The sequence below is a fragment of the Pecten maximus genome, chromosome 5 (assembly GCF_902652985.1).
Source record: "Pecten maximus chromosome 5, xPecMax1.1, whole genome shotgun sequence".
Classification (NCBI taxonomy): domain Eukaryota; kingdom Metazoa; phylum Mollusca; class Bivalvia; order Pectinida; family Pectinidae; genus Pecten; species Pecten maximus.
The window spans coordinates 9,172,524-9,244,612 of record NC_047019.1 but is presented as its reverse complement, the minus strand read 5'-3'; the positions used below and the strand labels follow the sequence as shown (position 1 = coordinate 9,244,612).

Below are 72,089 nucleotides of genomic sequence, written 5' to 3'. Positions count from 1 at the left end.
TTTGTCACCAAAATGGATGATGGCGAAGATGATAAATTCCCATTCGGGATCATTGCCTTCAGAGTTCGGTGGTAATATAATATATCTCAGCCCCATTGGAGGACTGTCACAGGAGACCGGTACTATTTAATTCACATTTTATATATCCATTCTGACAGTCCATTGCTTCTTCTGGAGTGTTTATTGATTTGCGTTAAGCTGAGGTCGCCATAGCGATGTATAGAAATCCTGGTACCCAAAAACCGTGCGCTATGATGCCTTCACTCAAATGGTGTTAATATTACGACACGCAAATCAACGCTCTCTTCAAGAAAGCATTAAAAGGATTTTCACAAGGTATTTTATGTGTGAGATTTGCATTTTTAAATTGTTTTAAAGAAGAAATTCTTAATAGATTTGTACTTTTTAATGTTATATGGCAACCATAATATAACTCACCCACGGCGGCCATCAACTTACAGTTATCAAAAGAATACAATGTTAATTATCCATCAGTATTCGAGGTATCGTAAATCCTGATTGGCTTCCCGTAAAAGGAAAATCGCATGATTTTTCTTCTTCACTATAGAAGAATCTACGGTAGTTTATTTCCGTGATATTACTAGAATCTTTGACGTAATCTACCTCTCCACTGTCTCCACTTTCTCGTCTCTTATCTAAGAATAGATTTTCCACATTAAAGTCTACCTTCTGATTTTTTATTTTGAGTATTATCTCATGATGGAAATTCATTTTGATATATAAATTGAGAATGGTTCATGACTTGTAATAACCTGTCACTAATTAATTAATTAATTTGTATATTGACAAAAAACAACAACAAACAAACAAAAACAAACAAAAAACTCACGAAAACAAAAAACATTAAAAAATCCCAATCAAAACAAAACAAAACAAAACACGCCCCCCCCCTCAACCCCCCCCCCCCCCCCCCCCAAAAAAAAAGCAAAAAAAAAAAAGCAAAAGCAACACTACTTTGTCATGCATGTAATCATACAATCTTTCTTGCAGTGATAGAGCAATCTTTCTTGCAGTGATAGATAATGAAAATATTAAATTATGTAAGAATAAAAAAAAATGATTTTACCATCAAAATAGAAATAATAAAACACATTATTGTTGTTTTTCTCTCCCTTTATATTCCATCACGTTGTTCTGTTGTTTTCCCGGTGTCACGCACCAACATGCGTCCTGACTACATCTTGTATGTATCAGCGTTTGTACTCAAACGTAGGTCTGACGTTTGATTGGAAATCTTTTTTCTCGGGAGATAGCATTTTATGAGTGTTTCATATCCCGTTAAGATCCCAGGTCTGTGATATGATCCCTTCTCGGAGAGGCTTGCGTTTTGCAGAAAGTTGATAGCATGGCCTTTCCTGTGCTGTCGTGGTTGTGTCCTGTGGCATGGCAAAACACTTTATTTGTATCTAAATTGTCTGCAAACCTCCCACATGGCGTTCAGAGAGGAAGCCATCGGCTACTACATGGAGACTCCACCAAGTAGTTTTCCTGGCTGTTGACAGGGCGATCAATCTGTCACTAACAACTAAAGCAAACGGATTTTATCTGTGTCATTTATGCTGGGAATTATCCGTTGAACGTACACGGTATCATGACATGGAAGGGAATACCTAATCACATGAGTTACCATGTTACCAATAGCTATCTTAAGGTTCTAGAATTTCTTTATAAGGCCGACCCTTTACGAACTGATCAACCAAATCATATGTGTTCTATCATATTACAGTGGAGGTGTGGCTGCATCTGGACCGTTGATAGGAAATTATTTAAGTTCAGAAAAATATCTAGCTTCTTTTAGAATGTGAAACGGGACTTAGTTAGTTTGTATGGACCTTTGTTTTTTTTGGTTTTTGTTTTGCTTGTTTATTTTTTTGTTTGCTTGATTGCTTGCTTACTTGCTTTTTTGGTTGTTTGCTTATTTGTTTGATTACTTGTTTGTTTGTTTGCTAAGCTGTGTGTTTTGTTTACTTGTTTGCTTGCTTGCTTGTTTGCTAAGTTAATTGATGGGTTTTTTGTTTGTTTTTTTGTTAATTTTGTTTACTTGCCTTTTTGTTAGGTTAATTGTTAGGTTGTTTGCTTGTTTATTACGTTGTTAATTTTGTTTACTTGCTTGTTTATTAGGTTGTTTGTTTTGTTAACTTGCTTGTTTGCTGGGTTGATCGCCCCATGAACAGCCACGGTCATTTTGAGACGGGATCGAGGAGACTTATTTCGGTACAAACTAGGATATAAGACTACCATTGTAAAATTGTGTTGGTTTCAGATGGATAACCAGATTGTGTCACTCTGTTAAACTCTAGATTGACAAGTGACTCATCTAATACTCTCGTCTTTAAAACTTGACCTTAATGATATGAGATTAAAGTACAAAAATATATGTCGTCTTAAATATGAAGTAAATTGGTCTCGTGCCAAATATCTGAATGAGCCTGTCTTTGTTAAAAAATAAAAAAAACGTTAAAAACAAGGAACATAACAAACTTAGATATCTAGAAGTAAACACAAAATAATTCGTAATATCGAAGTGAAATATCGATACAGCCATGATAGGTCGAATTAAATGTAGCATGCTTAACAATTTCGATGCATCAAGAAAGATTTAATAACAATCTCGAGATTACAATACACAGTTTTTTTTACCATATCGATGTTTCTATATACTATACAACATAAATGATTCTACAAAGACTTTAAAATATAGAGATATCAATTCAGATATATTCACATGACTTGATAACATCGAAATATCAGTAGAGATTTAATAATCTCAAGATAAAGATCCCGACTTTCCCGAGATTACAATGGAGACATTATAATCTGTATTGTTATCATAACCATCTCTATTTATCTATACAGACTTCACAATCTCGAGGTAACAATACAGACATCACGATCTCGAGGTAACAATACAGACGTAACAATATCGATGTATCTTAAACTTCACAATCTCGAAGTAACAATACATACATGACAATCTCGAGGTAAAAATACAGACTTCACAATCTCGAGGTAACAATACAGACATCACAATCTCGAGGTAACAATACAGATATCACATTCTCGAGGTAACAATACAGATATCACAGTCTCGAGGTAACAATACAGACTTCACAATCTCGAGGTAACAATACAGTCATCACAATCTCGAGGTAACAATATAGACATCACAATCTCGAGGTAACAATATAGTCATCACAATCTCGAGGTAACAATACAGACATCACAATCTCGAGGTAACAATACAGTCATCACAATCTCGAGGTAACAATACAGTCATCACAATCTCGAGGTAACAATACAGACATCACATTCTCGAGGTAACAATACAGACGTAACAATATCGATGTATCTTAAACTTCACAATCTCGAAGTAACAATACATACATGACAATCTCGAGGTAAAAATACAGACTTCACAATCTCGAGGTAACAATACAGACATCACATTCTCGAGGTAACTATACAGATATCACAATCTCGAGGTAACAATACAGACATCACAATCTCGAGGTAACAATACAGACATCACAATCTCGAGGTAACAATATAGACATCACAATCTCGAGGTAACAATATAGACATCACAATCTCGAGGTGACAATACAAACGTCACAATCTCGAGGTAACAATACAGAGACGTCACAATCTCGAGGTAACAATATAGACATCACAATCTCGAGGTAACAATATAGACATCACAATCTCGAGGTGACAATACAAACGTCACAATCTCGAGGTAACAATACAGACGTCACAATCTCGAGGTAACAATACAGACATCACAATCTCGAGGTAACAATACAGACATCACAATCTCGAGGTAACAATACAGACATCACATTCTCGAGGTAACAATACAGACATCACAATCTCGAGGTAACTATACAGATATCACAATCTCGAGGTAACAATACAGACATCACAATCTCGAGGTAACAATACAGAATTCACAATCTCGAGGTAAAAATACAGACATCACGATCTCGAGGTAACAATACAGACGTAACAATATCGATGTATCTTAAACTTCACAATCTCGAAGCAACAATACATACATGACAATCTCGAGGTAAAAATACAGACTTCACAATCTCGAGGTAACAATACAGACATCACAATCTCGAGGTAACAATACAGATATCACATTCTCGAGGTAACAATACAGATATCACAGTCTCGAGGTAACAATACAGACTTCACAATCTCGAGGTAACAATACAGTCATCACAATCTCGAGGTAACAATATAGACATCACAATCTCGAGGTAACAATATAGTCATCACAATCTCGAGGTAACAATACAGACATCACAATCTCGAGGTAACAATACAGTCATCACAATCTCGAGGTAGCAATATAGTCATCACAATCTCGAGGTAACAATATAGACATCACAATCTCGAGGTAACAATACAGTCATCACCATCTCGAGGTAACAATATAGACATCACAATCTCGAGGTAACAATACAGTCATCACAATCTCGAGGTAACAATACAGTCATCACAATCTCGAGGTAACAATATAGACATCACAATCTCGAGGTAACAATACAGTCATCACAATCTCGAGGTAACAATACAGTCATCACAATCTCGAGGTAACAATATAGACATCACAATCTCGAGGTAACAATACAGTCATCACAATCTCGAGGTAACAATACAGACATCACATTCTCGAGGTAACAATACAGACGTAACAATATCGATGTATCTTAAACTTCACAATCTCGAAGTAACAATATATACATGACAATCTCGAGGTAAAAATACAGACTTCACAATCTCGAGGTAACAATACAGACATCACATTCTCGAGGTAACTATACAGATATCACAATCTCGAGGTAACAATACAGACATCACAATCTCGAGGTAACAATACAGACATCACAATCTCGAGGTAACAATATAGACATCACAATCTCGAGGTAACAATATAGACATCACAATCTCGAGGTGACAATACAAACGTCACAATCTCGAGGTAACAATACAGACGTCACAATCTCGAGGTAACAATATAGACATCACAATCTCGAGGTAACAATATAGACATCACAATCTCGAGGTGACAATACAAACGTCACAATCTCGAGGTAACAATACAGACGTCACAATCTCGAGGTAACAATACAGACATAACAATCTCGAGGTAACAATACAGACATCACAATCTCGAGGTAACAATACAGACATCACAATCTCGAGGTAACAATACAGACATCACATTCTCGAGGTAACAATACAGACATCACATTCTCGAGGTAACAATACATACATCACAATCTCGAGGTAACTTTACAGATATCACAATCTCGAGGTAACAATACAGACATCACAATCTCGAGGTAACAATACAAACGTCACAATCTCGAGGTAACAATACAGACATCACAATCTCGAGGTAACGATACAGACTTCACAATCTCGAGGTAACAATACAGACTTCACAATCTCGAGGTAACAATACAGTCATCACAATCTCGAGGTAACAATACAGACATCACAATCTCGAGGTAACAATACAGTCATCACAATCTCGAGGTAACAATATAGACATCACAATCTCGAGGTAACAATACAGTCATCACAATTTCGAGGTAACAATACAGACATCACATTCTCGAGGTAACAATACAGACGTAACAATATCGATGTATCTTAAACTTCACAATCTCGAAGTAACAATACATACATGACAATCTCGAGGTAAAAATACAGACTTCACAATCTCGAGGTAACAATACAGACATCACATTCTCGAGGTAACTATACAGATATCACAATCTCGATGTAACAATACAGACATCACAATCTCGAGGTAACAATACAGACATCACAATCTCGAGGTAACAATATAGACATCACAATCTCGAGGTAACAATATAGACATCACAATCTCGAGGTGACAATACAAACGTCACAATCTCGAGGTAACAATACAGACGTCACAATCTCGAGGTAACAATATAGACATCACAATCTCGAGGTAACAATATAGACATCACAATCTCGAGGTGACAATACAAACGTCACAATCTCGAGGTAACAATACAAACGTCACAATCTCGAGGTAACAATACAGACATCACATTCTCGAGGTAACAATACAGACGTAACAATATCGATGTATCTTAAACTTCACAATCTCGAAGTAACAATACATACATGACAATCTGGAGGTAAAAATACAGACTTCACAATCTCGAGGTAACAATACAGACATCACATTCTCGAGGTAACTATACAGATATCACAATCTCGATGTAACAATACAGACATCACAATCTCGAGGTAACAATACAGACATCACAATCTCGAGGTAACAATATAGACGTCACAATCTCGAGGTAACAATATAGACATCACAATCTCGAGATGACAATACAAACGTCACAATCTCGAGGTAACAATACAGACGTCACAATCTCGAGGTAACAATATAGACATCACAATCTCGAGGTAACAATATAGACATCACAATCTCGAGGTGACAATACAAACGTCACAATCTCGAGGAAACAATACAGACGTCACAATCTCGAGGTAACAATACAGACATAACAATCTCGAGGTAACAATACAGACATCACAATCTCGAGGTAACAATACAGACATCACAATCTCGAGGTAACAATACAGACATCACATTCTCGAGGTAACAATACAGACATCACATTCTCGAGGTAACAATACAGACATCACAATCTCGAGGTAACTATACAGATATCACAATCTCGAGGTAACAATACAGACATCACAATCTCGAGGTAACAATACAAACGTCACAATCTCGAGGTAAAAATACAGACATCACGATCTCGAGGTAACAATACATACATCACAATCTCGAGGTAACAATACAGACATCACAATCTCGAGGTAACAATATAGACATCACAATCTCGAGGTAACAATACGGACTTCACAATTTTGAGGTAACTATACAGACATCACAATCTCGAGGTAACAATACAGGCTTCACAATCTCGAGGTGACAATATACAGCAGTCACATTCTCGAGGTGACATACCGACTTCACAAACTCGAGATAACAATACAGACGTCACATTCTCGAAGTATTTATACAAAAATCGCAATATCGAGGTTGCATTACAAAGTTCAAAATATCTTGGTATTTATACAAACGTCACAATCTCGAGATGATAGTACAGCCTTCACTATCTCGAGCTTAAAATTGAAACTTTAGAATCTCAATCAGCAGTCTGATATATCCCAGCCGTTTTTGTTTACATATTTCATCGTCTAGAATTCACATCTTCCTATCGCTACTCTGATTTCGATAATTTGGCCAGAGAAAATATCGTCTGGTACTGTTGTTTGTGTTTTGTTTTTGTTCCATTAATTCAAGATTGCTAGTACGCTTATATCGCTATACATTAAGTACTAGACAGTAAATTCGATCCCAGCCTTGTGGCATTCCTCGCACCTTCGTTTGTTTTCCAGCCAGACCAAGACTTTATCATTGTTGTTAAAGGAAACACAACATTTGGCAGTGTCTGGACATTTCTTACTCAGTAATTCTTTTCGTCTTTGAACATAAACACATCCTGATCTTGTTAGCCTGGGCCCTAACGACAGCCTGTCAGGGTGTTTCTCGCCTTTGGTCTTTAATTATTTGGTCATCCCGCCACCTACAATGCTTTAAGGCCTGTCCGAAACTGTAATTCAATTTGCCGCGTCTCTAAATGCTCTTCTTGTTGTTCTCTATATCTTTTCTTCTAGAATCTTCCCGCAAACAGTCGGTGTTTTTTTCTATAAACGAAATCTTTAATGTAAATTATGGGAAGATTCTGTGCGTCCGTTGTGTTTCTCTGCTATCGAATCAATCGTTCTAGGACCTACATCCCAAAGCATATTCACATTGATATTTTTAAAGATTTCCTCAAATTATTATCAAATGTATCTAAACTAATTTATTTCTTTTAATGGATCAAGTTTAAAGATTAAACCCTATAATAAAGAAAAGAAAATCTTTCAAAATTTGTGATAAATATATTTGTTTTGATCATTTGTGTTTTGGTTAAGCTGACTATCCTCGATCAATTTCTCTCAAATATTCAAGTATTTTCCTCGTAGGGCGATAATTCTATTTGTTGTTCGAATGTTCTGCCATTATACCCCCTCCTCCCGATATCACGAGCCCCTCCCGCTAATGTTTGTTCTCACGTTGTCAATAACTTCACCCGAATCCAATTACATACACCAATAAAATACCATTGATCTGACGATCGAGAGGTGGCGAAAACGTCACCACGGAGCTGCCGTCGCCTTCTAATATTGGAAACATAGCACAATGAAGCTGGGGAAAATATTCCGGAATTCTTTTGTTGTCTCTGTAGCGATCCCCGTCTCATTCTGAGATCTTTTGTGAATTTGCTATCGGTTACGTAATTGTGGAACAAGCTGCTTTTTTCAGTTCTGTAGGGGGTTCTTTGAACTTCCGGTTTGAAGGCAACTTGACAGTTTTTGATTGCAAGCTTCACATTGATCCTGATTCAAGCGTTATAATTATCTTAATTACTTGAAGACTACAAAATTATAAAGTAAAGAGAGGGATGAAAAAATGAAAAAAATATTGAAGAAACAAAACCACAATGGAACAGAAACAAAAGAAAAAAGATTGAAACTGAAAATATAAAGAAAACACAACAGCACGTGGATATTCAACTGCATCTAGTACCATGATTCTGACTCAAAATGCTTGTACATACTTTTGGTGGTAATCCTCCTTATTTTTCGAAATTTTGGTGTTTATTGCTTTACGCTTTACTCTGATCATGTGTTTGTTTCATCCTGTTAACTGTCGTGTAGAATTAGGGCTGTGTCGTTGGGATAATCCATTAAAATTTGATGATCGGGAAAATTTGGGCTCGCCAAAATTTTTAACAATACAGCATCATACTTTTAAAGCTAATAATATGAAGAAACTATATATGATGTACATGTACATGTATGTATAAAGCTCATGGACCTGCAGTCAGTAATGTTGGTTCCGTCAAATACCACTGATAGTCGAAGCGTCTTTCCATCCGACTTTTGTTTCTCAGCTTGTGGAATTTTTGCCGAAATGAAGAAATATATCCAGTTGTCTTTTACAATTCAAATATGACTTAAAGATGAACAACAGTTTTTCTAATCAATATACTGTATAAAGATTCTAAGATTTTTTTTCAGTTTTTAATTTCACCAGTTTATTTATTTATTTACTTATTCGCATTTTGGCTACTCTAACGTCTTTCGTGCAGTGTTCTCCTAAATAGAATGCTATAATTTCGATAAATGTATAATTATAGGAAATCGAAGCTAAAATTTGTGGAATGGAACTATGTTATAACTTGTAATCTTGTCTATTTGGTTCACTCATGCAATGAAATGTCCCAATTAAAAATAAATTGCCAGTTATTAAGATATTTTTGTTTTCCAAAATACGCCTATACCTCTTTCTACAGTGTATTTTCAAAACAAACAACAACAAAAAAGAAAGAAAAAAACAAGCAACAAACTTTCACCGATATACATATTTTTAAATGTAATAAAACTCTTTCTCTGATATTTTTTTAAGATGAAACTCTATCCAAACAGTACTTTAAGACAAACAAACTATAGACAAAATGTCCCTACATTTTGCGCATATTATAACCTTTCTAAATATAGCTAGCTCTTCTGAAATGTTTCAGATAATTGAATATATCTTGATTTTCCTCTTATTCACGTTTTATTTTCAGTTCTTGGTCTTTCACTGACAATAAATACATTTAACACCGGCTATGACATTAGATAATTTAATTTAATCTGGTCCAATTCAATTTTGTCACCACTTTACGGCATTGGCTACCAAGGATACTATACCATGGAGCTAAAAGGAATGCTGAGCAAACACTCTAAATTAGCCATTTCCCTAAAGCAATCGCCCGCCATTTCATGCGCGCTCTAGCCACGTGCGGTAATAACACAATGACATATTTTCATATCCATAGATTCGTAGAAATCACGCCTACACTTTATATTTTCTAACCACAATGATCTTTTCATTTCGTCATAGATCAAAATTAGCAAACTGAAATTAATAATTCATATCTAAACAATGATTTGTCTGAACAGCAGAGTATAACGTATTGATATACACGTGCCAAGGTATGTCAATTTTAGATGCATGCACGTGCAGTCTTGATATGACCGGGTTTTTTTAATCTCCCAAGAAACACTTCCTATTTCATTTTCGGTGAATAGGGAAAATGTGTTTTAAGAATTTATGTTTTTTAGTGGTAGGTCAAATTTCAACGGATAATTGAACCATACATGCGGCTTTTATGGTAACATCAAACAGACCGAAATGGCAGGAAGAATGATATCCAACTCGGTCAAATTATACTATGTACTGAGAACAGACCTAAATGGCAGGAAGAATGATTTCCAACTCGGCCACATTATACAATGTACTTACAACAGACCGAAATGGCAGGAAGTATGATATCCAACTCGGTCACAATATAAAATGTACTGACAACAATTTAATTAACCAGTCTTAACACCCAACACCAAGCCCATAGCGAGGTATTGTCGAGTGGGGCGTTAAGGAAGGGAAATGCCTCTGTGAAATAAAGGGAATTGTGCACTTCAAGTTTCCGGTTGTAAATGTAATGTTGAAAGTTTCAAGTTTACTCTTTCTTTAACCTTCCGTGTCGTCACCGCTAGCTGTACCGTGTCATCGCTAGCTGTACCGTGTCACCACTAGCTGTACCGTGTCACCGCTAGTGGTACCGAGTCACCGCTAGCTGTACCGAGTCACCGCTAGCTGTACAGTGTCACCGCTATCTGTACCGTGTCACCGCTAGCTGTACCGTGTCACCACTAACTGTACCGTGTCACCGCTAGCGGTACCGTGTCACCGCTAGCTGTACCGTGTCACCACTAACTGTACCGTGTCACCGCTAGCTGTACCGTATCACCGCTAGCTGTACCGTGTCACCGCTAGCTGTACCGTATCACCGCTAGCTGTACCGTGTCACCACTAACTGTACCGTGTCACCACTAGCTGTACCGTGTCACCACTACCTGTACCGTGTCATCGCTAGCTGTACCGTGTCACCACTAGCTGTACTGTGTCACCACTAGCTGTACCGTGTCACCACTAGCTGTACCGTGTCACCGCTAGCTGTACCGTGTCACCGCTAGCTGTACCGTGTCACCGCTAGCTGTACCGTGTCACCACTAGCTATACCGTGTCACCCCAACTGTACCGTGTCACCACTAGCCGTACCTTGTTACTGTTAGCTGTACCGTGTCAAACGAATTCACAGTGCAAATATAGCAGTGATAGCGTTTTACAGCTTAAAAGCTATTTTCTTATTTCACATTTTCATTTCTGTCATCAATAATAAGGATTCACTGTTGTCTATGAAATAAAAACATTCGATAAATGTTTTAATATGGAATTAAATTATGTTTGAATTACACCGTGTACTTGTTTCAGACAGGGTGTTCAAATAAAATAGTGATTGTGTAGATTGAAGTGTGATTTTGTAGCTTAATGTGCACTTCCATCTTCTGTGTTAATCTTGACCCGCCATCTTGAAAAGACCATTCCCGTAAACGGGTAGCATGTGTTACCTTGTATATCGATTCCCGTCTGAAGTATCAAGCCGCTGCCGTCTCGGTGAAGGTCGAGTGACTAACCACTGCTCCACCCGATCATGATCATTTTGAAACACATAATTTATAATAGAAAGATCAGTTAATAATTGGGGTTTGGAGTATTAACTGCATAAGGCAATTGATATGAATGCATAATTATATTCAAATACATTTACAAATTTACATACATCTTATCCCTCGGTTAATATTTTTCTTATGTAAATACAGCCATGTATCAACCTCATTAAAGGGCCATGATTAAATATCGTAGATTTCATTATATAATGTGAGCAATATATCTTCTGTAATTTTTTTTGTAAGAAGTTCAAAAATTATAAATACCTCATAAATATTATGATGCATGATTATTGACTGATTCAAGTTTAAAAAAAAACCTTACAGTGCACAGAAAACATGATTTTTAACTTTGACAACACAATTAATGTTTAAATTGGTTTCTTGGGCGAAAACACGCTTCGTTCTATCAGTCCATGGCGGACTGATGGACATATCTCGCTACCACTGGGATTTGGTATGTCACATCAATCAATCCTGCTTAGAATTGGTGCCTTGATGTGAAACACAAACAATTAACACATTCGAAGTAACACCGAGAAAGTGAACGAGATCTTGATTAATCTGTTGCTGTTAGATTTGGTTTGTTTGATTGGCCACAAAATGGCCGCCGACATTGGATAAACAGAACATCATCGGGTCTTTCTTGGAAACAAATGTCGTATTTACATTTCAGAGAATCTAATTTGGTCTCTACTTAAGTATTATCTGTGTAGTAATGTAAAATTAAATCGAGAGAAACAATATTTCCTTTATGTAAGGTATACTGTTTGTTTTGTTTAACGTCCTATTAACAGCCAGGGTCATTAAAGGACGTGCCAGGTTTTGGAGGTGGAGGAAAGCTGGAGTGCCCGGAGAAAAACCACCGACCTAAACAACTGCAACTGCCCGACGTAGGTTTCGAACTCGCAACCCAGAGGTGGAGGGCTAGTGATAATGAGTGTCGGGACACCTTAACCACTCGGCGGCCCACGCGGTTTACAGTCCACTTAATACAAACTCTGATAATACAAAAACTCGATTAATACGAATGAAAAAAAACATACACCGGTCCTGGATTGGAAACAAATTCCTTAACAACTGGACATTAAAGAATGAGGTCCATGGTATTTTCATGAACACTGACTTCCCATTGACTGTTCACATCGGATCTATGATGTGTTATTACATCATATGACAAAATTACTGGCTCCCAAGGGGCTACACTTGGGTACTACGAGCTCCTCGGGCACTTTCAAAATGGCGCGAAATTGAACGTGAATTTATTGTGACGTCACTGTTACTGTTGTGATATTGACACAGACGACGAAATTAGCTGTTGTTTCAGTCCTTCCTGGGCATTAACAATTGAAGTAAAATGTAAGTGTAATGTATTAAAAAAAGTATTGTCTTCTTTAGAAGTGGCCCAAAACGAAGGCAGTATTACATTTTAAAGTTTATTAAATATCTGGGCCCAGTTGTTCAAAAGGTGATTAGCTTAATCACTTGATTTGAAAAATCCGTGTGTGACTATTCTTAAAATGGGCAGGTAGGAAGGGCCTGAAGAGTGCTAGAGTTTTCTTAATACTTTTAGTTAGTTTTACCAGAATTTTATCCGGATTTTGAAATTGTTCTTAAACTGTTATTAGCCCTGATTTATTTAGGTACAAGAAGTATACAAATTACCCGTGGTCTAGGAGTATCAGTTTATTATTATAAGTTATACAGAATCTGGCTTATACAAGTTTACAGTTTATTCAAATGTGGTTTATACAAGTTCACTGGATTAGGTAGGCCTGGTTTTCACATTGCGTAGTATACTTAAACAACAGGGTGTCGGATTATACAGTGTAGACGGACTAGATAATTATTGCAGTTTACGGTCGGTTTGCTTAATTCAAAGCTCAGCTGAAAGTGTATGTTTATATAAACATATCAAATTGTGTTGCGAAACCTTCCAGCGCCGAGATCTAAACAAAATTGATATTAAGTCCGGTACACTGTACCTTTCCGATGAGAAACTGTGATATGTCATATGGTTAAGAATTAATATTTCTTGATTAATAGTCTCAGTTTCGGGTTTACTTCTACTCTAAAAATACATTCATTTAAAAATCGATTTTGTGACGCATTCAGAGAAAATATTAAATTCTAAATACTTGATTAATAACAGAACCACTATATTTGTTCTAAATGTTTACCAAATAGCACGTGCTTCATTTCGTTGTGTCAGTTTCAATTACGTCACAGACACCAATTTCTATAACGAACGTTCGGTTTCATCAATAATTTAGTTTGGCGTCGTTCAACCTGTTGCTTCTCATAGAATTTTCCAATTTTATGTTTGTATGTGGTAGTTTGTCTTTTCATGTATTTTTATTCTTGTCTGAAGATAATTACAGGACGTAACTATCACTGATAGTAACCAAACAAACCTAATTTAGTTTTATTCCGGGATTTATTTCAATTTAAACTGGAAGTTCAACCGTGATCGTAAAACTTCATTAATTAGCTCCAGTAAATCAGCCAGTCAATGATCAGTTTAATCGAATTCTGTTTCTGTCATAGACCAAGGTTTCTCTCAATGTTTCCCAGAATGCTACACAAACAGCGGCTTCTGTTCTGTCTTGTCTTCGACAAGGTCGTCAAAATGCTCCCTCTGGAGTTTCAAGTGGCGTGTTCGTCCCAATGTTCCACTGGTCCTGGCCTCGAGTGACGTGATCCTCTCAACGTCCCCTATGGTCCTTGTCTCAAGTCACGTGTCCCTACCAAAGTTACCTCTTGTCCTGGCCCCAAGTGACGTGCTCCTCCTATTGTTTCCTCTAGTCCTTGTCTCAGGTCACGTAATCCTTCCAACCTTCCATCTGGTTCTCGCCACATGTCAGTAATCGTCGAAATGTTCCCTCTGGTTCATACCGGAAGTGACGTATTTCTCCGAATGATTCCTCTGGTTCTGGCCTCAAGGCACGTGTTCCTCCCAATGTTCCCTCGTGTTCACGCCGGAAGTGAGGTGTTTCTCCGAATTTTTCCTCTGGTCCTGGCCTCAAGTCACGTGTTCCTCACAATGTTCCCTCTGGTTCATACCGGAAGTGACGTATTTTGCGAAAGTTCCCTCTGGTCTTCGTTTCAAGCCAGTGTTTCTTCCAATGTTGCCTCATGTTTTCGCCACATATTGCTCCCAAAGTTCCCTGTGGTCCTCGGTACAAGATATTGATAATTTATTGTGTATTTAATTAAATGCCCCTAATGAAATCGTTCTTGTTTCAGATGTAACGCCGGTCCAAAAACAAGTGTAGATTTAAGAATATCATGTAGAAAAACCTGACTGCATTTGGTAGAAATAATTGTATACTGAAATATTTGTTTAATCTGGTTTTACACGGAATCTTATGTGTGTGAAATTAAGAAAGTCCAAATTTTCCAATCGGAGGAGTTTTTAATTTAAAACAGAAATGTTTAATTACGCTAGAAAGATGTCCTTTTTAAAATCGTGGGAAAAAATATATGCTTGATTACACCGATAACTTAACAGTGCTGCATTGAAACACATCACAAAGAATAATGACCCTATTAAATGTACATTTTTTTTTCATTTTTTTTTTCAAACTTAGAGGGTTGCTTAACCTGATTTACTGTTGTTGTCATACAGTGGAAAAGTAATTAAAAAATAGTTTAAATATTGATTCTTGCAATAAAATCCAGAATACCGTGAAATCATTAATTTTCTTTTTTTATTATTATTTTTTTTTACTTTGTGGGAGCTCCTGTGCCACCTTTGCCGCACAATTCTAACGGCATAAGCGATCTATGTCTGTCTGTTAGTGTCAACAATTTTAACTTTAACATGGGGCCCATTAGGCCTGCATCGGTCACCTGGTATCCACACTTCTTTGATGATTCTCCTTCATTCAGTTAATCAAAAAAACTAACATTTGTGCTTCAGCAAATGTTAACCCCTGTGATCTTGAATATGGCCAAAGGTGATTCATTTTCACGAATTTTGTTGGGTATCATCACAGTGACCTATCATGCTATAATTCTAGTCGTTAACGAAATTGGTTGTTTTAATAAATTTGTGACATTGAAACATTTCCATTTGCAAAATTTATCGACTGCCACCCAAGGAACATACACCAGCCAAATATCTAGGCATTTTAGTAAATCAGAAGTGGACCCCCGTGACCTTGAATATGTGTCAAGGTCATTTATTTTCTCAAACTAAGCCAGCCCTCATCCCAGGAATCTACCAGCCGAACAGCTTTGAGTCTAGGACTTTTAGTTAATCAGAAGAAGTTTTCAGAGTAATTGAACAATGTTGACCCATGCGACCTTGATCGCGTGTCAAGGTCACTTCTTTTCGCAAAATTTGTTTCACGAATCTACCAGCAAAACATCATGACTCTAGGTAAAGAAGTCGTTTAAAAAAAATGTTGACGTCGAAGGTACAACAAATGAACGGACAAGAAGCCGCGCAACAGCATCAGCTCATTTAGCCCTTCGGGAAGGTGAGCTTAAAAATATCGTCAAACAATTTTGACGAATAGAGTTCCGTTGAAAGCTTTATTCATGTAAATAAAAATGTCGCCTTATAACAATACAATATCTTAGCCAACTCCGTCCAAAGACGGAATCCGGAATTATTTGTGTAACCAAGAGCGGCTGTTTATTGAATCAAAAATGTTTTGAAGAACGTCATCAAACCAAAACGCAACACTGAAGTATTGTATAAATTTTTAATCTCATCTCAAAATTAATTGAGATTCATGGCAGTATGAATAATTCAGAGAGTGGAATATTCCAAAATTATATTAGGAACATTTCCACTTGACAAACGAAATATAATGACATTTCCATTCCTTCTAGAAGTTCTGTAATACATCCAATCGATAAAGCCTTGAGCAATATTCTGTCTTTTCATTTCCATTTAAATCATTGAATTGTATTCTCGACACAGGAAAAAATATCAGCATTTGCTTTTAAAACTCAAGCAAAATTATATACATCCTACAATACCGTGTCAGCCGATATACTTGACTGGGGTATTGTGATATCGATTCATTTCAAAATATAGTCTTTTGTACAAATTTAAAAGCAATTAACGATCCCTTTGTACACATTTAAAAAAAATGATTAACCCTTTGTACAAATTTAGGAGATTAGTGTTCTATTTGATTAAATTAACAAAGAAATTAATTGAGTGTCAGTTTAAAATGAAAGATTACGCCAGCAAGCATATTTATTTTGATATGAGTATTTTCAAACCGGAATCTTTAAATACCGGAAGCGGAAGTGCTTTCGTTTTGAGAAACATATTCCAATAACAACTTCGAGAATTAAGGTGCATCACACCAACGTAATGTAAATGTCTTATGACCCGGATTGTAATGGTTTTCTATAACTGTTCGTACAAAGAGGAAACGATGCCTTAAAAATGGTACCGGAAAACCATATTGTGTATTCTGCAAAGTGAGAAAAAACGAATTCCATATTTTACGAATTTCTTTCCATTAATGTTCGATCGCATTGAATATGTGCTCGCAACATTACAAATAGCAAAAATAATTAAACATACACAGTATAATAATATGCATACTATATGAATTATCAAGCTAGTGCACATCATCGAGAAACCAGTAAGAAATCATTTAAAAATTCCAAAGTAGTGATATTACATTATCGAAGGATATATATATAGCAATTCATCTTGAGCGTATCGAGGGTGAACGCACGTGCAAGGTCAGTGCGACGCATAATACTCAGCACAAGAGCTTGTATAAGTATGCACGTGCAATGCGCTTCTTTGCTGTCTGTCCGACTTGTTGCGCTTAGATGTCATAATTCTACACGTATGTACGTAAGTTACCATTTTGGGCAATGAACCTTCTTACTGCAGTATTTTGTTTACATATGTGGATACTTCAGGGAGGTTTGTATGGTAATCATTTTATTATTCAGTAAAGTCACGAGCGCACACTCATGTGATCAAATGTCAATTTCAAACAAAAACAAATGTTTTCAACCACCTGTTTCATGTTTCATCATAGTTCAAAACGCTCTTAATTATTTTTTGCGAAACTACTACAATCTGTCTTTTATATCATGGAAAAAGTTTCACAAACACCGGCATGTATCTAGAATAATATATGTATATAAATTATACAAGAATGTAATTGAACGGAGAAATTTGGCAAGTTTTATCGGCAAAATAACACACAAAATTAAATTCAAAAGAGAGGCTTCAAAGATTATAACTACCATCACCGGATCCCGATCACTTTTAATCTCGTGACAGTTCTGTTTAAATCTGAAAAATAAACTCAAAAAAAAAAAAATCCCGAATTCAACGTTCACCCTAAGAAAGAGAGTCCTGCTGATTTCTACTATGTACAGGAACTCGCGTGTTACTTTCCTGTTTATATTCATAGCCCTGACAGCTTAAGTCTCGGAAGTATATTCAATGACGAATGCTATAGATATAAAAAAAAACAAACCCAGATACTACAAAATATGCTATAGGCCTATTCGTTTTATTTTATCTATTATTCGTTCTTATAGGACAAGCGTCTCAAAGTCTGGAAAATGCCGAACAACCTAGGAACTCTTAAATGTTGGAAATGCAATGCAGATAGCCGGGACGGTCTACCTTGACAAGAAAGAATGAGGTAAATCAAGAACGTTTAACAGAAATTTAACACATATGTTTTGCTTATATGTTTAAGTCGGTGCACAGTTCAACACAAAATTAATCCCAATTTAATATCGTACAAAATAATGACGAAAAAAAAAAAAAATCAACCCCACCTCGGTAATTTCCGGCAATAATCGGTATTGATTCGAATCTTCCGTGCTTGCGTATTCGATTCTTTTACGATGATTAACGGAATTGGCCGAGATGTGCCGATTGTACAGCATATGTATCCGGAAACATTGATCAGCAGCTTAAATGTGTATCACATTGGAATGTTAATCCACTTCAAATGTCGACAATGATAACATGGTGTGCTTAAAGCCAGACATTTGATATAACAGTATCTACATTTTTAAGGAGAACACATGCGTACCCCAATTGTACCTCAATCGTGTTAATAATTAAACCCACTGATAATCGTAAACTAATATAATTTTTTTCAATATGGAAAGCAAATGCGCTTTCTTCTGTTATAATTGAAATTATTAATTAATCGAGTACATCAAGATTCTATTATAACGAGTAACATTTGCCGCCTGCTAATTAATTGTGTGTGATTATAATCTAATCTTATGGAATCAATCAAATTAATAAGAGAAATATTTTAATTATATTAAATTTTATTGCAATTACATTGCTAATGAAATAATTTCAGAAAGTAGCTTTCGGGCAATATTTTAAATTAATATTAATTTTACGATATCTCTTTGAGAAATATCGATAAGATGACATTCTAGTGAGTGGAATTTATAAACCTATTACAAAACAGTGGAGTATTCATTTACTTTGGAGTATAGTCATCACTTATAATCGCTAATCCCGATTCTGTTCACGGGGAAAATCATTTTTCAAGAGCACTCGTTTTCTCAAGCTTTCATACAAGAATGAAAATGTTACATCAATATTTATTTACTTTACTTCTAGTTTGGACAAATTCGCTATTAGAAACCAGTTTGGCTGGACTAGTGACGTTTGATTGTTTTCGGAACATCATGAAATTGTTCAAAATTTCTATCTTTGAGAAAAATCATACACGAAATCTTTTTGTATTTTATAGAAAAAGAATAAAATAAAATAAAAAAAAAATAAAAATCTTTCCTAATTTCATAACGTTTCTTAGTTCATTTCACTTTAACAATAATTTTCCCCGCGAAAAGTGGACAGTTGATATAATAGATATATATATACATTTATATTTATCACAGATAAGAATAAAATTATTGTTAAATAAATATATTTATCACATCGATACCGTGTTATACATTCAATGAGTAATTTTTTTTTAATTTTGTGTTTTAGTTCAGGTATTTTACACCCACTGTGACGTCATAAAATATTTACAATGACATGACGTCATGACATCGTGACGTCAGAATGAACACAATACAAACGGTACTCGGTAATGTGACAAAAGAGACAGTTTGTTGGCATTCATTCCATATGCGGTTGATGTAAATATTTCAAGTTTTACCTTGGTTGAGCATAGCTTCATCAATCTCATTTGAAATGAAAGCTCAATCAAGATAATAAAGCTATATCATATATAGAGTTAAGCCATTTGTTTCTCTGATTTTTCAATAGGATGGATTTCTTCATATATGTTAAAGTTTGCAACTGCTTCGGCATCGTGACCGAAGTCGCACGTGTGGCGATGGACACTGGACACACGCGATATCGGGGTTTCGTATCCCTCGTCGTCCGGGAGAGCGGAAGTAGTGTTCCCGACACCCACTTCCGGTCTGATATCGAGAATTCTGTCTACGGGCGTTACGCGATGTTTAATATCCGGCATTGCGAAATATAGTTTCTCCCAAAACCAAGGATCGCTATATTTAACATACGTCCGTGTTTGTAAGTAAAGTTTGAGATCCTTGCTCATTTCATTCACATTAACATCACTGAGTAAAATAATTATCAGTCTATTCGTCTTGTCTTTTAAAACGTGATGATGAGCTGTTTGGAATTCATATTGGCACCATTCGCTCTTCAGGAAATTATCCGACATGATGAGAATGGTTCTACGGCTGCATTGAACACTGCTTACAATGGTTTCCGATATGGAAGCTCCGATAGGGAAATCACGATAGTGAACACACAGTTTGAATCGATGGTCGACATCTTCCAGTCTCGGAACAAGTTCTCGGACCACAAAATCCTCGTCCTTATGACTGTACGAGATAAAAGCATCGTATATTTGGTTGGCATCTGATTTTTCGTGCGACATTCGACATCCGAGTTTTGCAAAACAGACCACTTGGATAATATTTTTATTCCAAAACACCAGCGCAAGGACGACAACTACAACGACAATTGCAATGATCGCACATATTAGTGGGAGTTCGTCCGTTCGGTCAAGGACACGAGTCACGCTCTCACGTGTCAGATTTCTGATCACTAATGTCATATTTGGGCACATTGTCTCCATATCAATGTCATCGAATCTTACAAGCCTGCCGGGACTATTGTTGTAGCCGTATGTGTTTTCAACGTCAGTGTCGTCTGTTACACATTCCAACTCCCTGCGGTCCACAATTTTCTCGACAATCGTAATGGTGTTGTATAACATTGTTGACAAGAAGTTACAGTCACATGACCATGGATTACCCGCCAAAGTCAGTCGCTGCCACGCGGGATTTGAAAGCGTTGCGTCGACTATAAATTTCAGCTCGTTATTCGCTAGGTAGAGTCTCTGGATGTTTGGAGTGTGTTCAAACACGGTATAATCAATGAATGAAAGTCTGTTGTTCTCCGAGGTTTATTTCTATCAGGTTCTCCAATCCATAAAACATTCCGTATAGTAGGTCTTCCAGCAAGTTATCATTGAGGTTTAACACCTCAATTGATTTTAACCCCACAAAGCTCCGGTTTTGTATAAAGTCAATGCCACTGTTATTCAGATAAAGTATTTTAAGAAACTCCAGTCCAAGAAATCCAAATCTACTGAGGCTTGAGAAATTATTTCCGTCGAGCCAGAATTGCGTGGACACACTTGGAATATGCATGGGTATACTGGTCAGATTTCCGTGCGAACATTTGACGAAATTAGTTGAACTGTGATCAAGGCTTCGGAAGCAGCTACATCTTTGTGGACAGACGAACCTGCAAACACATCCTTGAAACTCACAACAGCGACATTTTGACATGAGGCATTCTTCTTGATAGTTACACAGCATGTTAGAGGGTTCAAGTTTGTAGAGGAACTTGCTTGTTGCTTGGAAACCCTTTTTACACAAGATAACATCGGTATCGTAAATAATGGGCTGTCCGTAAGATGGCCGGCTGTCGTCCATTTTCTTTCTTAGCCACTGCAATTTACAATCACACACAAATGGATTTCCGGCGATGTAAAAAGTCGGAGGAGAACCTTGTAGTGCCGGTGACACAGAAATTGACAGCAATTTCAAAGTTTGTATAAGATTATAACGGATATCAACTTTTCTTAAATTCTTAAAATTATAAAAAGCGTAGTCTGCAACGCTGGTAATCTGATTCTTCGCCAAGTTAATTTCCTGGAGAGCTTTCGGAAACAGTTCTCCGTTTATTGAATTTACGATGGAATTGTGACTGATATCCAGATGCAGGAGAGAATGTAAAGAACTGAACGCCCATGTGACGTCACTGATATTGTTGTGCTGAAGAAACATCCACCTAAGCTCACTCGCGCCATGAAAAGCGTCATCTTCGATCGTGTCGATGTTATTATACGCTAGATTTAGAATCTGGAGCGAAGGCGGCTTGTTGAACACACCACGTGGAATTACGCGAATATTATTGAAAGCGAGGCTTATACCTTTAAGGGTAAGCAGTCCTTCAAATGTATTTAAATCCAAAGTATCTATCCGGTTAAACCGGAAGTCAATGAGACTGATGTGCTCCATATTCTTAAGACTCGGTATCTCCGACAGAAAGTTAAAAGATACATTGAGTTGGGAAACTGACAAAAGCGGAAGTAGAGATTCGTTGTCAGCCTGGCTTATATTATTATTCCGAATATCTAATTCAAAAAGAGACCCCAACCCTTCAAATGCATATCTGTCAATAGTTTCAATCTTATTTTTACCAAGCTTCAATTTTTCCAGTTGTAGTTGTTTTTCAAAGAACCGTTCATTGAGATGCCTTATTCGGTTTCCAGACATATCGAGATAAAACAGTTTTTCGAATCTTAAAAGTGATTCCCGGTTTAATTTACTGATGTTATTGTTCTGTAGCTGGAGCTCCGTCATTTCTCGCAAGGGCCATAACTCTGTCCATATCCGATCATCCATGTTGCAGTCTCCTAGAGTCACAACCCGAAGTTTTGTTGAATAACCAAAGAAACCTTCCGGAACTCGACCTAAATTGTTCCCATTCAACTGTATTATCTGTAGATTTTCCTGTTTACGAAGAAGATAGGGTGGAAGTCGTCGAAGACGATTAGATGAAAGGTCTAACCATCCGAGATCTCGGAGCGCCGAGAACGCATCGCGATGAATCATAGTTATGTAGTTGTCACTCATTCCAAGCTCCCATAAATTTGGAGCCGTGGACGAAAGCTCATTTCCGAGGTATTCGAACTCATTAAACGGCATGATGATTCGAGAGAGACTTACAAGTGTATTGTTTTCACATCCAAGACCAGCATCTTTCAGAGATTGAATTTTATTCTTTGTGAGGTTGACGTAGACGAGATCCTTATTCTCACAGAGGCTTGGCATTACTATTACTTCGGAAGCGACAACTGTCAAACGTTTTAAAGACGGACAGCTCAGAAACGCTTCCGGGTCAAATGTCAATCGTCTTGCATTGATTACATTGAAAATTTGTAGTGACGACATACCGGCAAAAAGATCTTTCGGAATGTGATCAAATTTGCAATTTTCAAACGTGAGCTCTGAAAAAGTATGAAGATCTTTGAACATATGACTTCTCAGATTGGAATGAAGAATAGGGTCACATTCCAGATACAGGGTACTGTTGACTGACGTTCGGAAAAGGGCGAAGTTACTGTTTTCTTGGACGGTTGACAGGGAACAGAACACATCAACGATAAGGTCCGGGGTGTCACGGCGGGAGCACGTGCATTCCTCCGGGCACGTGTAATCGACACACCAGCATGACGTCACCAACAACGACAGGGCAAGGACTACATGTGTCGACCACGCCATCCTGTTTAAAAGTAAATAATAGATTTTAATTTCAGAGGAAAACAGAAATAATGTCAGTTACATGTTATATATACAATCATAATTTTGTTTCTTATGGTGAGTTGTATTTTAGCTCAACCAAGAGGAACAGTTGCAGTTGTGTCTGTAAAATACCTTTTATCAATTAATTACACTTCAGGTGGATGAATTACAGTAGATATAATGACAGTTCGGTATATATCAACCGAATGACTTATCATATGTGCCGAAATGTAAAACAACCGATGCATTCCGAATTACCACCTCGCGGACAGAGTGTTCCGAACATATCCTCCTTCAGGGTAAAGATATCGATTCCCTGTCATTCTACACTATCATGTATCACAGACATGAGTTTATCAAATTTTGATCGCCGTGAAATAATCTTTTTCTTTCCCGATTAATTGTTATTAATCTTGTGCACATTTCCGCTACGGTAGCTCTCGTTACATAAAATGCTACATTTTTTTTATTTAACTAAAGCTGTAATCGAAGACCTTTGGATTTAAATTTGAAATATAAGATGCAATTTGTTTCCCAAATATCGTTAGGGCTTCAAAATTGATTAGCGTTTACGTTAACCAGAAGCGGCGTCGTTTACATCAAAAGAGAGATTAACGAAAAAACTATCGACGCGCGAGCTACAAGTTAAGTTTGTTAAAACAACCGCACCAGCTTCTGATATTGTGTAAGTGGAAACAAATAAACTTAATTTCTTCCGGAATACAAATTATTCAGAAATTTCATTATTTTACATAGCATTCTGTAGCGTAACAAGTCCGTTTTATTCAATATAAGATTTCCTCAAAGTTCTCGAATTCATTTCATGGTCGAAACATGTGAGATAGAAACCTGCGTAAAGGGGTCACATGTATTAAGAGATGATACTGTACATAGTTGCATGGTCGCCTTCTAGCTTCCGGCTAGGGGGAATTTCCCTTTAGCTCAGTCGGTAGAGCGGCGGACCAGTAAGCCGAGGGTCGCGGGTTCGATCCCGGCTGGCTGCACACTACTTCTCCTTGAACTTTTACAAGAGTTTATCCCTATTTAGAGGCCACCCTGTCAAGACACAACCTTAGCACTCCCAAGAGGTGATCGCTCTTTAAAGACTTCCTCTGTTAAGAGACCATCTTTCCTTAGATATTACCTCTGTTAGGAGACCATCTCTATTTAGGGACTTACAGACAACCTCCGTTAAGAGGTCATTCTTTAAAGACTACCTCAGTTAGGAGACCATCTCTCCTTAGAGATTACCTGTGTTAGAGACCGTCTCTCCTTAGAAATTACCTCTGTTAGGAGACCATCTTTCCTTAGAAATTACCTCTGTTAGGAGACCATCTCTATTCAGAGACTTTACAAACAACCTCTGTTAAGAGACAACGTTTATTATAATAACTCTGTGAAGGAACCGCCTATAGGTTTTAAGGCTGCTTTAAAAATTCATATTTTTTTCATTCTCATTTCTTGCATATGTGAAAAAACGAGGCGAAAACATTTTTTTTTACTTTCCTACGGTGGTAGGTTTAATAGATAATTGAGATATAGAAATTTTACACACATCGATGTAGGCTATTGTAACACACAGAAACATCTTTATGTTTACCAGAGACAGCTAGTGTTCCAAACTAGTTGACGATTCAATATTCACAAGATGAAAATTGTATAATCTACTGAATTAATACTTCAAAAGATAGGACGTGTTCTCACAAGCTGAACCACAATTCGCCGGTACAAAGCAGTTATCAACGACACTTTGCATGAAATATGATCACAAAAGCTGAATATCGATTTTCTACATCTGCTAATATGACGACCTTTGACCTCGATATTAAAACTTGCTCACTGTCATAAAAAGCTGAATATAATAATACGAAACGCGAACAAATCAATTAAAACGATTTAATAATCATCAAACTAGGAATGACTCATTCATCGTTGTATTTGATGGTGTCAAATTTTGATCATATTAACACTCAACTATTTAATCATAAAAGTGTGGAACCCCGGCGCATACGTAATAGCATCTCTCATTGGGAAACGCAAATTAGACATCAAAATAAATAGTTTGAACTGGAAATTCACTTGCAAGCGATGACAGTTCAATAAAAAATGTTTGTTTTTATATCATGAATATTGATGAAGTTTGCCTTCGGTGAGACTCGACCGGTCTGTTATTTTTTCCGGATATTGGTGATCGCTTGATGGTTCCGGCTATTAGATGTTATAACACCTCGGCGCATTCGCTGTAAATTATATGTATGTCACTGCGGTCCGTGTAAAATAGCATTTCCTCTAGATTTAATTATCACCTATTTTTTATTGATTGCAGGAATTTTCCCTCTTTGGGTAATATTTGTTGAGCCACAGAGAGAACCTGCAATAGTTCTATAGAGATAAGATGATGTCATTCCCGTGGAGTTGTCAATTGCCATTATCGTTAGAAACATAGGGCGGTCGTATAAAATATTCAAAGGCGAATTATTTTCTAATTTCTAATCAGCATGAAGGCTCCATATTTAATTGGTTCCATAACCAATCCTGGATATTGTTGTTATAGAAATAGAATCCCTGGTAAAATGTCGATTTCAATTTCTATTGAAATCTACATGCATCACATGAAGCGGAAACGTAATGTATGTTTCTACATGGCGATCTATTATAAATATGTTGTTAAAAATTTCAATACACAGCTTTGTATCAATCGTATGTTTATCTGCTCGTTACGAATATGACATTAAGTTGTAGTGTTGAGAGCGTTTTCATCAATATTTGTATAAATATTTGAATGTATTCAATTATTTCAAACTTTCATCATTGTAGTTTGAATGTAAGTTGTTTAGATTTTTAAATAATTTGCAAAGAATATCGTTTAATATACCTTAAAGATGAATAACCAGGTATTGCTTAAGATGAACATAGATCTTTTAGGTACAATCCTGATAGTTCCGAACAGTAGATACACAGCTTAAATAAAATAGCCGGGATGGCAATGATAAGAACCGTTTGTAAACAAAAGTACATCGCCATTTTGTGCTTACAAACACATCTTTTGTAACTCTCTTGCTGAGGGGAAAACGGGTATTCAGATCTCAAACTTTTACTGATATTCCAAAACAAAAACTTGGCAAGGCATCACAAACATTTTTTTGCATCAATTCTGAACGCTTCGACTATTCGGCATAGTCATAGATTCTAACTATTGTCTGCCAAAGTGAACAGCCGAAAGATAACTGGAAAAACCTATCCGTAAATATCAATAATCAATGTGTGTTAAATAAAACGAAAGGATGGTAATACTTCATTAGAGACAAATTAAGAAATTCAAACTGTCCCTTGAAATAAACTTTATATAGAGTAATGGCCCTTTGTCAACCATGTACCACTATTTCCGGTATTAATATTTCATTCTTCTTGTTTATACATTCCTGAAAGATACACGTACGCATGATTTGTAAAAACGCCACACCAGGGCGGAGTTTCGTATACTTAACTGGGGCCCTAGATCCAATGACATTTATATAACAGAGTTATTGCCCTTTGTTTACGCTGATTCCAAAGTTTGGTCGGATATGGAATATTTGCTTGTACTGTTTTTTTTTTTTTTTTTTTGTTTGTTTTCATTTTTGTTATTATTAAAGTGGGTATGCACGAAGCTTTTACAAATCTAATGCTGAATACAATGTCATGTTGGTATGAAGCATACCGCACAGGGTAAGAGGATACACGGACTAGCGATCCCTATGACGCAACAGGCTACGGCTATTCCATTGGATTACGTACAGCAGAGAAAGCGGAAAGGGTTATAAAGCGAATTTTTATTGTCATCTGATACAACTAGCATATAAATGCATTTTTTATGAAAACAATAAAAAATATATTCATATGATATCCTTAGGTAGTTTTTGTTTTCAATCGATCCTCCAGGGACTTTATGGGGAAAAGCAATTTGTTCCTGTGGTGTGATGTTATCAAAATGTCACATCCAATTTTCGTTAGATCGCGATTCCTACCGACATATCATTGGAATTTGAAATGGATGCCTATGTATTGACCGTAAACAAGACTAGATGGCACCCGCCAACACCCAAGGTTTCACAACAAACTTGATGGTATTTGTTTAATTGTATTAGTTTTAGTCTCCATGCGAGGACGAGTTCGCCATCACAACGAAAATGTCGCTTAATGTTTCCTAATGGCGTAGTGGGAGGATTTCACGAGAAGAATTGCAAACAGATACCTGATATGCACGCGATGGATATACCATGTATTTGACGATGTTTTGAATAAATATGAGAAAAGCTTCGAATATGATAAGAGATGATAAGTTCACGTGTACTATTGCAGAATTGTCACGTGACATGTGGGGGGCCGCGATAGCTCGGTCAGGAAGGAGTATCCTCAGGTGATATCCAAGGTTCCCTCTGCCCGTGTTGGTTTGTGTTTCTCGGGAAACTAAGACACGGACCGGTCTGTGATCTCCTTGTTGTATCCTTGTGCAAGACACTTTACCATAATTGCTCTGCATGACATGTGACGGGCCTTCCACATGTTGTTAAGTGAGGTAGTCATTAACTACTACAAGGAGACTCCGCTTCAAAACAAACATGCATTCGGCATTCCGTAATATACGGAACTTACCGGGGCGGTAATTAGTATTGTTTGTTTTTTTATGTTATTCAGTAAATGGAATATAAACTTCCGGCTTACATGAAAAAAAGTTTAATTGTAAATATAGGGCGATACGTTAACATTATTTAGACGTAAATAATGTTCATCTCTGATATTTATATATATATGTCCCTGTTATAAACGATTGCCTTCTGAAAAAGCGAAATAGTCCGGGGTTAAGCGGACATTAATCCACTTCCGGTTTACTTATTTGAACATGAAAAGATACACAAAAAAGTATTGTAAAAACGGGGTAGTCTACTGTAAATCCGATATATTCGTTATTTGATCGACATAGATAAACGTTGAATTACGTAGATCAACAGATTACAAGGCAGCGTCCGTGATAGTAAACATTATTTTACCACGTCTTTACCAGGAATCGAACCAGTGACCGCTGGTTAACCAGTATGGCTATCTGTTTAATACACTAAAGAGAACCTACCACTCGTCGAGTCGGTAGGAAGAAACTACAGATGTAAAAGGCTGTCATACTCTTTATCCAGGAATTAATTCGTGTCGAGTTTGCCAGGGTTACAGATATCTGCATTATATGGTTTTGAGAGTCACAATGTAGGGGCCGCGGTGGCCGAGTGGTTAAGGTGTACCTCTGGGTTGCGAGTTCGAAACCTACGTGGGGCAGTTGCCAGGTACTGACCGTAGGCCGGTGGTTTTTCTCCGAGTACTCCGGCTTTCCTCCACCTCCAAAACCTGTCACGTCCTTAAAATGACACTGGCTGTTAATAGGACGTTAAACAAAACCAAACCAAACACTAATGTCCCTACACGAGCGCCACTGTAAATATTGCAGTTGCTTTACAAATATCTTTGCAAGGAATCCATTCAATTCAATTTAATTTATTGACTGTAGGTCTTACGGCCTATGAGTACATATTGCATACAAGGTTATGAAACAGCCAGACAAAAGGGGAATACTAGTACGAATTAAAGAAATACAGCTTTTATCTCATTTGCTTCAAAAATATATTTGCCGATGCGGCATATTTCCTTGTTGTTACTGGCACACAATAGACGCATTAATTTAAACATTGAATGATTTTGCCAATAGTATTTATCGCTGTATTGACTTCTTAAATCTTTGTACAAATTAGATATTAATACAAAACGATATTCGTCTTCTACAAATTACGCAATCGAGTGTACCTTATGTAGATATCCGGTTTACACGTAAGTTAACGTTCCATAAAATGAATGAAGATAAGCTAATTTTCTCCAGATGAGATGGAAGTAATTGGCTATCATTAGCCTTGAAAAATCCTGGTTTATGAATGTTTAAAGAAATAACCAAACTTTGATTTGGCATATACATTGTATGACAAGTGAATCGAGTAACCATATATTGATCTACCATAACTTTGTCGGGTGCCACAGTGGTAACCCACTTGCCTTTGACTCAGGCGGCCGGGGTTCGATCGGACGTATAAAAATATAGTCACCTGCCAAGCCACGAGGGTTGTCTCCTAGTACTCTGGTTTCCACCCACACTCAGACCCCTAAGTGTTGTAAAATAAATAAGTTATGATCCAGACTTGACTAAAAGGATCAGTTTGAAACAAGTTAGAATCTATGACGTGCTTTGTAATAAGGATATAAAACTCCATCAGTAGGATGTAGATAGCTAAAATGGCGGATGTATCCGTCCGGAACCGTGTAGAAAGTTATAAAAAACCAACAAAAGGTTTGTGTGTTCAGTAATGACGAATAACAAAACATAAAGGATAGAGGCGAACGTTCATTTTCAAAGGTCAGAGGTCAAAGGTCATTATCCTTACTAATCCGAATAATCGAATATTTTGGTATTAAACGAAACAACAGCTGATTTATTAATAACACAAATGGTTGTAATAATTATATGAAACAATATTTGTTTTAAAGATAACTATGGTCTGGTCGTTCTGGTTTATTTTTTTGCTGTGTAATCATTTTCACTATTCGACCTTGACCTCGGCGAAGAAAACCCGTACAGGATTGATTTTCCTGAAACTGTATCCTCTGTTAAGTAATAGACATATACGTCTAGATCGATCCGATAGTGTGTACCGTTTTCTATATAAGCGATGTTTTCATAGACACGAAAGGGACAAAATCTCTATGCACTTCTCCAGTACTGAAAAATGGGGAATTGGTTTTTGAGAGACATTAGCACATGCGTGTTTACATGTCACGATGTTGGCAGAGAAAGTAAAAGCTGGCGTGTACATTTATTGCCAAGTACAGAGAGTACATGCGTAGCTTTATTGTCAAGTCTTAGTGAAGTAGCAAGGAAGATCGAAAAATAAGGGCGATAATCAAAGAAATATATATTATTAATGTTTTATCTTTCTTGATAAGTTATCAAGTAATGTAAGTCTCTCCCTTGTGGCTACGTTTTCATGTAAGGGTCGTAAACTAAGACGCATTAAAAATTTGTGGGAATTGCGCAATGCGTGTCATGCATTTGTTCTGAATTCTTTATTACTAGATATCGGCCAATTCCGTGAAGACTCGGAATCAAGCAATTCCGAGCATTGACGGAATTGGTCGAGATGTCCTGATTCACTAAATATGTAGCCTATAATTACGGAAGTGACGTATTAAGCGCTGAACCGTAATTGAAAGGTCAATGAATACTCCGGTTGAATTAGTCTGATAGTAGCGTGAGGGTCAGAGGATACTCGGACTAGATTAATCTAAAGTGCAAACACATCCCCTTGTAACTCTAAAGATGGTCATTATTTTTTTCGATTGAGAAAATATCCAAACACTTAAAATCACACAATGCATTAGCGTTTGTTATCACATTCGATTTCATTGGGAGAAATGTCATCACTAAATTGAACGAAATTCGAATATAAAGGGCCATAAAACATGACTACCACAGCTTAACGCCAAATCGGGAACATTGATATCCCGGTAATGCTTTTAAAGAGGCTCAATGCAAAAATAATTAGACCAACGTCTTGATAATGTTTTCATTCAAAGACAAATTTATGGAGACAAGAACTTTAGTTTTGAAATCACGATCACCACGACATCGTCAGGCAAGCGTTTGAATCCCATGGCGCACAAGTATTATCATTTGTATTTTATCCACGACTTGACCACGAAAATAAACACCGCAAGAATTAAGTGTTTAACCGGCCTAAACTGTGTTCTGTCTGATATGGATATCTGTGGGATATTGGCAACCATTTGTTGTTCTAAAAATAAACATAGGGAATTCCGTATGACGTTATCATCTACATAAAGTAGCCATGGGAAATTCCTCTGTCTGATCTAGAGATTCTCTTTGATTACGTCATCTTCAATAAGAATCAAGAAACCCAATTAGTAATTATAAGGGCTAAATAATTATTAACTTAAATAACAAAAACCTATTTAAAAAGTCGTTCATATTTTACAGCTTTTTTTAGAAACAGCTTCCATTGTGGTAGATACTTAGGAATGCTATACAAATATATTATGTTATTTAAGACGCATATTTGGGGTCGTGACGTCAGAACTGTTGTTAAATAAACAGGAAATGCAACGTCAGGTACATGTTTATATGATGAACATTTTATCAGCACACCTTTCTCGAAAGAGGCTGTAAACATAAGTTGACAAGCAGTGTTAAGTCGTGTACACAAATAACACATTCAGGTAAGCCTTTATGTGACTAGGATTAGTACCATATATCGTCAGGCCTCGCCATAAACTTGAAATTAATTTTTTTAAATTTGAACAAGTATGATTGGAAAATCGTGATTCTTCATAATATAATCAAAATTGGGGGTAAGACATGTTCATTTACAAATATGACATCTAGCACCGTTAAATAGTGCTTCACTACAAAAGACGACATGAACTCTAAGCTAACGAATATGTACAAGTCCCAGACGACAGTTAACTCCATCCAACAATTTATCTATCTATACACACATACATAAATATATAATGAATATTGCTTATTTTATTTACAAAGGTAAAGCCAAAATGGGAAGTCGCATTTCCCTAGCGTTTTCAGGCCAATCAGACGACCTTATAAACACAAGTTGAAATTTGTATGTTAATTACTGCCACACCCAAATGTATTCAGTTTCGGCCCGGAACCTCCTTTTTTAGGGATATCGTCATGCCCGAACCGGTAAATCAACTGATCACGTGTTTCTAGGCTAGGCAAGTTTTGTGCCGAAGATGGTACACTTGTAGATATTGAGTTCGAATCCCGGGCTAGCCAAACTATGCGGCCAGTATTCATTTTTTTTTTATATATTCAAAATCATCGATTATTTAATCGTACCCTATATGATACGACCCCAGTGGAACGGCACGTGCAGACACTATTACAATCGCGAGCAGAACAAAATAACCAATGAAATTGCTAGAATAAAGTTGATAGGAGATAGCGATCATTGAGCACGCATCTACTTCTGTATGACCCATAGATTAAACGGGTCCATACAATGTAGTGTTTTGAAGTATCTCTCGTAGATAATTACTATTGTACGTGTACTATTCGGCTTTGTTTACTTACCTGAAAGCGACACTTGATAAATAATATATAAAAAAAATCAATAGTTTCGTATCAATTTCGTTCATTTATCTAAGAACGAATCCAAATAATGATTGAATGACGATTGAATGAAAAAATATACAAATATAATTACTCACGTATCAGCGAGAATCGACGAGACTTGTATCAACACATCACCAATTGTTAACACTGATGGCGAAAACACTCGGTTTAAACACATCAATGTATCTACTGTACATACCAATCCCATCTATAGAATACCGACGCCGTATGAATTCCCAGAGGTAAGTGACAAAAGTAATTGTCAAACCGGAGATTAACCAACATCCGGTATCATAGACAGAGAAAGAGTTTAAACGCCAGCAACCATTAAATATCGTATTGTTACAGATCGGTGTAGATTATTTTTGGGTACACAGATATTTTTATTTCATCACACTCCTGGCAAATATCACCAGTTCAGTTTTTATTTCGAATTATCGATAAAACTAAGCCCATAAAGACACACCTAAACTAAATAAAATAAGTTCAATTTTGTAGATATAAAAATGTAAAAATAAATAAATAAATAAATAGATAAATAAAAGAAAATGAAATAAGATAACAATGAAATAAAGTAAAATGATGAAAGTAGTGATTTGTTTCAAGACTATAGACTATTGTTTTAAATGACAAAATGTCTTACTGTCGAAATGTATTTCGTTGCATAATTTTACTGAAATAAGTACATACTAGATCCAGTATTGTTTTGTTAGTTCACATAGTTTAATCGACACCCAATCAGTGATACAACCACAGGGGCCTGGTACCATATCGGAGTACGTAGATCATTTTTAGAATGAAATTTAGTCAAGAGCTCGAGATAAGTTAAGAATAATGAGTCGGGCGCTCCAGACAATAAGTCGAGCTTTTGAAATAAAAGTCGCGCGTTCGAGATAAAAAGTCCAAAGCTCGAGGAATTATGTCGAGCGTTGGAGATAATAAGTCGAGCGTTCGAGATAATAAGTCGAAAGCTCGAGGAATTATGTCGAGCGTTGGAGATAATAAGTCGAGCGTTCGAGATTAGTCGAGAGCTCGAGGTAATATGTCGAGCGCCCGAGATAGTAAATCGAGCGCTCGAGATAATAAGTCGAGAGATCGAGATAATAAGTCGAGAGTTCGAGATAATAAGTCGAGCGCCCGAGATAATAAGTCGAGAGCTCGAGATAGTAAGTCGAGAGTTCGAGATAATATGTCGAGCGCCCGGGATAGTAAGCCGAGAGTTCGAGATAAAAAGTCGAGCGTTCGAGATAAATCGAGAGATATTAAGTAGAGCGCACGAGGTAATATGTCGAGCGCCCGAGATATTAAGTCGAGCGCTCGAGATAATAAGTCGAGCGCCCGAGATAGTAAGTCGAGAGCTCGAGATAATAAGTCGATCGTTCGAGATAAATCGAGCGTTCGAGATAAATCGAGAGATAGTAAGTCGAGCGCTCGAGGTAATATGTCGAGCGCCCGAGATAGTAAGTCGAGAGCTCGAGATAATAAGTCGACCGTTCGAGATAAGTCGAGCGTTCGAGATAAATCGAGAGATAGTAAGTCGAGCGCTCGAGGTAATATGTCGAGCGCCTGAGATAGTAAGTCGAGAGTTCGAGATAATAAGTCGAGCATTCGAGATAACAAGTCAAGCGTTCGAGATAATAAGTCGAGAGCTCGAAATAACGTATAGAGAAAATAATACTGTCCATGTCCTAAATATATCACCGTGCAATTGAAACCCTCACACATGTGAAACATCCTCTTCACATCATCAGATGTCAAAACGCATGTACACTGGGATTACATGTCAAAACCCTGTGTTATTAATGCAATACCTGTATGACATGATACAATGTCCTTTCCCTCTAGGGCAGGAACATCACAAATTTTGAATTTAAAGAAAAGTTTGATAAACACCCTGTTACTTTTATAATTCTTTTTTCAGCATAGCTATATAATTTTCGTTTTGCCCCGGATATGACGCGACATGTGGCGTTACTAGGCTGGTCAAGATGAAGTACGTGATTGGTCAATTTTGTGGTAAATACAAAATACTGATATGCAGTTAAAAACGAAACAAAGTTCAGATTGAGTAGATGATTGTTTTCAAATGACACATTAATAAAATTGCATTCTCGATTCAAACACAGTCTTATTATCACCAAAAATGATTCAAACTGATATAAATTTTTTTATCCGTGCTGAAACGCATTAGTTCGTTGATTTATTTCACCAGCAGTTTTACATTTTAACCACCAGCATTAAAACTATGCCGTTTGTCTTTCTTAAAGATATTTCTTGTTTACTTATTTATTACTTTTAGGTTCAATAATTTTATTTCTCCGTCTGCAAATACTGATTTTTGAACTAATATTACAGAATCGTAAATATTTCGTGTTGTATAGCTGTCATTGAAATGTTCTTCAAAACTTTCCCTTGTGAAATCTACACATGTTGAGGACTGTCAGAAACAAGAAATTTATAGTAGGGGGTCTCGGCGAGACAAACTCAGAATGGTACAAGATTTTAAGTGCATGTCGTTTGTAGCCAATTAGCAGAAACATATACATAAAGCAGTGTTTTCAGTGCAATTCAATTAAACTTGATCAAGCAAGAAAAATGCACCAGGGTTCAGATACATATCATTTATGGGTGGTGAAAGGCGGAGAAGTTGATAAACAGCCTGAAGCGATATCACTAAACATTTAAATAACCTCCAATTAAAATTTCTAAATTTCCATATTGTTTTTCGGAAATTGAACGGTTTCACCTTTGTTTCACAGGCCATAACTACATGCTTACAATGACTGAGCTTTAAAGACTCCAGACTCCGCGACGTAAACCATGAATAAATAAATTGATATAAAGTTTATCATGTTCTCTAAAGTGCAGTTGACACTTCTGTTAATGACACCGTTTACTGGGTTGATAGAAATTATGATCGCCCTCAGCAGAAGGATAAACGGATTTCCTAATAATGCTCATATTATAGATATTACATAAAATGATGACACGATTTGAACTCGGTGGTTATAAAAGCGCCACTGCCCATTATATATTTTATTCCGACAACTAGTCATCGATTTAATGGAAAATTGATTGAAAAATGACACCGACGACATCGTCCCTTGCTAACTGATAAAGACAGAGACCTATTCGCTCTAAACATCGAAAAGATTTTGTATGATTTGGACTTCGGGATTCATAAAGCAACTTTTTTAATCACTACATGTACACAATCTAGTTAATTTTAAAGAATTATTGTCAAGAACCTCAACTTTGATTTGGAAAAAAAATAACCATAAAGGGCAATAACTCCGTATAATTGCTTGTTTGTTGGTTGCATCGCCCGTCTACCCCTTAATTGAAGTAACATCCCAAAATGTGTTTACGTGACAAATTACCGGACAAGCTGAAGTACGCGCTAGCTTACTGACCGATGTAAACATCGCTGTCCTCAATAGGGGTTTTATTTGGTTAAAATACGGTACGTTCAAGTCCGGAAAAATTCTGCGCGCCAGGATACGTGTTTGGGTTAACATACCTGTATATACAACTATACGTGCAAAATGTTTACATTTAATTAAGGCTCAGCGGTAACCTATCAAAATAAATATCTTCAGGTGTTTCATTTGCATATGAAAACAATGAAACAATATGGGCCACGAGAGATAGATGGGGGTAGTGTATCAGCTGTAGATAGATATAGGTATGCTGCACGAGATAGAAGCTGTAATATATATTTTAAAACGAGTAAAATCTGTTGCACATTGGCGAAAACTATCGGCATATAATATATATATATTAAACAACATGTATGCATATCCTGGTCAAAGATATCTTCAAATTTGTATGTTCCATCAAAATACCGCTTGTGTATCATTCAAAATTTCTAAGATAAAGTTTTATTAAAAAATGATATGATAACTTTTACACAGCCCCAACGCCTTCCCTCCTCCACAACTCCCTACTGCTCCACAATGTCCGCTACAAGCTACATCCTACAAATATGTCCCTTCATTCCTGGTTCCCTACGTTGTACAGTTTTTCTCTCCTCCACTGCCCCCCCCCCCCCCCCCCCCACCTTAGCCCTCTCCATTATCATCTTGTCCCCTGCCCCTAAACCCCATCCTCCCTACTCCTCTTAACTTTACCTCCCCCCCCCCCCCCCCCCCCCCCCCCCATCCCACCCACTCCAAGTGTCCTTCCTCGACCTGCAAATCTTAATTGTCTACGATTACATACCCCATGACGTAACACTAGTAAACTACATTATTCATATCATTACAGAACAGTCTGACACGTCAGGGCAGATCAATGCAGGCGGATACACTAGAGTTGATCAAACAAGAAAGATCGGGCGGAAATTTAAAGATTTTTCGGCAGCAGACAGGCAGTGTATACGTTGAACAACTATCCCGCTGTTTTATCCTCAATACGTAACAAAACATAATCGTTAAGGTAGAGAGTCCCAGCAGTGTATTGTACCTTCAGCAAAGGAGAGCTCCAACTTTTCGTGTGTGTGCGTGTTTGTTTTTAACTTGGAATAACTTTTCCTATTAACTATAGCAGAGAGTGAAAATTACATATGAAATAAATACCAATAATTACTGTTTTCATTCCACAACTTCACATACTGCGACAGTACATCAACCCTATTAGGTTTTCGCACTTTTAAAGTGTGTTGCGTAAAACACCCACAAAACATAATTTGAAATGTGCTCTGATGTCCTGATGCACTTGGTAGGCCTGGAGCGTCCCCGTCTATAATCAAAAAAGCTAAGTAAAGTAATTGATTTGTTCCCGCTTTCGGTTCTTAGTAAATTCAGGATTGGTACTATAAGAAGGTAAATCTTTTTTTCCAAAATAGTTCTTTTTTTCCCCCCAAAGGTCATATAATGAGATGAACCGTTACAGACTCCACAGTGGTTTCTAAAATTAGACAAAATGCACCGGGATAGACACTAAAAATAGAGGGAAACGAAGATTTATCTTGATTTGGACATCAGTAATGCTCCAAGGAAATTCTACATGTAAACGGACATTTTGCAAAGGTTACGGAGTTCAGTACGTACATTTTACTACTGCTACATTAAGATAAAAAAAAAATGAAATTGACTTTTATTGTTTTTGTTTACGACCCACCGACAACTGCAATCCTTCAGGGTCGAACAACACTGTTTCAATCTGGAGGCAAAACAAATGAAATAGTAACTTTATCAGGCGTATGACGTTATTAAAAAAATAGAAATAAAATTATTCCGTCAATATTGGCCTAACGACAGATTTCTCGGATTTGTTTTTCTTTCCGGTCTGATCCTTGTAATTTTAAACATAATTTTAATCTCTTTCATTTTATTGCCCGAGTACTAATTTACTTTTAAAAATTGTGTTCTGATGGCGTAGTGGTTAACGCATCACAACAAGGCCGGGGTTCGGGAGGCAGGGTCTCTAATTTCGACAGAAGGTGAAAAAGTTTGGAATCACCTGCCTAATTACTGGTGTTCATTTTTTTACCAATACTTTTGCCCCACCCCCCACCCCACCCCCATATGTAACGCCACAAAAGAGCAAACAGGACAAAAATTGTTAAAAAATATACTCGTACTATAATTGTTACAAAGTCCGTATAGATAGCATCTGGGTAATATCATACGTTTTATTTGATACAACTCCTTTCATTATTACCATTAAGTTAATAAAGACCACAAAACGTCTCCAGTAACTCATTTTGATTTAGCTGCAATATTAGATAAACATGCGAGTTTCTCTGTACAACGCGTCCCCTGGTACCGAAGTCAGCGACTTAATGTAAAAATATGAAAGTTAAATATCTATTGGGGAAAAGATTATTTTGTTTGGGCGTTTGATATTATTCTTTGTTAATCTGTGCTAAACAAAATTGGAGTAAGGTTCTATTATCGGTGAGTATGGACCCCTTATCCCCATCCCATCCCTCCGCAGTCTTTGACATGCTGTTATCTTCTTTTGTAAATTGGGATTGAAAACCGATAATAACACTGTGAAACACAAAACGATAAAACTAAATTAAAAACCAATCAAAAATACATTATTTCCGCCTGAGGTAGTGATATGGCCGTGGTATTTCGGTCGGATATAAATTTGACAGATTGTCTTCATCTTTGATCAATAAATATTCAAATTACATCTTGTCAATTATTTTAAAGGAAAATTGTTGAGGACGGCCACCTGGGGTGTTAATTGTCTCACACAATGTACCTATAACCTTGACCTCCGTTACGTACTCTATAATTTATAATTGTTTTCTGTAGGGCGGCCCCTCCCCCGGAGAAATAATCCTCCTGCTACCCTTCTTTTTACCGACACGGTGATTTACCTCGAAGTGAACCCTTAATTCGGCTTATTGACACGGGACCTAGTAACCTAGAAGAGGGTTTCTTTTCCTTGAGTTGCGAGTTACAAAATGCGAATTGTGGGTAACAATAACCTCTTGTTTGAATGATTCTGCCTACATGATTGCCCCTCTCCATATCTGCATTATCCTTAGCTTGGATAGTTCCTCTCCTCCCCTCCTACATGTAAAACTTACATCGTCCGGGCGCAGTGCTGTTTTCTCGCACCATTAATGCCTTTCCCACGGACGACCTTGTATCTTGCCCTCTCCGATCCGTGCAATATAGCCGTTCCTAATATACACAACACCTTATTATACTCTAACTAGACGGTACTAGAGGCAGATCTAGACCCAGCCGTGTGTAATTGACCACACTGCCCCGCGCTTACATGTACATCCCAAGGTCACACACGTGCATACATTTATCTATAGGGGCCAGAAAGGTTTGCAAAGGTCTGGTTATCTTTGCATGGAATAAAAAAAACTTCGATAGAATTCATTCTCTTATATCTCAATACAATTCCCCTCATCTATGTACAGTAACAGCTCTATATAATGCCCCTCAATTTTGTACAATAAAACCTTGATATAATGCCCCTCGTTTATGTACAGTAGCATCTCTATATAACGCCCTCGTTTATATACAACAACATCTCGAATTAATGCCACTCGTCTATAAACAGTAACACCTCGATATAACGCCCCTAGTTTGTACAATAACATCTCGAATTAATGTCCCTTATTTACATTAAAACTTTGATTTAGTTCAACTCGTTCGAAGCCAAGAATGCTTCGTATAATGAAGTTCCTTTAAAGGTCAAATCCTATATATAAATGCCATTCGTTCATGTACAGCAAAATCTCAATACAATTTCCCACATATCAGACATGCTTGTTCTCAAATCTAGCCTTTTATTTATATGCATATATAATACCTACATAAACTTCCTCCATATAATGCCCCTCATGACTTGCCATCCATTTTCCACTAGTGTATTCCAATGCTCTAGTTTAACCTGTCCCGTGATAGCTCCGTCGATTTATCGCCACTACAACTTAACGCCGTCATATTTCAAAACAATGATTAATGATGACGTCATAATACAGTTTTACAGTAATCGTTAATGTTTAAATTAACTACTAATCACTAAACTCATTACCATGTTTCCATACCGACAGGTCACGCCGAGACATTCTGTGTTTATATAGCTACATTAATCTCATACATCATATTTTTTATTTATTTATATTTTTTAATGTTCGCGAATGTGATTAATTGATTGACTGAATAAAAATGTTGTCGATTGAATGGAACTCAAACACTGTACGGGTTCCCGCAGATCGCTACAGTAAAACTTTAAAATAAAGATTCGAAATTACAAAAAATAAAAGTTTTTATTTGACAGCTGTGACTTGTCAGGGTTTAACAGTAAGAACGCTATTTAGCGAGCATATCGTTAGTATTCAATATATACAAAGAGCGCACATGTGAATAAAATGGATACACAACGTGAAAAAAAACTAGTATAGATCTACATTATACAGCTGTTTCGTCCCTCTAGGACTTGTCAATTTTGATGCTAGGATGTCCAAATTGTAAATTTAAAATCATAAGGGGAATTTCACTAACCATCAACATGAAATTAGATTAATTTGGTATTTTAAAAGATGATAGTTTGCTAGTTTTAATCCTTCTTAATATTGCAATAATTCTATGGAATGATATATATATATAGATATATATTTATATATCATGAGTTCGAGGCCCGGTCAGGGCACGAGTCATAAAGTTGTCTTCCTTCGTCAATTGTGTTACTATGTTTTATATATATATATATATATATAAGATTTACTTGTTAGATTTTGATACTTAACAAGCATGAAATGTAAAATATCGCCTTGAAATATTTCTGGACGCTACACTGACCACTTACTGACCAGAATATTTAGATTGGAGATCGGCCACTCGTTATCGCCTATCTATGGTGTCGGAAAGTTAACTACAATTATATGCTTCACAGTGAGTATGCGAGCAAGCTGACATTTGTTTCTTTTCCCATCCGGCTACCACCATCTGTACTGCACTCTCAAAGGATGTAGGTTTAGAAATAGATAAAAATAGCTCTCCCTAGTTACCAAGTTTGTGATGGACAGACCCTGCCCGATCGTTGTCCCCGGCAGCAATGGCTGATTTAGGGACGAATTTCGGAAGGGGTGTAATTTTCTTACTCGAGTGTTTGATGTTTAAAAGCCGAAATGCCATGTGAAGAGTGTGTGCAGGGAGGGGGATGAGGGTAACTGTAGCCTTGAAAATCCACCTAGATTAGCAGACTTTGGCAGAAAAGTTTGCTCCTTCAACTTTTTCCCTAGAGACGGGAGGATTCTGGGTAATTAGCCCTAATAGGTACAGATGGCCCAGTGCACCATAACAAAGTTCAGCGTTACACATAATAACTGATGTTATGACCCCCTAGTCCCAGGGAGTTTAAAGCCGAAACACTACACATGGGGTCGTAGATCGTAACAAAAAGAAAGGATGCATTCTTGATCTGAAGATTCTCGGTTAAAGACACATATCCGGTTAAAAGGACCATCGTCTTAATTTAGCGATATTACATATGGATACTGTGTTTATAGAGCTAAAATTCAGTTTACATTACCAATGGGGGAAAAAAAGAAAATATGAAAGTGTTTGAATGTTTTTAGTTTTTGATAGATTTATTGTGTTGACTATTTTATACCGAATAAGGAGGTTATGATTTAGATAAAAAGGGCTAGATATGCCATATACTTAAAGCTTATTAATGCTGGTTATTTTTTTTTTTTTTTAAATTTTTTTTTTTTGGGCAGAATTGTGATATTTCTGGATGAGTTTATCAACAGAATGCATAATTACAAGACAATCATTGATACATTATATCACGTGGTATTTATAAGTGAATGTGTATCCTTGATATCACAAATGCGAGTGTGATTTAAAATATCATAAACTCGATGCATACCATACACTTTAATATAATTACAACGCACATGTGCCCATTGTGTTTCATTTTTATTGAACACGGCAACATTTTAATGAAACATGCTTCTTTAATTCTATCTAGCCACGGGTGCAGAACAACTTTAATTAAACGAATATCTGAAATAATAGCATCAAGCTTCGAACCCCTCACTCACGCGAAACACTGAATTAGACACAATGGCAGAATGCAACAGAAATGCTCCTTACAAATATAATCCATTGCACTCGAAATAATTATAATGTTAATTTTAAGGCCATTTTCTCACCGAACTGAATTTAAGCTTTTCATAACACTGGTTTTAAATCTTGTTTTCTCCCTTGATCCGACAAAGCAGAGAAGGGTTTTAGGGCGCATTAGTGAGGTTGTTCAGATCATCCCCACATGTCACTTGCTCAAGCGATAAAACTTGCCACCCCCAATCAGCAGTGTTTTACCACCTCAGTCTAAAAGGTTAAAAAGACGAATCTTGTCCTGATGAGAAAAGGAACCGATAACTCGTTGTGCCTTCATAACCGCCGTCAAGTATAATCAATTATTAAAGCGAGCAAATATTTGTGGGGATTTAATGAAAACACTGCAGCGGGAATTTAAGGAAAATCGATTTTATATTAAAGGCTACCTACCTGGACTTTAGTACCTCATATAATCCAGATTGAATCCCTTTTGACAGAAAAAAAAATTAAAACTTTCTCCCGATTTTGTAAGGAGTTTTTGTCACATTGTAAACCACAGTGAATTCCATCCACACAGTCCTCTGTGTGTGTGTGTGAAGTAAAGATTTACTTCAGCGACAGCGGAAAGTGTAACATCCCTCTCCTCGTGTTGTGTGTTTGTGTATATGTAGTACACCGTGTATAGAGGAGAGATCAAATGCCCCTCCTCCACCACCCTCCACTAGTCACATGACTCTCAAGTCTTTTCTAATACACGCTACGAAGTTCAAACCAGATATGTCAAAATATCAGTTTGGTGGCTGCTTTTGTTCCTTTCTTCTTTATAACTAAAAAATCAATCATATCTAGAGTAGAGAGAGAGAGGAGGGCTGAGGCTCCACGAGTTTGCTAAGTGCGGCTGTGTGATAGTTTCCCGCGCTCTGTGTTGATACAGAGGCTGAACGATGACGAGATCGGTGTCAGGCACTGGGACACTAAGCTCCACGCGTCTGTTTCATATCTGCTCCACCGTAACGGACAACCCCGCATATATTTCTTTCAAAAATGAAATGAATTACGGCGATTTATATTATGCGAGTATTGGACCATGCATCACCGAATAATTTCACGCCTAGTTGAATATGTTCAATTTTCAAAGAATAGCGATTTCGACTGAGCTCTATCATAGCCAGATGTCTCCGCCACGGCGACAAAGCTTGCTCGATTACTGAATTCTTCATTCTCATAATTGTCAATGTCAAGTTTTTGGAATGGTTAAAAGTTATTGCGTTGTAACATCGCTGTCGGTGTAATCGATCTACTATTTCCATGAATTTAGTAATGCTCGAATTTTCAAAAAAGTTGAAATTACTGTTCTTTGACAATAATGATTTTTCCTTAAGTGGATGTCATAAAGTGCTATTTGCGGATAGAGAAGTTTAAGTCGGTTTAGCATTTTAGGGAATTAAACAATACATGGAAAGGAAAATAACTTAAAGGAACTCTTTCCGTGTAAGGAAAATTAATTTGATTGGATTTTTCAATTTAAAATGTTAGACATTGAACATAATTTCAAATTGTTTCCTAATTTCACCCAATGAATATATGGCTTCTACAACAGTATAATAGTTAGGTTTTTACAGATAGAACAGAATGATATTTTGTAATATGATCTTACGGATCGAAAGCATTACGAAACTGTAAAGTGCAATCTCCCCCTAAATAGTCTTTTATTGTCTGTTAGTACTCCTCTCCATTCTCCATTTAAAAACCAACAACAAAAAACAAACAACTTATTTCTCGAAAGACCCCCTTTCCTGCAAACACATCTATATCACCACCCTTAAACACACAGTTACCTGCCCTTTACCAACATCACTTCATCCAGTTCCGACACAAAATACGGTTAATAGGGGTCTAGGCTTTTTAAGCTTCATAAGTATTATTTTATGTTCCTCAAACTTAAAAATAACAAAATACATATAGACTTTGAAAATGGCCACCATGAGTGACATTTAATAATAATTTTAGAAAAGTTCAAAGTAGGTTTTTTCCGCAAGTAAGTTAAAAATAAATAAAGAGAACAAAACAACAAACCCAAACAAACAAACAAACAAACAAAAAAAACAAAAAAAAACAACGGATTTCTTTTGTATTGTTATTTTAAGTCCTTTATTGCTTACATTTTCTGTCTTTTGTTTTGATGACAAATACTGCGACGCGCCAATTGGTGATTGTGCTAATCTAAAGTGTGATAAGATAGTAATGTTTTTTTTCTTCTGTTACCAAGTTTATGAATGTCACATATACGGACACCTCGTATCCGAAATCTGAAGAGCAGTCTCAGTATAATAAAGCTTGGGTTCCCCCAAGCGGCTCGAAACGTGCGGCGTTCTGATACTGTACACTTCTGTGTATGATTCTTGTACACAAACGTTGAGCACAGAACTATGTAACTAGGATCGATAAACTTAACGAATGAACAACACTGAATCAGATAATAGCTAATTAAGAACCAATGAAGTGGCGTATGGACAAACAAACAAACAAAAACAAACAAACAGACAAACAAACCAACAGACAAACGTAAAAATTAATCAATCAACCGATCATGCCTGCCCCTTAAATTATATCCCTTTGTCTATCATCTGGTGTAAATGTCCAGTTTAGAATTACAAAATGTGGTTATAATTATCGATAACCTTTACACTTTGATTAGGTTTGTTTTGTTTAACGTCATATTAACAGCCAGGGTAATTTAAGGACGTGCCAGGCTTTGGAGGTGGAGAAAAGTCGGAGTACCCGGAGAAAAACCACCGACCTACGGCCAGTACCAGGCAACTGCCCCACGAAGGTTTCGAACTCGCAACGCAGTGTCGGGACACCTTAACCACTCGGCAACAGCCGCCCCTTAACTTTTACACATGAACTATGAGAAAAGCAGGGGCTTTTTATAGATTAGAATCTAAATCAGAACCACAGAAGTAACTTTATAAAAATAAATAAAAGATAAATAAATAAATAAATAAATAAACGTAAGATCATTCAATCAATCCATCCTTCAACATCTCCGTCAACCTGACAAGCCAGCGACAATTCGTCTGTCCATTTTGACTAGAGATTTGGTTTTCATCAGCCTATCCTGAGTTTTTGACATTCACACAGTAAGTTTTTTTTTTAGGATATCCTGTTTCCATAAAAACCAAACATCCCACCAATCTCCAGTTCGTGACATATTTACTGCGGTACTTCTTCGGTATAACATGGCGCTGCAGGAAATTCAACGAAAGTACTGCGCATCGACAAAATAATTCTTCATAAACTCGATTTAACGTTATCCCACTACGTAAAATCAATCATGGTCTTCATTGGTGCAGTATGGCGTTCCGTTCTGGAAACGGTTATAGAGCTATTCACACCTAGACGCGTGCAGCTGACTTAATTCACGTGCTTATGTAAACTGAGGTATTGAATTACGTAAAGTAGAGATATTGGAAAAGTATCATATGGACTTTTAGGGGAAGAATGCCAGATAGATGGAGGAAGAAAAAAATGCTAGTAAATTTCTGGCAAGGAGTTGATTGGTTTTTTATGATGTACACTATTTATTTATTTATCTATTTATTTGAGGCGCTGCACTTGTATGCCGAGGCTCTTTGGTTCGAACCGTGATGGTTTGGTTTAGTTTGGTTTATTTTGTTAAACGTAACAGCCAGGGTCATTTAAGGACGTGCCAGGTTTTGGAGGTGAAAGAAAGCCGAAGTACCCGGAGAAAAACTACCGACCTACGGTCAGTACTGTACGTTGCAACTGCCCCACGTAGGTTTCAAACTCGCAACCCAGAGGTGGAGGGCCAGTGATAAAGTGTCGGGACACATTAACCACTCGGCCACCGCGGCCCCATCTCTGTATTTATCGTATTCCGTTATAATATCGAACCGTGGTGGTCATACCGGGTATGGTTATTGAAGAAAATAAAGTGGCGAGAAAGATTTAATTTTGTTTATGTTAAGACTATCTTTGCATGTTTGAAAATGAGAAAATATGCCCACTGCTTGTTCGTAAGAGGCGACGTTCGTCACGGTTGTGTACCCGTTATGGAATGGCCTTTATTATGATAGCGGTCAAAGACGATCACAAAAAGTGGGTGTGCACTATCAGCTACAAATCAATCATTAATAAGTGCACTTTGACAAAAGTACGAAGTCCACCCCAGAAACAGTTAATGTTTTGTTACAACGTTCATTTGCTGCTGTTTAAATCATAAGCAACTGTGAATCCTCCGCAAAGTTGGGCGAACTGTTAAACTTGTTACGGGTTCACGGATTCCAAAAAGTGATTGATTTTAGTTACAAAAATAGTTAACGATAAATCCGCCACTTATTGGAACCAATCCGTAAGAAAAATCCACCACTTATTGGAACCAATCCCGTAACTAAAATCCGCCACTTATTGGAACCAATCCGTAACAAAAATCCACCACTTATTGGAACAAATCCGTTACGAAAATCCGCCACTTATTGAAAGCAATCCGCAACAAAAATCCATTCACTTTTTGTAACCATTCCGAAGATTTTCCGCAGAAGGAAACTTACATCATGTTGTGCAATATTTTTGAAACATATTCGATTTATCTGGCCTCAATCGCTTCTGGTTCGTGTTAAAGGGACAGTCGTAATTGGGTAGAGGTCATATCAATTTGACACCGAGGATGATATAAGCAATTTGACGTCACTTGAAAATGTAATTCGACCATAAGGATGTATCTTTGCATGATGGTAACAACTGGAAGGGGTGATACGTTTTGGTAATGTGCCTGGATTGGAATATCGATAAGCATTTTGTATTCCAGTGATCCATGTTTTTATTCCTATTGGTTTGTGATAGGATACACCTCTTAACGTCCTGTTTACAGCCAAGGTCATGTAAGGACGTGCCAGGTCTTTGGAGGAGTAGGAAAGCATGTGTACCCGGAGAAAAACCACCGGCCTACGGTCAGTACCTGGCAACTTCCCCACGTAGGCTTCGAACTCGCAACCCAGAGGTGGAGGGCTAGTGATAAAGTGTCGGGACACCTTAACCATTCGGTCACCGCAGCCCCACCTTTACTTTAAACATATTTTATTTACACATATTTGCAAATAGGATTTGGCACAAGTTATTACAACTTATGAAGCCATTTCCTTACAATAGTTACATAGACAACAGATGATATTACAGACTGATCAACTGCAGTACGAAAGAGATATAGGCCTACATAACATTAGGCACTCACACAAAATAATATAACAAAGTCAATAAAATTTTCAAACATGTTAAATATTGTTAAAATCTTGTTAAAATCTTCCGCTGGATTTTATAAAATTTTGTACTTTGTTAAATACAACACATTTTAAATCCAAAGACATATTTTCATTTCCAAAAAGTAATAATCTTAAAGATATATTTATATCTAAATCACTTAAATGATTTAAAAGCACAACTCGAGCATTTGTGTAAGATTGACATTCAAAGAAGAAGTGATAGGCATTCTCACAATAATAGCCACAATTTACACAATTTGAGTTTTGGACCAGATTTGAACGGTAAAGATCATGATTAAGGGAACTGCATTCATGTCTTAATTTAGTGTGAATAATATTAAGTTTTCTATCACCAATTAAGTAATAAGGGGGTACTGAGCATGGTAAGTTAGGGGCTAAAGCTGGCTTGAAAGCAGAAAAAGGCATGGATCTAATATCAGAATGTATAGAGTTCCACATCGTCAAAGAGGAAGGTAGAAAAGATTGGTTTGTAATAGACAGTCTGAAATTTGGGATTCTATATTTTTCATTATTTCTTAGACCCTGTCTGTTTTCACCGACTGTAGAGGGAAGTAAATTTGTAATGCAGCCCCACCTCTGTATCAATCGAACAGATTTCCAAAGAGTCATATCTGTCTGTGAATTTCTTTGAATAATTGTTTTTCTTCTTTAATTCTGTTTTCTGAACTGACTTTTCGGAAAGCCGTCATTCTGAAAACTTCGGTTTTTTAATCAATCAATAACTCAAGGTAAAACAAAACAACAACAAAAAAACAACAACAAAAAAACAACAAAAAAACCCAACAAAAACGGAATACAATCGGATGTGAACAACATACGATCGCATGTCAGATAGGCCTTTTGTTACTGGCTATATGCATTCTGTTCTTGAACTGCGGCCAATATCGAGAACTACACATGTCAGAGCGCACGTGCCTACTGACATGCATCGCGGCAGGTATACACACATGGAGTGAGCGATCACGTGGTCGCTTTGTGACCAATGACACGCGTACTAACACGCAATGTCATTGGCGTCTCTTTTTATATTCTTTAAAAATACTAAAAATTTTAATTATTTCCGTTTTAGCCATTTAAACGGATTTTAACGGGTCGGAATGATTCCTTTGGGACCCGATTGCATTGTTGTGTGAGCTACATTGGATTCTAAAGGTTTCTGTCATTTCAGAAGGTCTTGCTGGGAAAATAAAACAACTTTTTCGAGGTATTCGGATGAAATTACCAAATAATCTTACAAAGAACATTTCTTGACTTGAAGGTCATAGAAAATTCGATACAAGGGCCCAATAAATGAAGAAAACCATAAAATTTCCAATGATAAAATATGTTATCTAATCAGAAACGAAACACGCGTCTCACTTTCAATTTTGTCGGCCCTTTTTCTGTGTTTATTTTTCTCTCTTTATGTCTCCTTGACTCGTCCTCATATGAACCGGGAAGTTGTTGTCTCCTTGACACCAATCCACGTATGTCACTGGCTGTTTGGTGTCTCCTTGACTCCGTCCTCAAATGACCCTGACTGTTGGTATCTCCTTGACACCGTCCCCATATGACTCTCGCTGTTGTTATCTACTTGACAGCCGTCCTCATATGACCCTGGCTGTTGGTATCTCCTTGACACCTGTCCTCATATGACCCTGATATGTTGGTGTCTCCTCGACTCCGTCCTCATATAACTCTGACTGTTGTTATCTACTTAACAGCCGTCCTCACATGACCCTAGCTGTCGGTGTCTCCTTGACAGCCGTCCTCATATGACCCTGGCTGTTGTTGTGTACTTGACACCCGTCCTCATATGACCCTGTCTGTTGGTATCTCCTTGACACCAGTCCTCATATGACCCTGGCTGTTGGTGTCTCCTTGACACCTGTCCTCATATGACCCTGGCTGTTGGTGTCTCCTTGATACCCGTCCTCACATGACCCTGGCTGTTGGTGTCTCTTTGACACCCGTCCTCACATGGCCCTGGCTGTTGGTGTCTCCTTGACACCTGTCCTCATATGACCCTGGCTGTTGGTGTCTCCTTGACTCCGTCCTCATATAACCATGACTGTTGGTGTCTCCTTGATACCCGTCCTCACATGACCCTGGCTGTTGGTGTCTCTTTGACACCCGTCCTCACATGACCCTGGCTGTTGGTGTCTCCTTGACACCTGTCCTCACATGACCCTGGCTGTTGGTGTCTCCTTGACACCTGTCCTCACATGACCCTGGCTGTTGGTGTCTCCTTGACACCCGTCCTCACATGGCCCTGGCTGTTGGTGTCTCTTTGACACCCGTCCTCACATGACCCTGGCTGTTGGTGTCTCTTTGACACCCGTCCTCACATGACCCTGGCTGTTGTTATCTCCTCTACACCCGTCTCCATATGACCCTGGCTGTTGGTGTCGCTCTGACACCCTTCCTCTATTGAACCTGTTTGCTGCAAGAATGTTAAACGAAACAAACCAAACCAAACATGTGCTGACTAAGTTTCATTGTGTATTACATAGAAACATTACCAGAGATACCAACACCGCGGTGTTCCATCATAACGCTCTTCACACAGGAGGCTTGCATTACTGCAATTGTAGGCATTGCAAATAATGGTGTGATACCAAGGCAGCGGCGCTCCCTTTCTCGACCAGTCATATAGCTCCGGGACTGTTATTCAAGGTTTATTGCAGAGCTGTTATTGTGACTCAGACCGAAACTTATTTTTGAAAAATCATAATAACATGATTGCACTACAGCGATCTCATCGCCTATTGTTTATTGAGTAAAACTGATTTTTTTCAAAAAAACAAAATAAACCAACAACAACAACAACAACAAAAAAATAACAATAAATAAAAATAAATGTATAAATTATATATATAATAAATAAAAAATCACATGGTTTCAATCTTTGCTGTACAAAGTATACAGCGAAGAAACTTTTTTTTTTATTGTAAACTTTATTTACTTTATAACAATTGCGAAACAATGTAAACTAACTTATATTAATCATGTTTGTTGATGAGTGAGGAGTCTAACCATAGGATGAAACTAGAGGAGAAAACCCGGAGAAAACCCATGTCCAATACATTTCCACTTCCGATCGAGGAATCGAACCCCGGTTGCCCAGGTGAAGCCTATGTTTCATTACCATCCTCTCTTCCGCGCTGCAAGCTAAAACAGAATGTCACATAGCGAGATGGGAAGTTCAATAGATAAAATATTTCAACGTAATTGTCGAAGCCAAATAACACAAGTATGAAGTAAAAACAACGAGATGTATTTTAATATGACTCTATTAGAACCAACGCATAATCCCCAGCTAAACGTAATTAACAGTATTGGATTTCATTTGCAACTTCACATCAGCATTCGCTTGAAATCGTTTAGATGTGATTAAGTTTTCAGTTTTGAAGTTTTTACTGGCGTTTAATTTTAACAAATTCGAACCGTAACGTCTTAATGATGTTTTATCATGAGAAAATGGTCTTAAAAACAATAAAATGCAAAATTCCACGAGAAGCTTTTATCAATCCATTGAATATTACAGATACTTTATTGAGTTTTACTTCACGGTAACAAACAAATGAAATATATCAAACAATTATTGCCTTTTGATAAGGTCGATATTTGGTTTTATTAACCTGAAAAAATACCTAACGAGGACGAGGTAAAAATTAACGAAATAAATCATACAATTATAGCCTTTTGATAAGGTCGATATATGGTTTTATTAACCTGAAAAAATATTAACCGAGGACGAAGTAACAAATAAACGAAGTAAATCATACAATTATAGCCTTTTGATAAAGTCGATATATGGTTTTATTAACCCGAAAAAATACCAACCGAAGACAAAGTAACAAATAAACGAAACATGTAATCAATAAAAGTGATTATGAAAAACTTATAAAGACAATATTAAGGAAATTATATCTCCAGTGATAACTATCAAAATCTTATGATGTTTACGACATAAGTAATTGATGGAAATCCAAGCTTCATATTCAAAAGAATAAAATTCAGTTTTTCATTGTGCGGTTATTGACCTACCGTCTACTATTTCGTATGGCGTGTTTGGTGTTAAGTTAGGGTGTACTAATCTGTTACATCTCAACTGAATAGATACTTGATTTAGCCACTGTCAGGTAGGTAGGGCGAATGAAGTGTACCTGCTGTCATTTAAGCATTGAACGTAGCGCGCTTCATGTTGAATTTGCCTCTGTCCAGTTGGCATTCATATTGACTATGAATGCCAACTGAAAGGCGCTCAATGCTTATATTTACCATCTGCGATTTTTTATTTGTCGTGCGATTTTTTTTTTAAATTTTCAAATTCAAATTTCAGTTGGCAGTTCATAAGCTGGTGAACTCGCAACTGAATTGGTAGGGTTATATAGTGGCAGTGCCATACAATGGTAAATATAATTGCATGGTCGAATTTGGGACCTTATCATTTATCTTCTTTCTACTGATTTTGAATTGAACTTCCTTCCTGGGAGGAAGGCTATGGGCCCTATCCCTAGGGCGTGGCTTTGGTGACATATCAAAATCATTGAAGGACACATTTTGTCCCTTGTTTAAGACTTAGCTTTGTAAGGAAGTGGGTGTACATCATGGAATTACAACTGTACCGTTCATTTGCCAGGAAAGAGAGCAGGCAGAGATGTTGTATCACTGTGACATGACATTACCGTGTAAGTACAATAAGCCAGGAGAGATGTCACACCAATTTGTCTGTGACATGACATTTCAGTGTCAGTATAAATGACTGAGAGGGATGTCACACCAATTTGTCTGTATGAAATTTCAGTGTCAGTATAAATGACTGAGAGGGATGTCATACCAATTTGTCTGTATGACATTTCAGTGTCAGTATAAATGACTGAGAGGGATGTCATACCAATTTGTCTGTATGACATTTCAGTGTCAGTATAAATGACTGAGAGGGATGTCATACCAATTTGTCTGTGACATGACATTCCATTTTCAGTTTAAATGACTGAGAGGGATGTCATACCAATTTGTCTGTGACATGACAGTGAAATGACACTTTTAAGTGCGCCCCATTTGAATTTATGGTGTTGATAGGGCGTCAAGCAATATCAAATCAAACCTCTTCGGCAGGTTTCTACCAGGATATATATACGTGAATGTATATTCTTAGACATAACTATCATTGTAATAATTGGTTTTTAGCCTTGCCTACCACATTAAACAATTGTTTGAAATATAAATGACTACATTCCGGAGCTACAGATGTGATAAGCGATATTCCTATAAGTCATGACATTGAACTTTCCTTTCTCTGGTAGTAGCCTCCATACTTAATCATAAGTGTGTCGCTGTTTTAACGTCTGCAATTGACCCATCAATTGTTTGCCCGTGGGGCCTCAAAACATCAAACCGGGATTACAGTTGTCATCCAGCAGTGACAAAAATATTAATATTTATAACGATAATTTCACCAGAAATACTGAAATCTGAAAAAATATTCTAGAATGACACCTCTGTGTAGATTTCAATTTACAAACGTCGATATCAAAGAGCTAATTTCAGGTTGGCGAGTCTTGTGGAACATGGTTACAGAAATTCAAGCCGCCGGCGATCATTCTATCTCGTTCTAATAAGACATGGTCTAGCTCTTGAACGATTCCTTTCAACAAAGAGTGCTATATCGTGCATGTCACGGAACGATCAATATTGCGCTGATATCATTTCTACTGCCAGATCGGGGAAGGAAGTCGAATCTTCTTGAGTCTGCTACCATTTGAACATCTATTGTGTTGAAAATGAAAAGAATTAATATACAAGTGTTATAAAGAGCCAATGAAAGGCTATTTTGATGCTATGAGAATGTCAGAGATGATCCGATGACGAAGATACGCGCCTTCAAATGTAAGAAGATACTATTATTTCTGTAAATGTCACCAGATTGATGGCATGTATTCCATTTCATAGAATATTTTTGTATTCATATTCATATTTTCTTTTGACTAACACAATATGGTTCCATCAAGACGCGTTCTGTGCAAATAAATATCAATATTATATATTTCACTGGATTTTGCACTGTAGTATTTCTATTATCCATCGCCCGTATAGGCGGCAGTATGAGAAGCATGAGCTAGAGGCGACTAATGTGAAGATCTCTGAAAATTTGGGGATTTTCTTTTTTGCCTTTCGTTGATTTCTTCAGACAGGCAAGCGACACAAGTTAATCTGTAGCTACTCCTGATATGTTTTCTTTCTATTTTCTGAATATGTCTAGGTAATACCTCCAGGCACGTCCTTAAATGACACTGGCTGTTAATAGGACATTAAACAAATATAAACCAAATTGGCATTGCGTTTCTCTCGCCAGACATGCGACAAACTAGTTTATAAAATAAATGTACTTACTGTTCTGTATGGGAGGTTAGGGTTTTGCAGTGATTAATGTATAAGCATGTTTTCAGTATGTTGTGACCAGGAGGGGTGTCATGCTACCCTCTCTAGGTATGTTATTACAGTGTGATAACACTATAAAAACGTCCGTCATTCATTGACCATAACATTTCCTCTTAAGCATTAGGCCGTACTGAGGGACGTAAAAGCGTTAAATAAAAAAATTAATAAATAATAAAGTTGACATGACATCGTACTCACATGACCTCAAAACAAACAAACAAACTCTACGCCCAGCCTAATGAAGAGAAAAGGCATAAAGGCAGGTAATAGAGTCTGTTTTCCGGTTGTAGCTAGATCTGGTATACTGAAGAGATCTGCGGAGCCAAAGAGGTGAGAAATAATATAACAAAAATATTTAGGTAAACTTTAATAATTTTACAAAAATTGCGAAACAAGTTATATCAACTTATTAATCACGCTTGTTAGCCCGTATTGAAGCGCGCGAGAGGCCCTACTGTGAGAACAAACCGGAGAACCCCCATACCTTTTCACGTCCGATCGGGGAATCAAACTTCGGTCGCTTAGGTGAAAGGCAAGTGTCATGTGTTACCACTGTGCCACTCGACCACCCACACAAAAACATAGGCACAATAAATAAGAGGATGTTCCGATAGAGCCGTCACACGGAGCTATCCGTTAAAATTTAGAGGCATTCTGAATGATTCACAGTGATACTGATACACTGTTCGCTGTTTGTTAGTACAACGAAATAAACCAGGATATCACCAAGAGAAATTATCTCGCCATGTGCTCACAATCGATAGCGAATACCTGCCGGGGAAAAAAACCTAGAGATATACAGCATTTACTGGTCTAAGTCTTTATTGCCTCACCTTTGACTAAATCAGGATAAATTTGTATAATTCTCGTGGAATGGTTACCGGCGTTGGTTTACCACTCGTTAAGTGCAATCGATGAGCAAATGTCTGCAGGCTAACGTAACATTTGCTCAAGTGATTTGATTGCGTTTTGTGAACCTTGTAGGTTTAGCGATACCATTCCGGCCCATGAATATCATCGCTGTGCTCGCCGAGATGGTCCATTTCGTCTTAATGAATTCGATTCCTTTCGGGGTGTGTTCAGTTGGTCAATATACTGTAAATAGCAGTCTGTGTAGTGAGAGACACACTCTGATCATCCGTTGAGTCTTGTTACTGTATAGAAATCTTTGGTCGCTTGGTCTAATAATTCTCTTAAGTTAAATGGTAGCGCATAGGTGACTATGCATTTGAGCATGAAAAAATAAAAATAAAACTAAAATAAATAAATAAAAATAAAAAAAAATAAAAAAAGAGAAAGAAAGAATGGTAATTTTTCCGTCAAGTTGTTTTAAATTTATTTTGTATGTAATACATCCCATAATACTTCGGTTTGCTATATTTAATTTTGAAGTGTAACAGGGCAGTTCTGATTAAACTCATCATGTCTGTACCGAATGAAGTCTTGCATTTAATATTAAACACGAATTTTGAAATGAGGGTGCCTGTGCCAAGAACACAAAACAAATGTTCGAGGAATAAGTCGCACCGATACCTGATCTTTGGTTCGTCAGTAAAGTGTTAGAGTTGGTCAAAGTGTAGTTGACTACAGTAAAATAATCTTTCCTTTTCGTCACTTTAAAACGCTAGCTATCCACTCGCAAAAATAAAATGAAAATCAATAAAAACCAAATTTGATATATGTGGCGTCTGGATATAATAAATATGAAATTTGGATAAGAGTGAAAATATTTAGTATGGAAAATCAATCGGAACTCCTCGGTAGTTGCCGGGGTCATTTGAAGAGTTCCGAATGGAGAGATGAAGCCATGCATACATACCGTTCCTTTTTAAGGTATCCTGAATAAAAAGAAACAAAATGAGTATTATATATTTATATCATCGAAATGATGTGAAAGCCTTATCAAGATACATGGTTGAAACCGATTCCTCTCTCCGCATCGGCCAGATTGTCTCGATGCGACTTTTTGCTTCCTGTAAGTTCTCGCATATATGTAAAACATTATATAAAATTGCACGAAACATGGCCATCCATCACGTACCTTTGACAGAAATTTTCAGAATCATGTATGCTATTTCATAAAAGAAAGTGTTACTTAGCTGTATGTCCCATCTCACAGCGCCATCTATCAGAGACTACGGCCTGATCCATCATACGTTTCCTGTATGCAAGTCACTCGACCCGCGCTAAAGCCCGTGAACTGCAGATTGTACCATCCCTGATTCTTACGATATCAACCGAAGCCAAGATGCTGTTTAATTTAGTCGATAATCACTCTATCTCTTGAAGTATTTTTTGTCAGTGTACAGTAACTCGATGCGAGTTTGTTAAGACTTGTGTCAGTCGCGATAAGCGTAAACTGTAAATATGTAAGGAAACCTGTTCCATTTTTAGAAGAAAAAAAATGAGAGAATAACATTTTATGATACACAAAATCAATGTTTTTAGTCGAATGCAAAATAATTTATTGTAAATACAATAAAACCTCGATATACTGTCCTTCATTTGTATACCACCCTCCATGGTAAAGTTTACAATGTTGTTATAATCTTTGCCAATCTTCTTTGTAACATTCCCTCGATATATTGTCAAACCGCATTTTAACGCCAAGCTGACAAAGAAACGTATAACGAATATTTACGACATACTGTGGGAATCACCTCTTTAAATACAATGACGACACCTATTTCCTTTGACATTTCAGCTTCTCATTTTGTTGTTTAGTTTTTGCAAGTATTTTGCCTCGATTGGGCGCCTCAATTCTTTCTCCGTCTTTCCCAGTCAATATAATATTTGTTTAGAAGATAGAATGAGATAATTTTTATCTCTTGCCGTTCATCAAATCTTCACAGATGAAAAATATATCTAATTCTGAGTCAGTTCCCTGGCTGCTGTTTACTTCAATCCGCACGTGTAAACAACATTCAAACATGCGGATCTCTTCAAACGCCAAGACGGGGTCAGGAATCTCAATAGGTTGTTTACAAAGTCCAGGAATTGGAAATATGCGGCAGTTTTATCATAGTCAATTCATTTGTCTATTTGTGTAATACCGAAGTATGTTCTTGCCGTTAATACGCCTGATTACTGCGTGTATATAGATAGATATATTGCTGGCTGATAATGATGTGTCGAACTTCTTCTTGAAATTGTATCGATTTCGTTTTCGCTAACTACACCAGATCAGTCCTGGAAGTTTTACTGCTGAATTCTTCATTTCAACTTGTCACCCTTCTTCCCCGTGCGACATCTACATCATTTCAATTCAATTGGAAAATTTCGTGCAGGGAATTTCTCCTATCGCCATGTCTTCAATTTTCTATATCTGTACGTTAAATGCATTTCTTATTACACCTTCCTGCCCTGTTGCTGACGATTTCAACCCTAATGTAGATATTATTTTACAACACCTGGCCGTTTCGAGAAATCTTTGTGATGGTTTAGTGACGTGCAGGGAATTTGTTTCGATCTGTGAGGTGAGGTTCCTATATATCTGGTATATACCCATGCACGAAGAAAATAGAGACTCTCTATGATTTGGGCGCCCAGCTACACAAACATCTAAACAACATTTTTAACTTACGGAAGATTGCATATTTTTTTTTTTTTACAGTTATAAAAGGTTTTATGTCCCTTTTCAGACTGTGCGAGTAAATATCCGTCCCCATAGCATCGAGATGTCGAGTTAATGATCTGATTTTGTTAAATTGCGTTTAGAGTGATCAACTAATTTGATTTCAGATATAATTCATTACATATTGGCAGAATAAAACGTTGGAAACTGCATATCTTAACATTTCTGGTGGAATATACTCTAAAATTGAATTACTGACAACTTCATTCCATGCATGATGCTACCAAAAATCTTACGTTTATGGAGTGTATAATGTAACGCTCACTTCTACCGAAATACAGTAATAATCTTTATTTCGTTATTTCGTTGCGAAATTACGATAAAATCCGTATCAGACATAATTTGGTCATGATACGACTTTTCCTGTCTGTTTTTTTTTTTTTTGTAATTATATTGAATTTCTTTTTTGTCTTCTTTTTTCAAATTTCTTTTTTAGATTTGTTTCCCCTTTCGAATTTGATTGTTAGATACAAAAGGGTTTGACCGATGAAAAGGAATACTGGTTAGTAGCATTATGGCATTGTAATGTTCAACGATTAAGAAATGGCATCACAAAATAGAGAATAAATAAATAAAGTTGACATGACATCGTACTCACATGACCTCAAAACAAACAAACAAACTCTACGCCCAGCCTAATGAAGAGAAAAGGCATAAAGGCAGGTAATAGAGTCTGTTTTCCGGTTGTAGCTAGATCTGGTATACTGAAGACATTAATAAATTAATATTAATTAAAATTAATAAATGTGCAAAACAATTTTTCCTGTCATTCGAAAGTTTTATCATGATCTTATTTTGAAAGAAAGTAAGTTAAAAAAAAAAAAAAAAAAAGGATTGTTGGTATTCGATTTGGATATAAACTATTGTAATTCCCAACGATTCGTCCTGTAGATAACAAAAAATCACTATGTTGATTTGAATTCTAGGGTAGCATTTTTTTTTTCTTTTCTTTTTCTCGTGAATCTCTATCCAATCGAAGACATGCCAGGCCACGTAGTTATTTCCTTAATCTACAAGAGTGTCATCAATATTAAAATAGTTACACATGCTGTCTCTAATAGAAAAAAAAAAGAAAAAAAAATCTCGAAGTAAGTTCTTTCGCCCCAATCCGCGATCTGCGTTTTTATACGATTAATTTTGTTCCGCAGTCCGTTTCCGAGATGAACACGTGCCCTGGGAGTAGCACGCGGAGACCCGAAGTCGGACAGGCCTAATCCCGTATAGGTCGTTAACTGACAAGTTAAGGCGATCTCGCATTCGTTCTGTTTGAATACTGTCTCGTCATGCAGCAAAATAAACCAACTGTCTACCCCGGGTCCCTGGGTTAGTCACACTCATTATATTGGGAGCTACTTGTAGTTTATTTCTCACAATAGCCGATGGAGCGCCGCCCTGGTGGACCTCTCAAGAAACATTATGTTCTGTGGTCGATTGAAGCCCAGACTTACTTGTAAACGTTCCAAGTTTTTTTTATCTATCAGTTATAAAAAATATATATCAAACTAGACAAAGAACGATGAAGGCATTACGGAATATGGATTGTAGACGCTCGAACCCTCAGGTTTCTCCTGGGCAAGATATATACATGTATATATATATATATATTCATGCTGGTCTCTCGTGACCAGTTCATCCTCGTTTTTTTCTCTATAGGCTTTCCATTGTTTACCGCTACAATAAGAAATAGGATTTTCATTTAAATGTTATTGTTATTCCGGAACAGGTGTCCAAGTATGTAAATTGATCAAACTAATTTCGAAAACGTAATCGGTGGCAAATTATTCCGGAAATAAAATGCCAGCCTTGGTTCTATGTTTGTAAAATTGTAATGACGAAGAAGGCCTATATTTGGTAACATTTTATCAGATTTTTTCGTTAAATATTGTTAAACAAAATATTACTTTTCTTGGTAAGTTGTTAGTTCAATCTGGGAGTAAAACAAAAAATAACTCGTTTTAGAATAATGCTAAATTGATATCCTAATTTTGAAATAAAATTATATGTATGTTGCGGCAACAGAATACGTTTCAGGGTCTTGTTTTATAAATCTAACAAACCTCTTCAAGCATTTTCGATCGTGAACACGAAAACAAATTCCAAATATACAAATGCGTCTATTTCGTGTTTACCAAATATAATGCAGTACATTTATATCTATATATAGCGAGTTTAGAAAGCAAGATGATATATTGACGGAGGTATCTTGTGTTGTCAACAAGTCTGGGTTGATGTTTGCATGTACATTGTAATGCTTCACTACCACTTGGCGAGACGATCGTCAGCTCTTGTATGATTCCTTTCCTGGAAATGGTCACGAACACAGTAACGTGCTATATGAGAGTCATATATCATGTTACAGTCCCCTGTGGTAAACATGTACTGTATTAGAGGTGGGGGTCATGTTACAGTCCCCTGTGGTAGATATGTACTGTATTGGAGGCGTGAGTCATGTTACAGTCCCCTGTGGTAGATATGTACTGTATTGGAGGCGGGGGTCATGTTACAGTCCCCTGTGGTAGATATGTACTGTATTGGAGGTGGGAGTCATGTTACAGTCCCCTGTGGTAGATATGTACTGTATTGGAGGAGGTGGTCATGTTACAGTCCCCTGTGGTAGATATGTACTGTATTGGAGGTGGGAGTCATGTTACAGTCCCCTGTGGTAGATATGTACTGTATTGGAGGTGGGGGTCATGTTACAGTCCCCTGTGGTAGATATGTACTGTATTGGAGGCGGGGGTCATGTTACAGTCCCCTGTGGTAGATATATACTGTATTGGAGGCGGGGGTCATGTTACAGTCCCATGTGGTAGATATGTACTGTACTGGAGGCGGGGGTCATGTTACAGTCCCCTGTGGTAGATATGTACTGTATTGGAGGCGTGAGTCATGTTACAGTCCCCTGTGGTAGATATGTACTGTATTGGAGATGGGGGTCATGTTACAGTCCCCTGTGGTAGATATATACTGTATTGGAGGCGGGGGTCATGTTACAGTCCCCTGTGGTAGATATGTACTGTATTGGAGGCGGGGGTCATGTTACAGTCCCCTGTGGTAGATATGTACTGTATTGGAGGAGGAGCCATGTTACAGTCCCCTGTGGTAGATATGTACTGTATTGGACGCGGGGTCATGTTACAGTCCCCTGTGGTAGATATGTACTGTATTGGAGGCGGGGGTCATGTTACAGTCCCCTGTGGTAGATATATACTGTATTGGAGGAGGTGGTCATGTTACAGTCCCCTGTGGTAGATATGTACTGTATTGGAGGCGGGGGTCATGTTACAGTCCCCTGTGGTAGATATGTACTGTATTGGAGGCGGGGGTCATGTTACAGTCCCCTGTGGTAGATATGTACTGTATTGGAGGCGGGGGTCATGTTACAGTCTCCTGTGGTAGATATGTACTGTATTGGAGGCGGGGGTCATGTTACAGTCCCCTGTGGTAGATATGTACTGTATTGGAGGCGGGGGTCATGTTACAGTCCCCTGTGGTAGATATGTACTGTATTGGAGGTGGGGGTCATGTTACAGTCCCCTGTGGTAGATATGTACTGTATTGGAGGTGGGAGTCATGTTACAGTCCCCTGTGGTAGATATGTACTGTATTGGAGGTGGGGGTCATGTTACAGTCCCCTGTGGTAGATATGTACTGTATTGGAGGCGGGGATCATGTTACAATCCCCTGTGATAGATATGTATTGTATTGGAGGAGGTGGTCATGTTACAGTCCCCTGTGGTAGATATGTAGTGTATTGGAGGAGGTGGTCATGTTACAGTGCCCTGTGGTAGATATGTACTGTATTGGAGGCGGGGGTCATGTTACAGTCCCCTGTGGTAGATATGTACTGTATTGGAGGAGGAGCCATGTTACAGTCCCCTGTGGTAGATATGTACTGTATTGGAGGTGGGGGTCATGTTACAGTCCCCTGTGGTAGATATGTACTGTATTGGAGGCGGGGGTCATGTTACAGTCCCCTGTGGTAGTGTGTACTGTATTGGAGGTGGGGGTCATGTTACAGTCCCCTGTGGTAGATATGTACTGTATTGGACGCGGGGGTCATGTTACAGTCCCCTGTGGTAGATATGTACTGTACTGGAGGCGGGGGTCATGTTACAGTCCCCTGTGGTAGATATGTACTGTATTGGAGGAGGAGCCATGTTACAGTCCCCTGTGGTAGATATGTACTGTATTGGAGGTGGGGGTCATGTTACAGTCCCCTGTGGTAGATATGTACTGTATTGGTGGCGGGGGTCATGTTACAGTCCCCTGTGGTAGATATGTACTGTATTGGAGGAGGAGCCATGTTACAGTCCCCTGTGGTATATATGTACTGTATTGGAGGCGGGGGTCATGTTACAGTCCCCTTTGGTAGATATGTACTGTATTGGAGGCGGGGTCATGTTACAGTCCCCTGTGGTAGATATGTACTGTATTGGAGGCGGGGTCATGTTACAGTCCCCTGTGTTAGATATGTACTGTATTGGAGGCGGGGGTCATGTTACAGTCCCCTGTGGTAGATATGTACTGTATTGGAGGCGGGGGTCATGTTACAGTCCCCTGTGGTAGTGTGTACTGTATTGGAGGTGGGGGTCATGTTAAAGTCCCCTGTGGTAGATATGTACTGTATTGGAGGTGGGGGTCATGTTACAGTCCCCTGTGGTAGATATGTACTGTATCGGAGGTGGGGGTCATGTTACAGTCCCCTGTGGTAGATATGTACTGTATTGGAGGCGGGGGTCATGTTACAGCCCCCTGTGGTAGATATGTACTGTATTGGAGGTGGGGGTCATGTTACAGTCCCCTGTGGTAGATATGTACTGTATCGGAGGTGGGGGTCATGTTACAGTCCCCTGTGGTAGATATGTACTGTATTGGAGGCGGGGGTCATGCTACATTTTGCACCTGTCGATCGACTGCTAATCAGCGTATCGGTCAGTCAAACTGATTTGGATCTCTTCAGTCTATGGCGTTACATGTACATGTATAACGGAGTAGCAACTACCATTTAATAAACCCTGGAATGTTCCGCCAGGGAACAAACCCAAAGCCTTCATAATGGCGAATGCTCATTTACCTGAGAAAACTCGCATCAGAATGAAAAAAATATACTTTTATCTCGACTCTTTAGCTTACCATTTCAAACAATATTCAAATAAACATATTTGTACAATGCATAGAGATATTTTCCCATTTGGTAAGTTAGTCTTGAAACAATTGAAATGACATATAAGTACATGTTAATAGTATCAGAACAAAAATCGATTATATTTATTGTTAAAACAGTACGTGTTTCTGGTAAGATAGTGCTTTTATTTCTAGCACAGGTGCGAATTTGTATCACCGCATACTCATGCAAAGGTCTCCTAAGTCTCGATTGGCCTTTCTGTGTTCTCTTGTTCAGGTGCGAATGTACATAACCGAAGTGTTTCGTCCCTACGGTAACATTTATATTTCTGATTTCTCCTCCATAAGTTCACTTCCGTTTTGGTGTTTGTATACTAGACATGGAAGTTTCCTCCGATTGACACAAGATCGACACTAACAGCGACAACTCTTTCGAGAGTGTTTCAAGAAACTAAAAATAGTTCATTCGAAATGAAATCGACTTTCCCGAAAGATATAAAAATCCAGACAGACAGCTTAAATACACAAAATCGTTTTAGACATGCGAAGCGGCAGAGGAATGACTCGAAATTCGTGATGATGTCACTTCCTGTAAAGTCGATTGGCCAGATTGGTACAGGTTTCTGAAAGAATTACGTTTTCATTGAAGACTAAGCGATAGCCACGCCTTACAGTCCCTCTACGTCTTCAAAGTTCCTTGCTAAGTAAATAGTCACTAGAAACGACCGTCATTTCCTGCATAATTCCTTACACGCGAGAGACGACAGCCAGTTCCCGTATCAGCCTTCAGCCTCCTTACCGAGAAAATTGAATGAGACAACGGCCAGTTCCTGTTGCGTTTCTTACCACCAAACTATACTAGACGAAAGCCAGACACACCACGTTGTCATATCCCGTTTGGTTTTTAATAGAAAGCTGGACATCACGTGCTATTGGTTTTTTGACAAATTACAAATCTCGATTGACATTCGCGGTAATGAAAGTTGTATATAAACACCGACTCGCACACAGTTTTGTTCCGGAAATTGAATGTCTGGCCATAACAAGCAACATCCGGAGCTTCTACCAAATCTCGTTATGCCTTACTTAAGATCATACCAAGAGTCTAACTGCGGGACATCAATGATCTTAATAACACAATATAGATGTTTTTGTCTACATCTATACTTCTCCATCTGCATAATATGAATAATTATAATTCCTGTAATGAAATACTTTAAACTGAAGCATGCTACAAATTAAAACCTTTTTTTTATCAACGTGACGTCATTTTAGTGATGACGTCATTAGAATGTCAATTTGGACAACAGAACAAAGCACTACCAAACACAAACTGACAACTATGTTCTTAGGTAGATTCGATAAGTTGTCGACTTCTCCATTGTTCTCAGGTTAAAGGTTATAAGAAACAGTGAAGTTGTCATCTGATGCAATGAATGACGCCCTCTTCTGGTTGATAACTCTATTATAAACAACACTAACTATAATTGTCGGCCAATCAAGTCTACTTCCGTTCCACAGTCGATGTATCGTAGATCTTTAAGTGTTACACCTTGTTGATAAAGTACATTTCTATGAGTAGGGCATACTGTTTTCCTATTATTACTTACCAGAAGCAGACGCCTGTGCTTTCACAAATGACAGAGTGGTTCCCTATCTTTCAATTATACCATTTTTACAGTATATAACATCATTTTATTCCCGTAGTAACCGTACAATTTCTACCTGCATTTCAGTTTCCTCATAGTATGTACATGTATACCTACGGTGTAATGTTACCCTTATATTACTTAGGCAAATAGCCAAAATGCATCAGCAGAATTCGAGAAAATGGTACATATACAATTCATCTCAATACTTACAATGCTACGAAATATATTTTCTGTTAATTTTCTGTTTTCTCCCTTACCCTTTAGAAGTGTCGAATGTGGGTAAAAGGATTGAGATTTAAAAAAAAAATAAAAAATAAAAAATAGGCAGGTTTCCTGCCTTTTTATTTTTAGATTAATTGCACATTTCTTGCCTTTCGTTTTAGGCTTTGTCTTGGATCCTATCCTTTGCAAATGTTCGGATAGGATTCATTTATATGTTGGTTTCGTGCAGGTGATCGGAGCATACGTAATTGGTAACTATCTCACGTTTGCTTCCTCTGATAAATGTTTTCTCGTCATAACTCCTAAACTGTTACAAATATCTTGACCACACTTGCAGTGCACCTGAAGGTCAAATACGTGTATCAATTTATTAACGATTTTGATGATGATCCGCTTAAAATGATAATAATAATATAAAAAACAATTTTCCATACATATGATAAATTGTCTCATTCGTACACAAGTGTCCCTTAACACCCCCTCCCCCTTGTAAGAAATACAGTACAGCCCTCGCAGAGCTCTCTCGGAACTAACCACATTTTTAGTCAATATCTTTTGAAGTACAGAGTTCCGTTTTCGGGAAGCGCTCTAATACAGTTAAAATGAAGTAAATGGAGACAGAGGTAGAATTGAATGAGGTTGATTATCCTGAATTAGGAAGTTTTTGTCCGTAATGCTAGTATCTATATCTGTATGACGGGTGCGAACTGCTTCAGTTTTTTTCTCAATGGAATGTAGATTTCATGGCGTCACCTAACGGAAATTGATTTGCCTACTTGAATGAATGTGAAAGTAATATGCATTTTCAATGAAGAATAATGAACTGAAATACGCTCAGGAAATTACATTACCTTGGCATTCCTAACAATATCAGAGAATCAAATTTCAATAAACCTATGCCATTGATTGGGGAATATTCAAATTGGAACAATTTCATTTCGTTGGAACATCAAATTAAAGTACTCGTTTACCTTGTTGGTAATTTCCTGTATCAGGTATTCAGCACCAGTCGTACACGATCTGACATCAACATTTTAGCCAGTCATAATGGTAGAGATTTTATTTCCTTAGTTTTTGGCCAACTTCCCTTCCCAGATCCGGATAGCGTAGGTTCCATGGAAACGTATACGGCAACAATTTGGTAGTGGAGTATACATGTTACCTTATTGCCAAACGGTTCCTTTCCGAAATGTTGGTTCTTTTTGAATCTGTTATTTGGTGTGAGGTCAAATCAAACATGTTTTTGAGCGATTAGGGGTAGTTTTATATCCCCCTCATCTATGAAATAGGTATATCCGCCCCCGGAAATGACGTCATCCGTTATGCTTTCTATCATATTTTGTATACCTATATTAAATAGTTTTGACACCCACTCACTTCCGTATTTTACTCTCGAATAAAGAACTGTAATAATACATCATTATCCACCGAAATCCTTCCTCTCGATGATACTGTAAAAACATTTTTTTTCATAAATAGCCGAGGGTGTGTGAAATGCCTTCGAGACGAATGCAGCATCAAGGTAATATTTAAGTTTAACGAGGAGAAATGATTTAAAAACAGAATAAATGGGAAGAGAAATTGTTCATATGAGACTGTATTTGGAAATCATTTCTGAAAGTTAGATATGCTAAACTGGTATGTTGCAATATATCATGCGATGGTGTTTTGTTGCATCTTTAAAACAAGATTGATTCATATCGCAAACTTCAAAATGTTTAGAAAAGGTCGACTTTTTATTTACTCTGCATGCGTATAATTGGTATGAATTATTTAGAAAACTTCTAAATCAATAATTCTTGCCAAAAGTGATATTTAGAATGTCTCCTAAACAAACAGGTTTTGTCTATAAATGGAACTTCGCTGAGAGCGAAGAAATTACTCTGCATCTTAACACAACCCCTTCGAGAGTAGGTATTCAAAATATTTTATAGAACAGTTTTAACTGCCATGTGCGTTATTGTTAAAAATCCTAATAATATTTTTCAAGGACATGGATGGCCAAGTCATTCTTTAAAGCCTGACATCCGGAGAAATTTTAAAGATATAATTTTTTTCAACGATTTAAGGAAGCATGGATTCGGATCCAATAGACACATGCTAACTGTCAAGTTTAATTTGCTCTGATATTTCACAATTAATTGGGGGAAGGCTATATCGATCATTGTAGGCCGTAGCGATGTGTCAGTTGGGTGGTTATAACTGCATTTTCTTGCACGTGCATGGAATTCAAAATACATTTGGACTACAAAAAATATAATAGAACTTCTTTGTTCCTCCCCAACAGCTGGATGGAGCCGGCCTGAAGCCGTCATGAGCTATCCTTGATGTTCGGTTAACAGAACTCTTGCGCTGTGATCTGGAGACCACACGAAGATGATTGTCGTTGAAACATTATCATGACGCGCGTGTAAAATAATCCCAGCTACAATATTAATGGCATCACTCAATCATGTTTTCGGACACAGAAAAGGAAATGTCCTTTTTTCGATTTCCAAAACAAATCAAACAACCAATATACTTGTGTTTTATTATAGTAAAAGTGTTAATTTTGTCGACAATAATCTAATCAGGCCTGGTCATTTCACGACTGAATACAAAAAGTACAATCAATTGTATGAGTGTAATCTGTACCCCCGGGATTGCTCAAGTTGAATATAAGCATGTATCCCCGGGAATGGTCGTGTTGAATATTGAGTTATACACATGCGATTACTCGTGTTGATTAATGTTCGGGATTACTGTTGATGAGGATAAAATTTTACCCCTGGGATTGCTAGTGTTAAGTATACTGTACATCAATGATTGCTCGTGTTGGTATGGACCAGCATATTTCTGTATCTCTAAGAATCGTCGTTTTAATATTGATTTGTTTACTAGTGTTTAGTATTGAGCTGTGTCCCCGGGATTGCTAGTGTTTAGTATTGAGCTGTGTCCCCGGGATTACTAGTGTTTAGTATTGAGCTGTGTCCCCGGAATTGCTAGTGTTTAGTATCGAGTTATGTCCCCGGGATTGCTAGTGTTTAGTATTGAGCTATGTCCCCGGGATTACTAGTGTTTAGTATTGAGCTATGTCCCCGGGATTGCTAGTGTTTAGGATTGAGCTGTGTCCCCGGGATTGCTAGTGTTTAATATTGAGTTGTGTCCCTGGGATTACTAGTGTTTAGTATTGAGCTGTGTCCCCGGGATTACTAGTGTTAAGTATTGAGCTGTGTCCCCGGGATTACTAGTGTTTAGTATTGAGCTGTGTCCCCGGGGTTGCTAGTGTTTAGTACTGAGCTGTGTCCCCGGGATTACTAGTGTTAAGTATTGAGCTGTGTCCCCGGGATTACTAGTGTTTAGTATTGAGCTGTGTCCCCGGGATTACTAGTGTTTATTATTGAGCTGTGTCCCCGGGATTACTAGTGTTAAGTATTGAGCTGTGTCCCCGGGGTTACTAGTGTTTAGTATTGAGCTGTGTCCCCGGGATTACTAGTGTTTAGTATTGAGCTGTGTCCCCGGGGTTACTAGTGTTTAGTTTTGAGCTGTGTCCCCGGGGTTACTAGTGTTTAGTATTGAGCTGTGTCCCCAGGATTGCTAGTGTTTAGTATTGAGCTGTGTCCCCGGGATTACTAGTATTTAGTATTGAGCTGTGTCCCGGGGTTACTAGTGTTTAGTATTGAGCTGTGTCCCCGGGATTGCTAGTGTTTAGTATTGAGCTGTGTCCCGGGGATTACTAGTGTTTAGTATTGAGCTTTGTCCCCGGGATTACTAGTGTTTAGTATTGAGCTGTGTCCCCGGGGTTACTAGTGTTTAGTATTGAGATGTGTCCCCGGGATTACTAGTGTTTAGTATCAAGCTGTGTCCCCGGGATTGATAGTGTTTAGTATTGAGCTACGTCCCCGGGATTACTAGTGTTTAGTATTGAGCTGTATCCTCGGGATTGCTCTTGCTAAGCATAAGCATGTTCCCGTGAAATTGCGCTTGCTGAGTACAGGCCATTAACTATGTGACTGCTCGTGTTTGGTTAAAGACTCCAGCTCTTGGATTGCTCGTGTTGGTTAAAAGCTTGTAACCTCGGGATTACTTTGTATTTGCCTATATTCATCAATATGCACATGTTTATAAATACCAGCAATATATTTGATAATGTATCAAATTATTTTCTTCTATACTTTCTTTGCTTTTGAAACTTCGGAGAACAAAACTATTCAATTGATGACCTTCACTCTTTTTTTGTCAAATGTTGAAACTTTGTACTTATTTGGGAAAGGGCTGTTGTCATAACTGTACCCAAACTGATTTGCTTTTGATTGATGGCAACCAAAATACGTTTAAATCAAAACTCCGCGAACCCTTTATATCGTTCCCCTTAGACATCAAGTTTCAATTTCTGAAAGAAAAAATAAATAAATCAGTTTGACTTAAATCAATAAAACTCATTCTTATTGAAGATGATCACTATATTTTGAGTTTCATTCATAAATCAGCGTGGAAACGGCCAAGTCAAGGAAACCTGGTGCAGTAGAATCTAGCACTACTTGTATTCTATGTAAGCGCTCCAAGGACGTGTCGTCTGATTTCGTTGATTTCTGAAGCCAGACGCCTTACAGTATTAGTTTTTTCTCGTTGATGGTTTCCGTGTTTCGCCTGTCACAGTGTTATAGATGTTTTATCGTCCAGTGTATCATGGGTATATGTATTTAGGTATACAATACCGATGACCACGCCAACACCATCGCTGAACTCATTTGGGTAAGTGCCTAGTGGCCACACGGCTGGTCAAACCAGGAAAAAGCTTAAGCTCACGATTTATACGGCACGCCACAACTTCCAGTTGAGTTAAGGCAGTATGCTACTTTACGAGCTCAACCTGTAATATATGATAAATTCGCGATAAATTTAAGGAGATATGGCACATTACACATTATACCCCTGGTTTTTGATAGAATTTGAGTTATTTTCTGCTTTGTTTACTTACATTTATTTGTTGCGTTGCAGTTGTATACCCTGAATTTTGATAAAGTTTTTCTATATAAATGACTTTTCCGGCGTCCCTCCAGATATTATGTAATTAATTAATTGTGCCCAAACCTAATTGATATCCAAAAGAAAATTAATTTCAATAAAAAAAATTAAAAAAAAAAAAAAAATATTCAGCAATAAAGCGAACACAACAAAATGAAACATAATAGATTAGATGAGTGCCGGGTGACAGACTTTTCTAGATAAAAAAATCTTTCATAGCAACGACTTTACGATACGGCAGAGAGTGGCTGAATTTACTTTTAAGGAAGGAAGGAAGGAAGGAAGGAAGGGAGGAAGGAAGGAAGGAAGGAAGAAACGAGCGAACGAATATAACAAGCAAGTACACATCTGTCAGACTCCTGCAGGCTAACTACACATCGCTGTCGATCATTTGTGCGGTTGTTTTGCCGAAGTGTAAACGAATACATTGGCATACAGTACATAAAGAGCTTACTGGTCAACGAGATCACGAGCCACGTGCTCTGTCTGGCGCAAGGTCAAGCGTTCTAGCGACTGGTGTAACTTTCCCTTATCGATCGAGGGCCTTTATGGCCATCAGAACGACAATGCAAGCATATAATAGATTCCTCGGACTCTTTAATTGTCTTCCACGGAGTCCGATTCCAGTGACTTCTTTTGGTGTATCTCATATATTACTGCGAGTTATGTTGGCTCGACGCCGAAACTAGACTTGATGGCTGTTTTCAAACAACTGCAGAAAATTCATCAATATATCTCATTTCATGGGATTCGTGATTTTTTAGAAGGATTTGCAATGATTTATCTTCATATATCACCATATCTCATACGATTTGTTTTACTAATGTTATCCATCATTGTCAAAATGAGAAACGGGATTGGTTGATGTTTTGGCGTAAAATAAAATTAATAAGTCAGATAATTCATAGAAATGTCAGATTCAGATCGTTTTTAGAAATACGTATTTTTTAATAGAAATAAATGCGTAAAATAAATTGCAGAAATTACTAGGATTTCGTTTGCGTTCGTTGTTGCAGAATATCTTGACATTCCAAATCGGATCGATCAGAGCGCGCTTGATGTATAGTTTAGTTTCAACAAACTTTATAGTCATATAAAATTGCAAAGAGCTTAGTCAGTATTTTTCTGTGACTTACAAGCGACTTCTATTGATTGTGTAGATTGTTTGGAATCTGGGGGAATTCATTTTACTACATTGTACAAAGAATTATAACAGTCTTGGAACTAGGGTAACTTAGTATATCTTTTCAGTAACCTTGGAACAAGATTGACAAGTCAGAGCCGATTCCGAAACGAACTTCAGGAATCGATGTCATTTTCGTAAATGACGTAACACGAACCCCTTGAAATACATGCCGTGGTTACATTTCTTCATCCGGATAAATGCTCAAAACGAGAACACACGACAATCTCGTTGGGAGATCAGTGCTGGCGAGAACCAAGGTGTCAGAGCTTACTGACACAAAGCGGCATGACTTGAGCGCGAAGCTGGTTTCGACCTGAAGCCGTCAAGTACCTGTAAGAACCTACCTGTGAAGAGAGCCTACACTCGACCTAAATTAAGACCTGAGAAATGCAGTTGACATAAGCAATCAATTGTTTAAAAATTAACAGTTGTATAAGGAATCCAAAGTTAAGAGTGGATTGCCGAGTATTTTTTTTATGTAATTCTCCGCTTGGTTTAACTTGGGAACAATGCATAAACTGATTTTGTTTTTGTTTTCTTGTTTTTGTTGATGTTTATTTATTCATTTATTTAATTTTTATTGATTTATTGCTTTTTTCCTGCGCTCCGCTATATTTCCCAAAGCAATGACCCTTCGGAACAATGTCAAATGTTGAAAGCATCTTTTATCCCGTATCCTTGATATTATTTACCATACAAGTCAGCTTACAATTATTTAAATAAGGTTGGTCGTTACTGGTCGTTGAAGACAGGAGCACAAACCTGGCGGAGAGTAGCGAAACTAAGACTGCTAATCTGTCAACGAAATACAATGATGCCATCTAGCGGAGAGAAATGATACCAAGGTATATAATCCAGTCTAGAAATTTCTTTCATTTAATTAAGCGGTGTTTTAGTTTAGAGACGTTATTTTATTCCAGCTGTTATGGAATATGACGAGTTGCTCAAATAGAAAGTTCATGACCTTTGATACGTTTAAGTAATATAAAGATTAATCAATAGATAACATTGCATTGAAGGTTGCTATCATTCTAGCAGTACATTAACTACGATTAAGTAATCTAACTTAACACATGATATATGAGACAATTTGATATGGCGATTACGCCATGACAAACGATATAAATATGGTTACTTAACATCTTAGCTCAAGCAAATCTAATAAAAAC

General features: G+C 37.4%; 1 protein-coding gene across 1 annotated transcript; it reads right to left on the bottom strand.

Annotated features, from left to right (window-relative positions):
- Window positions 1–16,458: 16,458 nt before the first annotated feature.
- LOC117327062 (toll-like receptor Tollo) lies at window positions 16,459–43,229 on the bottom strand. The gene is given in 3 exon segments (XM_033883891.1): window positions 16,459–21,176; window positions 21,178–23,572; window positions 42,814–43,229. Coding segments are annotated over 2 exon segments (3,594 nt in total). The 5' UTR covers window position 23,572; window positions 42,814–43,229; the 3' UTR covers window positions 16,459–19,976.
- Between the last annotated feature and the right edge of the window lie 28,860 nt (window positions 43,230–72,089).